Consider the following 72,089-nt stretch of genomic DNA (forward strand, 5'->3'; position numbering starts at 1 on the left):
GTGAGACACAACAAGTTGGTATAGCTGTCTGTGGATAGATTTACTGGCTCTGCACTTCTTTAACCCAGGCTGTGCTGAGAAGCTGTGTAATACGGCAGGGATAAGCTTCTAGGGGCCCGTTTTAAAATGGACATAAAGCAATAAGTGACACAGTGTGCTCATTTGCATGTAAGTTCCCAGAATCCCTGGCTGCAGTGGAAGCATTGTATGCTAAGAGATAATAGGAAAAGGCAGGTTTACAGACCTGTCTAAGGTCTCGGCCATGTTATTTGCTTGCTGGCGGAAGCGCGCTGAGGCGCGCTCCCGCGCAGCACTGAGCCCCTACAGCCGCAATTAGAGCAGCTTTAGTAGGGGCTCAACTGCGCTTCCGCGTGCTTGCGGAAGCGCAGGTCTTAGCGGAATTTAAAATTCCCCCGCTTGCCGGTCATGTGAGCGGTTCGCCCAATGAGGGCGAACCAGCTCCGTGACGTCACTGGCCCGCCCCCGGCCAGTGACGCACCCGCCCCCGGCCCGCCCCCTGACGGCCCGCTGAGAGCGCGTGCGGTAAGCAACCGCAAGGCCAGGGAAAGCACCCGCTTTCCCTGAGCCTCAGCGCGCCTCAGCGAGCAAGCAGGGAGCATGGACTCTGCCTAAGATGTGGTAATGTGCTCACAAGTGATATTTTTATTTATTGAACTTTAAACAATATATATTTTAAAATGTTAACACTAACAATTTGTCCTGTTTCACGAAAACTATTGTTTGGAAAAGTTCAATCAACATGTTAACTTTTTTTTTTTTTTAATGCATTGGAAAGTTTGATCGAAACAGCAAAATCTCAGCAGGTTTGCCCATCACTATTCTTTACGCTCACCGTCGCTATTTAAAAACCTCTGGAAGTAAATGTTCATGGGATCTCTATCCTAATGATCAGATTTATAGTGACAATTTGCTGTTTTAGAGAACTGAATAATTAAAAATATAATTCAGTGAGTGAAGACACAGACTTTGTAATCAACGACACGGGATTTGAATCAGCATAGATTGTAAGCTCAGCAGGGACTGTATCTGCAAATATCTTAAGTATGATTCTGCATCCTCATTGGGCGAAAAGCATTAAATAAAGTTATTAGTGTGAATTGAGACTTTCAGAGCTAGACCTTCACGTTGTTCTTATAATCAATGCTTTTAAATATCTGCATAATTGAAGAATTAAGAAAGACAGTGTGGTTAGAAAGTGTTACATTCCCCGATCTGAGAACATAATGGTTTCTTAGACAGCTTACTCTAAATCTTGTCACCAGTGAGTGGTGTGGCTGTGCTTTTCTAACCCACTACGACACTTCTAAATGTTGTCAGCTCAAAAAGTCAAACATTTCCCATGCAACCCAAATTTGCGATTCAGAATAATGTTAGTCTTTTCCTCCGTGGGATTTATTCACTTATTCATTTGAAATAAATTATTCTAATTATCCATGAACTGCACAGACACGAAGACAAGAAGTCCTTTCAATTCGAATTTTTGGTGTTAGAAGAGAAGTGGTTAATTAATGTGAACCCTCTTGTTTAATAACATTAGATCTGTGCCAGGAGTTTGATGTGTGGGAAATGTCTTGAAATCAAATATTGTTAGCGCATGCCAGAGATGCTGTATTTCAGCCTCTATATGCAAAGAATTCCCGGAACTTTGTATAAGACAATGAAAATAATTGGCCTTGTTGTTCACTAGAAAAAAATGCTATCTGAAAAATTCCTAAGCATCGGAGTAGGAGTTCAGTAAATTAACAAAGTTCTTCTTTATCATTAAAAATCAGATAATTCCCTCATGTTCCACTGATTACTTGCATGGAATGAGAATTTACCAGTGGGCTTTTAGTGCAGAATTGTTATACTTCTACTGCGCTGTAGGGTTTTTATACCATTTATATGACAGGATAAGAGCTGTAGTATGTCAATAAAGAAATGAAATATGTTATATTTGCACATAAGGTGTGATATAAAGATGACGGATTTGTGGTTTGCAGAGCGCATTGTGTAGAGTGGTAGTGGTGGATTCGTTACGGAGTAAATTCAGACATGGCACTAGGGCAGGGGTGGCCAACTCCCGTCCACATAGGCCACCAACGGGTCAGGGTTTAAGGATATCCCTGCTTCAGCACAGGTGGCTAAATCAGTGGCTCAGAATGACTGAGCCACCTATGCTGAAGCAGGCATATCCCCAGTACCTGGCCTGAGGACTGGAGTTGGCCACCCTTGCACCAGGTAATAAACAATTTAGACTGCCATAGACAGAATACTATTCCAGCCAGAGAGAGCCATGAGTTATTTCCACTGTCACTCTACAGCCATAACCCTACTGTATGTATCTATGTATGTATGTATGTATGTATGTATGTATGTATGTATGTATGTATGTATGTATGTATGTATATATATATAATCAAAAACAAATACTCAATACAGTTCTGTGGCTAACTAGATGCTTTTATTTGTGCAAGCTTTAGAAATACACTGATCTCTTCTTCGGGCGATGTTACAATGAATAAAGCAAGAAAGGTTTATCTTTAAAACAGTCTGGAATGTTATCTGTTGATGAAACCTATCCCTCCCCCCTGTACAGTATGAGATTTATGACTTTAGGTGTTAAATGGTCCCTGAATGTTTGTGATGTAAGAGTGTGTGTGTTTGTATGTTTGGGTATCTGTGTAAATATAAAGTTATAAAGCACCCACAGTGTATACAGCGCTTTACAAAAGATGTGTGTGGAAGGGGAGTATATACCAATACTGTTGGTGAGTGTTGAAATGTAAGAGGCTGTTGCATTACTATTAATGTGTGTAGATACTATGTGGTCCCTATTGGTATATAGGGATAGAATTACATTGTACATTTGTATGTGTAAGAGACAGTTGTGTGTGCATTCATATAGCGCAGTATTTATAGACATGGGATATAGCACCCATGAGTGAGTACTCTTGTGTAGTGGCTCATGAAACTGCGGTCTCGGTTTAGGCCACCGGTCAGTGTCCCGAACAGTTTCATAAATTTGTATTAATGCAACCGTCTCTCTTTCGGTGTTCTAAGATTACCTTTGAGTACGGCCACCTTCAGATCGTTCATCTTATGGCCAGAGTTAGAGAAATGTTCTCCGACAGGACTGTCTCTTGTTCCGTGTGTGATGCTGTTGTGATGCAGGTTCATTCTCTTGTTTAGCCCCTGCCCCGTCTCACCTATGTAGTCGCAGCCCCCTCGGCATTTCATGCATATGATAAGGTACATGACATTGCTGGAGGAACAGGTGAACCTTTCTTTGATTTTGTACTCCAGATTCGTGTGTGGTATTTGTATTGTGCCCGCTGTGTGGAGCATTGCGCAGGTACAGATACACACACACATATGTAGCCGGTCCTCCCTGTCCCAACCTCACATTGGGCCTCCTCAGGGGATTCTCACTCTGGTTACAGGGACTTTGGTGGTGCATACCTGCTGGTTACAGGAGGGCCTGGTTCTCCCGCGATGTCATGGGAGATAACAGGACAGGCTTCATCTGGGGCTGAGCCCGAATTCTTCTTAATGGTGCAGTGCCTCCATCTTGTGCAGCCCCCAGGTGTATGGGGTGGAGTATTTGCAAAAGAGTTATCTCACTCTCCTCCCAATATACTCCACTCTCAGGCAGGAGGTAAAACAAAAGGGTTCTTTATTGTCCAGACTAGTGGCAGCAATTGCACAGCACACAGCACTTCAGCAGAAGGGTGTTCACCACCAGGATGATCTCTAGACACACTCCTTGTCCAATATAGGAGGTGTCCCTTTCTCTTCTCTTACTCCTTGGTGGAGATAGTATCTCCCCTCTCCCCTAAGGGAGAGCCGTCAGCGTACCAGAGCCCTGGCAGCTTAATTTGAATCCACCATCCTCTCTCTTAACTGCAGAGGAACCACCTCTCTCAAGGCTAGAGAGGAACAGTGAACTCTGACACTCAGAACACTACTAAACAGGAAGAGGTAATCCCTTTAGTACAGATCCAATTGTCCCAACCCTGTGCCTTTGATTGACACAAAGCATGAGCACTACCTTCTCTGACCAACTGAATCACAGTGGTTGGGGCAAAAAGCCATTTTAACTCCAGGCAAACCTGCCCTTACCAGGGATTATTGCCCAGGAGGAGGAAAGAATAATAGCACAAACCTACCAGGGCTATACATATATACACACACACACACACACATACATATATATATTATATATATATTTACAGTTGCTATATATATATATATATATACACACACACATATATATATATATATATATATATATATATATATATATATATATATATATATATATATATATATATATATATATATACACACACACATATATATATATATATATATATATATATATATATATATATATATATATATATATATATATATATACATTACTGAGTACGTGGAAGGTCATTGGGAAGGCCTTCATCCAGCAGTGGATTGACAAGAGCTGACGATGATGATGAAGATATATACAAATGAAGAGAAGGAATTTAAAGGCTGTGGATTGAATGATACTTTCTGACAACAGGTTGTAAATAAAGAACATATATTGTTTCTATTGGTCCATTAAATGTACTAGTAGCTGTGGGATTTTTGTAACAATGAAAATGTTGGCCCCATACACCAAGGACAACAATCTGGGAAGATATCAATGCCACATGGCAGGTCAGGTGAAATGTTACAAGCTTTCAAACCTCTTATCAGTGTAACCCAATGAAGGACCCTGAGAGGTTCCAAAGCTTGTAACATTTCAACTACTTGTTGGTCCAATAAAAGGTATCATACCCCCTACTCCCTCACACCCCTTTGTTACTATATGGAAGAAAGGACCAACACGGAGACCCACGCTTCTTTGCTTAATATTTATTTATAATGTATTTATTTATAAAATGTTTTTTACATTGAGTTACCTCTCGTTTTCAAGTATGTCCTCGGCACAGCGTTATGATGACAAATACATAGTTACATTAAGCGAACAGGATTATACATTATATACATGTAATATGGCATGGCAATAATTTTCTATTATGTCTCTGGCAAAGTGTATAAGTTTTGTTTCTAGTCGAACACACTGTATGCACCATTCTGTCTAAGAAGGGGGGTGCCAGGTCAGGTACGGTTGTTTAAATGATGTCGACAAAGGGGAAAAGATGAACTGAAAGGTACAACCACTGCAAAAAATAATAGTACAAAGAAAAACAAATGGATATACATGCAATAATAATATATGATACTTGCGTTTTAACACCGGTGCACCTGGTTCAGGGATAGCCTATCTGAAGCAGTCCTGCATATTGAGGAAGGAAGGTGATCCAGGGCACAGCGGATTTCAGCAAAAAATAAATGTATTTGGTCATAACACGACGTTTCGGCTCTGACAAGGCCTTTATCAAGTGACTGGCATGTACCCCTTTTTCAACATTGTATGAAAATGTGTTCTATGGTTTATATTCAAGCCCATGGTGAAAAACAACTGGGTCAGAGGGTTTAGGTTACAAACTTTTGCATTTAAAGGGCCTGTTGCTTTGTAGTAATGACACTTACGAAATAAATCATTTGTATCCAAGCAACTGATCTCATAGCAACTTGAAGCACCTTTTCGAAAGATGACACACAAACAGTGCTGGTCAGAAAAATCGTATTTTTTTTTTTGCCTCTGGTAGCATAGTAAAGACTCTGGAAGAGGTTCCGGGAATTAATCTTGCACAGAATCCAGAAGTATCAACGGCACACAGGTAAAACCCTGCTTCTCATGTCTCATTACTGCTAATTCAGCATTTGTACAGTGTAGGGGGCTCGTTTACGTTAATTTGATTAATTTAATAACAAAACGCGATGACGTGCCAGGCTAACAAACAATTTGGTGAATAATTCTGTTTCTTTTCTGTATTCCAATTTGATTCTTGGTATTGTATTGTTACATTGTTGTGTAATATAATATGGTTGGAAACCCAATAAAAAGACAATTCAATATAAATAAATAATAAAACATGGTTTGTTTTAAATTAGTATGAAAGGTGGACATTCAGTTCAGATAGATTTAAGGGAACGGGAGAGCATAATTTATTGTGCTATCTGTAATTGCATGATTTTGAAGAAATACAATGTTTTCATTTTAATATCATAAATAAACACATCCAATTCTTGCTCATTTATGGCATGCTGAGAACATTCAATTTATATACACAAATATATTTATTTATATTTATATACATATAATGAATGACCTCTCTTACATATTTAAAATGTGTGTTTATTATTCTTTAATTGCTGGCATCTTATGCAAATTAAAGATTAGCTGTGAAATATGTAACTTTCCGCAAAATACATTGATTTACATTTGATGCAGCCTTACCCAAAATTAATTGTTTGATGTTTGCATTTTACAGAAACATGTTGAAAAACATTTTTTTTAATTATAAACTAGCTCTAAGTTACAATTTCCTCTGGTCCATGCTCGGCTTCATGTGTTTTTTGACAATAAAAATACACATTCTTTTTACAATGTTTTCACACCCTGTTGCAAGGTACTACTTTTAAAGAGATAATTAGTTAAGGATCTCATCATTTGTATAAATTAAAAATATCACACACTTGTTAACATTTTTACTTTGTTTTACTTTTCCTGAACATTTTTGAAGGATTTCCAGGAGGGACCTTTACTACAAACCATCTGTATATTTTATACCACAGATTATTACAGGTGTTCTCTTCTGTACACGCTGCTCAGATATTAACATAGATGTTGAATTATGAAAGCGCTTGGTTAAAGTTCACTGTGCTTTATGAAAACCCTGCTGTGCTATCCAATAACAGTTTGTTTCTGTCAAAACCTACTGAAACACTGGTGTGAACAACATCTCCCCAAGAGGGTTACAAATCAGTCTCCCAGATGCAGAACTGGGATAAACAAAAATAGCACCAGATTTCCCAACGACAAAGAAACTCTGTTGCTTTCAATGGGATTCTATACTTTGATAAATCAATATTTTACAGCAGGGAAACGTTGTTATCTCAGACGCGCTAAATGTGCTGTTTTCTGCTCATGTTGCAGGTCTGGTAGACACTTTGCTGAAGCGCTGTAGCAGCAGAGATGCACTATTTTCATATTGGAATGTACAATGTTCCGAGGTAAATTATTACTAGGTGCTCTAAACAGTGGCAGATGGATAGAAAAACAATGTATTTCATATGAATTTAGGATTAGGCTGGTGCTGCGTTTGGTATATTAACCCCTTGTGGGACATATATAACTTGATTATATCATTTTCTCTTTGATTTAAGATTTTTTTTTTTCTGTTGTGTCATATTTTACATATCCTACAGTATATCCTGGAGTATATTTATCAAAGTCTTTCAGTGACAATATTGGAGCAGGCCGCAGCACCAGAATCCAATGTGAAAGAAATAAGATTTTTTAAATAAATATGGTGCATTATTTGTTGCATTAGTTTCGCCCTGTCTTGTAGTTCAATTACTTTGTTAAATAAACCCCCTTCCCCCAAGTCTATGAAACGTAAAGTTTCTTCACATGTACATTATTTGATATAACCCGTAATAATGTTGCACGGAACGCCTCATCCCCTAACCTTTTAAAACTTTTTTTGGTTAAGGAATTCTATAATTATATTATGAAATTTTGCGGAACCCAACCCTCTCTAATAGCGCGTCTGAGATCTGATGCATTGTAAGGAACCCCAACCCTCTCTAATAGCACGTCTGAGATCTGATGCATTGTAAGGAACCCCAACCCTCTCTAATAGCGTGTCTAAGATCAGATGCATTGTAAGGAACCCCAACCCTCTCTATTAGCGCGTCTGAGATCAGATGCATTGTAAGGAACCCCAACCCTCTCTAATAGCACGTCTGAGATCAGATACATTGTAAGGAACCCCAACCCTCTCTAATAGCACGTCTGAGATCAGATACATTGTAAGGAACCCCAACCCTCTCTATTAGCACGTCTGAGATCAGATACATTGTAAGGAACCCCAACCCTCTCTATTAGCGCGTCTGAGATCAGATGCATTGTAAGGAACCCCAACCCTCTCTAATAGCACGTCTGAGATCAGATGCATTGTACGGAACCCCAACCCTCTCTAATAGCGTGTCTGAGATCATATGCATTGTAAGGAACCCCAACCCTCTCTAATAGCGCGCCTGAGATCAGACACATTGTAAATTTCTTCTGTATTTGGTACAGTTTTCAAATGACCTGAAAATGGCAGGGAACCCTTTCGGGCTGCCCACGGAAGCCACAAGTTCCTAGGAACCCCTGTTGAAAAACACTGCAATAAATGAATCTATAAATACTCCTAAGAGGAGCAACCCGATTTTAGCTTCGTACACTGAATCAAAAGGTTGCAAAATTAAAACGGACTCTCAAACCATTAGCTTTAACATCATAATCCTTTATGTGACCCTTACAATTTATTCTATTTAGTATTTGTAGTAACTAACAAAAGTTCAGCATGACCCATCTCATAATAACACCATAATTACTTCAGCATCTTGTACGATTTATTGTGCAGAAAGCTACAGATAGCACGTTTTAGGGGTCTGAGCGTCTTAGTCAGGTGTAGATGGTGATAAATTATCAATTGTACGACGGCTCATGTTCAATATTTATTGATCTCTTGTGTGTATTTGAGGGACCTACAGACCCAGCTATCACCATCCTTAAGGCTGCTATTGATTAACTCCAGGAGAGTGCACCAGTACACACATTACTTTACTTTGTTACCAAGTGATTCAAATAAAGGGGATGACACGTCTGATTACAATACCATAACATTATGTAATCTGTTGTTTTTGCTTCCTACTTGGGTAGTTATATCATCTATAAACTTTTTAGCAAATACAATGGTAATAAATATAATGTGGGCTGAAAATAATAATAATGATGATAATAATAATAATAATAATAAAAACTAAGTCATGTAATGATTATTTGTGCCAATCAGCAACAAGGGACATAGTCCTGTTTGATAGATAATGGTTCACCCTTTCCATCTTCATCATCATCAATGTTAGCATTGCCATGGCCGAATATTAGCTGCTCCTCACTGCAAAATGTTCCTTTTTGATTTGAAGGTATCCATCAAACATTATATGCATATTGATTATAATGAATACCTACGTTTTGTGGCAGTATCCTCTTATTACCGTCACTAACAATGCTGCCAGACAATGGATGATGGACTGCTTAAATAAACCATAGCCAGTATGTAAAAAGGGCTCAAGATCGTTCTCTTTTTCTCCCAGTATATAAACGGATCGCTCTGATGTTAACAAGGTTTTCATCTTGGCAGTAGGATATTTGAGCTTGACCACATATCTTCTTTATCTGTATATGTTACATTCATTTGTTATCTTGTTGCTGACTGGCACCAGTATTGCTTTTTAAAGTACTGCTTCTAACAGCCGTTTCACAGCCGAACCCCGCCGTTTCACAGACGAACACCGCCGTTTCACAGCCGAACACCGCCGTTTCGCAGCCTAACACCGCCGTTTCGCAGCCTAACACCGCCGTTTCGCAGCCGAACACCGCCGTTTCGCAGCCGAACACCGCCGTTTCGCAGCCGAACACCGCCGTTTCGCAGCCGAACACCGCCGTTTCGCAGCCTAACACCGCCGTTTCGCAGCCGAACACCGCCGTTTCGCAGCCGAACACCGCCGTTTCGCAGCCGAACACCGCCGTTTCGCAGCCGAACACCGCCGTTTCGCAGCCTAACACCGCCGTTTCACAGCCGTTTCACAGCCGAACACCGCCGTTTCGCAGCCGAACACCGCCGTTTCGCAGCCTAACACCGCCGTTTCGCAGCCTAACACCGCCGTTTCGCAGCCTAACACCGCCGTTTCGCAGCCTAACACCGCCGTTTCGCAGCCGAACACCGTCATTTCGCAGCCTAACACCGCCGTTTCACAGCCGAACACCGACGTTTCACAGCCGAACACCGCCGTTTCACAGTCTAACACCGCCGTTTCGCAGCCGAACACCGCCGTTTCACAGTCTAACACCGCCGTTTCGCAGCCGAACACCGCCGTTTCACAGTCTAACACCGCCGTTTCGCAGCCGAACACCGCCGTTTCACAGTCTAACACCGCCGTTTCGCAGCCTAACACCGCCGTTTCGCAGCCTAACACCGCCGTTTCGCAGCCTAACACCGCCGTTTCGCAGCCGAACACCGTCATTTCGCAGCCTAACACCGCCGTTTCGCAGCCGAACACCGACGTTTCACAGCCGAACACCGCCGTTTCACAGTCTAACACCGCCGTTTCGCAGCCGAACACCGCCGTTTCACAGTCTAACACCGCCGTTTCGCAGCCGAACACCGCCGTTTCACAGTCTAACACCGCCGTTTCGCAGCCGAACACCGCCGTTTCACAGTCTAACACCGCTGTTTCACAGCCGAACACCGCCGTTTCACAGCCTAACACGGCCGTTTCACAGCCTAACACGGCCGTTTCACAGCCTAACACCGCCATTTCACAGACGAACACCTGCGTTTCACATCCAAACACCTGCTTTCACATCCAAACACCGGCGTTTGACATCCAAACACCGGCGTTTCACAGCCTAACGCCGCCATTTCACATCCAAACACCGGCGTTTCACAGCCTAACACCGCCGTTTCACATCCAAACACCAGCGTTTCACAACTGACCACTGCCGTTGAACACCACCGTTTCACAGTCGACTGCTGCCATTGAACACCGCCATTACACCAGGAGAAGCTGAAGGACAATAAGGTGCATGACATTAGAGCAGCAGACCTCTTGGAAACAAGGAAGGCAGGTTTTTACGCCTGTGCTATATGAGCCCTGGGTCCTCCTCCAGCACAGAAAATAGGTTATGAACAAGGCCAAGGAATCTAGCACTAGAACCATCTTTTAGTTATTCATTGTCCTTCTGCTTCTCTGGCTGCTTTTTAAGAGGACTAAAGAGCGGTATAACCTGACAGAGTGACACTGTCTGAACTCAATTCCTGTATTTCTATTTCAAATGGTTTAAGTAGTTCACACAAAAATGCAATTACTTTCCAGTGTGCTGGAGTAGGAGAAATCCCTCCTATCCCTATCTCGTGGAATGATGTTGAGTTCTTGATAGGTTAGCTTGTTGATGTTCTTGAAGTTGCTGAAGTATCTAGAGGGTGGAATTCCACCTTGATTCAACCTCTTGCTTCAGTTAATGGCTTGGCAGATTCTACTTGTGTTCCAGCTGTTGCAGTTTTCTGCATGCTGTTGCCGAATGCCGAAAATGATCAGATAGTCTAACTGCGACAGTCAAAAAGTCCTGTACAGACATTCTGTACGATCAAGTTAATTGTAAGTGCAAAATTAAGAATGTGTACAAAGTCTCCAAGTTGTAGTGTGTAGACGATGTTTGCAACTTTATCTGAAATCCTGGGGAGCGTACAAGAGGGGTCTGTCATGTTAAAATGACATCTTTCAGTTTACCCAAGAGAATTACCCCAGTATTCTTTTAAGTGTAGCCAGCAATAGATAAAGCAGCTTGCCTGTGAATCTTCTCTTTGAGCCCCATGCTAGTAGACAGATAGGATGATAATGGTGGAGATGCTGTTGCTGAAACTGATGACGATGGAGAAAGGCACCCAGTGGGCCGTCTCGGAGAAGTAGTCTTTAGTTTGATCAGCACCATTTGTCTACATATCCGTAGTAAAAAGTGGATAGATAACACTATAGTATTACATGGCCTTGGTGACTTTGCACTGTAGTTTCATGTACAGATATGGAAATGCATTTTTGGAAAATTATATATCTACATGGAATTTGGTATTGTGGGCACATAACCTGTGGAAGATTGCTGAATTCGTAGCAGATATAGGATGCAGATCCAATGCTAACATAGCAGCCATGACTCTAGTGATCTGCTGTGCAACAGGGTATCTCTGGATCCATGCTTCATTCATTGTTCAAAAGACAGTTCAACAGTTAATGGTTTGGGACCAGTAGAGTGATTACGTTGGAAGAGGGCTGAGAGTTTTTCGACACCATCTGGGGAGACTTTTTGGATGTTATTGATGTTTTGGATTCTGACGAAGATGAAAAGTATCTATCAATACCAATTTCTCTAGCTGATGGACTTTCCATTGATTACCAGGTTTGGTTTGAGAGAATTACTTTGCTGCAAGTAGCAAAACATGGAGGAAGGGTCTGGGAGGTCTGTTTTTCTAGCTCTGCTTATTTTAGCATAACCGAGGCAGTAGATTTCCTGGCATTTATTGGCTAGGTAAGGGTAGAACACTTCCTAAACAGAAGAGGTGGACTTGTTTATCCCTTTTGCTGGGCATAATAAATCATTGCTTGTCAATGGCATCATCAACACCTTCAACAGAAGCATCATTAACACCTTCAGGAACACTGTCTACGGATGCATTAACTTGAACAGAAGCTTCCTCAATAGCGGTTATTTCTCCTTGTTGTCAATTTGGGAATGGGACCAGGAAGAGGAGGGGTCAGAAATGTCAAAACTCATGGTTACCCTTGTTTTTAGCTCTGCATTGAGGTTTCTTCCATTAACGCCAAGGTACGGGAACAACCTCATCTTCCTCAGACTTAGCGTCCTCATTATTTGATCTCTCTATTAATATCATCAGAGAAAGAAGAAGGTGGACCTGAGCCCTTGATTGGGAAGTGGGCACTATATTAATCCATGTAGGTACTCTTTCCCAGCGTGTGATGTATTGGATGTTGGATTTTGTTTTTACAACAACACCTCTTTTTCTCCAAGCTTGAAGTATTTGTAGGGGGAGACTTTTTGGAGGGCCCTGCCTTGGTCATTTTTTTGCTTTTTACATTTTATGACCATCAATATTTTTATGGCGTAATATGAACAAATGACCAAATGCACATCTTGGGCAATCCTGACTACTTGGATAAAAGTAAGTTCTATGTTAGATATATAGATCTCTTTTTTGGGGGTGGTCCTGAATCACTACGGTCTGACTTTATTCTTCATTTGAATTAATATCCAACTACTATTTGTTTCACTGTCGTACAGTACTACTAGCATTAATTTTCTGGATGTAACAGTTACTAAACATACTGACTGTTTTCAGACGCTAATTTTTCAGAAACCTACTGATAGGAATACTACTATTCTTGCTTCTAGTTTCCAGCCGGCCCATTGAAATGAAACAATGTACCTTACTCCCAGCTAATTAGGGTAGGTAGAGTTACCAGTGATCCCGCAAACCTTCAACCAGCACGTATGGCTATGGGTAAATCTTTTGGGGGGGGAGAGGATGCAGACGTCAATGAAGCAATACAGCCTTGTTATTACAACGAAAGGAATTGCTTATACTCAACCCTAAAAATGAGTGAATCTGAACTTTTGTCACCTGTACATATTCAGTGCTTCTTGTGCATTCAAGAAAATCATTTCTCAACACTGGCACATTATCAGCAGTGATTCTAGTATTGGTTCAAGTGTTACATCCAAACCTAAGTTTTGCTATAAAAGAGGAATAAACCTCAAGGAATTGCTGGTTAAAACTGACTGAAGCCGGGGTCCCTAGCTCTGCTACTAACTGCCTTACTTTGCGCAAGCACACATTTAAATGCCTCGGTTGTGTCAACTGCACACATCTTATTACTGGATCTTGATTCAATCATGCACACACAGGACAAAAGATGGACATTAAATACAGACTTCCCTGCGATTCAACATATGTTGTCTATTTGATAAAGTGTCTGTATGATCTTATATACATCTGGAAAACCAAACGCAAACTAAAAGAATGTCTTGCCCAACATAGAGCATCCATTTAACTAAAGTGATGGAAGAACTCGGCGGTCACTGCTCCTCTGAAAGAACTCCAACCAAGCGCTTGGTTGGAGTTCTTTCAGAGGAGCAGTGACCACCGAGTTCTTCCATCACTTTTGTACTTACCACGAGCAGGAGCACGCCACCGATACCAGCATACAGGAGCGCCATGCAGTTTCTCTTCAGCAGCACCCGGCAGTTTCTTCAGTGGTCATGATGTGACATTTGCCGGCTGATTGATCCTCCGATACACCGGATGCAGGTGAGGCTAGCAGTCGCTGGATCCGTGATTTACCCTGGGGCTCTGTTTCGATAGGGCTCCTCTGTACCTCTACCAGTCATGCTATTCAGCCCCCCCATCCAGGTTTTAATCGGCTTATTATGGAGGTGGATTTATGGACATACTAGTATTTAACCTGTTGCTGCGGTGATCAACTCTGTTCTCTACAGACCCACATTATCTGTCTAGTTTGTAGCATCAGTTATTCAGGGTCCATTCCCTGTTTTCTCTCATCCATTTAACTAGCCCGGCAGGCTACTTCGCAGCAACTAGATCTTAAACAACAGCCAATTGCTAAGCACTTTATGGAGTCTGGAGATCAACTATCTGCTTTCCGGTTTATGCCATATGATCATGTCATAAAGCCTAATAGGGGAGAGGACCAGGACACTATGTTACTGCAATGAGAAGCCCGCTGGATCTTTCATCTTAAAACCAGAGTTCCTTATGGGTTAAATTATGAACTTAGCCTGGCCTGTTTTTTTGTGAGCATGATTTGAGACTGGCTGGAGTTACCTTCTCTACTCATTGATTCTCCTAAGCTTTTTGACACTGGACCAGTTCTTTGCTGGACCTACTGTATCATGAGTCTCAGCACACAACTGCTATATGATACTATATTATGCAGTACAATGTTATAATATGCATGTGTGTACATTATAAGCTGCGTTGAACCACTTTTTCATATCATGATACCCTGCATACTTTATAAACCTGTCGGTTCACCTATCACATCTATAGTGTAGATGATATCTCCTGTTTGACCCCTGTTTTTTTTATGTCCAGTGGGTTGTATATAATAGACCAAAAATGTGATTGTCCGGTGACTATTTGTAGTCTCAGCCCTGTCCCCACTGTGTATCAAAACTCTCTTCTATGTTGGCTATCCGTGGGTCTGTCACTATTGTTACCACTGACTGATCTGGGACATGTTGCCCAGTTTTTATCATCGAGATCAGCATGGTCGGTGCTGAGTTAACAGTGTATTACAAATATGCTTCCTTTTACACACCGTATGAATTTTTCTACATACTTGGTTCATATGCCACTATTATTATAAGGCCAGTGTTGTTCCAGTTGAGAGCACTGATACTGCTTCTACGTTACGGCTAGCTGGGTTTGGATTATCGTTGAACTGTCCTCGGGATTTGAATTGCTACATTTCTTCATTCTGGCATTCAGTAGATACTTCAGAACTACAGCAGATCTGTTACCTGGATATTCTTTTGCACATTATCTTTTTGCATGGTATGTTTTTTTATGCATAGTATACTTTGCATCAGTACTCTGATATGTTTTTTCTCTGACATGTATCTGATTGTACTTTGATGGTCTGATTTATTCCCCTTAACTGAGACCTGACATATTATTATAATAACAGTGTGGACCATACTCCTTGCACGACCTCAGTTACCTTTATGGTATTGTGAAATTCTTCATGTAGTGGGCTTGATACATAATAACTTGACAATAATATAATTGAGTGTAATCTTACTCTGGTCCCCATTGAATATTAGAATCTTGGTTTTATATATGTCTTCTGAAGACAGGATGATCTCAAGCCTAAATATTAATTATGCTATATTGTCTATATAAATATATATTCAGCATGTAACTAGTTAAAATAAGTAATTGAGTATTAAGTAAGAAATTATATTGGAAAATGATAAGCTGACTCTGTAAAGATAAGCTAAACACAGGCAGGTGTAGAAATGTTAGCCGAGTTGAATAGTATATGATCAAGAGTTTGGAATCAAAGGTTAGTTAAATACTTAGTAAGACAATACAGTAGAGATGCGTCTTAAAAGATAAGGAACACAGGATTAACTATAGTTACTTAGTGACAGAACAAAGAGGTTCTATTAAATCAAAGTAAATGAAGGAATATTGGTTTAAACATTGATGATTGACCAAGAGCATTTTGGACTGACACTGAGAAAAACCAGGTGATTACCTGGTACGACTGTTGGAAGAAAATCTATAAAGAGTATATTTGAATATATAGATTCAGAATAATTTACCATCAAAGCTAAGAACAACTAAGCTAACGATTCTCCACTCTATAACTACATTCTATATGCTTGAATGATGTAATGGACTGAAGTGACGCTGTAAAAGATGTTTGCTATTGTCTCTGATTAAATTGAGAAAAGAACTGGACAGTGGACTATTTGATATATATTGAAAAGTGGAACATTTATTTGCACCCATCTAATGAGCAAATCTTCTTCTTTCATCTGTGTATCTTGCAGATTGTGTGTATCATGTGCTAGGTTTGTTGTGCAGTGACTGAGTTCGCTATTATTGCTAACATGGGTGTGCCAGGTTAATAACACACTAATTATATATTATATCATATGTTATGTGTTATCTAAAATATTAAATAGACAGCTATTATTCTATAGCTATATTCCATATATCAGCAATAGGTGCCTCTTTTCATATGGCTTGTGGCGATTTATTCGATAGCACTGTTACAGCTCCCACGCTGCGGTAACAGCTGGTGTGTTAAGGTTATTATTTCTTACACTTTCTAATGTTGGTTTATCATTACGGGAACTTTCCCGTCTACTTTTTTGACAGTGGGTTTCCTCTTAGAACACTTGATTGGATGCTGTGGGATTCACCTTCTTAATATAACAGCTACAATGTTGCTACTGCTTTGTCTTCCTTATTGACGCGGGAATTTATGAATGTAACATTATAATAGCTGGATTCAGTTTTGATGTCTTTTCCTGTTGATGTCTTTTAATATCATTTCATTGTGTGTGCTGAGATTTTATCAGTTAGCAAGGTACAGCGTTTTCGAGTATGTTTCATATGGTGAACTATTTAACTATTTGAATAGTCTCTGTCAGCTTGTCCCTGTTTTTCCCCTAGATATATATTTTGATATTAATTAGTTCTTCTGCCCAGTGCATGTCCGTCCTCCATATATTCCATACCACCTTTCACTTTGCATGTATTTCACCTGTAATTGCTTTGCAACACTGACCCCTCCCCTTGTTTTTTTTAAATATAAAAAATTTTGTTCTTAGTGGTAATATTCCCGTTGAGAAAGGTCCCCCTGGGGGTGGAAACATTGGGCTTTTTATCTGCATCATGAACCAATAAATCAACACACACGCAAGCTCAAACCCCATCACCCACCACATCATATATATATATATATATATATGATGTCAAAAGGAGTGCTACTGAGTGTGGCAAATGTATTTAACAAAATACAGGGAAGCCCAATGCTACATCCAAGTTGACAAAATATATATATGGTAATAAGAATAAACTTCAATAATAATATTTTCTTGGTCATTAAGTTAAACCCTTTGGCCAAAGCGCTATAAGCCTGCATGCCAACATCAAGGCATAACCAAATGTGCAGGTCCTAACACTACACGGTGAACCTTCCCTTTTACCTCTGTATGAGGGGAAATAACCGTAGTAGGTCCATACAGCAAAATGAAAAAGAAAACTCCCAAGTTAAAAAGGTGGGGAGGGGGGGCGGGGTGGGGAGGGGGGCCATCTACCTCCAATAAATCACCTTTTTCTTCAGTTGCTGTGTTGTGCTGTGCTGTGCTGTGTTGGATCACTTTTGTTATTTGTTCCTGTTTATACCTTTCTCCCTTTACCGGACACCGCGAACACCCTCTTTTTGGCATATTACCTCTGTGTGCATCCATTTTTATATAAATATTTTGAATATAAATATTATTCAATATTTTTAATTGAAATATATATATAGATATCAGGCATACTAGTAAAGGAGAGACAGATCAGATGGTGATAGAGATACAGCTCTTTTATAAATATAATTGTGTATAACTACATACAGTCCATTTGTGTGTGTGTGTGTGTGTGTGTGTGTGTGTGTGTGTGTGTGTGTGTGTGTATATATATATATATATATATATATATATATATATATATATATATATATATATATATATATATAGATAAAGATAACAGCAGGCACTTCAAAAGCTCCAAAGAAATAGGTGCTTGTTCAACAAAAATAACAGGAAACCAGGTGTCCCACCAAGGAGACAAAAAACAGCACTCAAGGTATATTGCAAAAGTGTATTTGAAAAAAAAGAGCAGGCACATATAAATCCAACGTTTCGCCCCTGAGGAAGGTCCTATACAGGAACGAAACGTTGGATTTATATGTGCCTGCTCTTTTTTTTCAAATACACTTTTGCAATATACCTTGAGTGCTGTTTTTTGTCTCCTTGGTGGGACACCTGGTTTCCTATATATATATATATATATATTCTCTCGCTGCTTCTCTAGCCCTCTCTTGCTACTTTTGTTTCTCTCTCTGCCCCCTCACTCACTCCTTGCTGACGTCAATGCATAATGGTGACAAGGGAAGGGAGGTGTGGCTTTAAGGGGCGGAAATGCCGCGAGAAAGCTTGTTCTTGAGGTGTTCCCTCCCAAGTCCGAGCAAGAATCGAAAATGAGGTTTTGCTTTGGTTGTGTTCCAGCCTAGGCACACATTGGCCGAGACCCTTATACCAACTGTGCGAGTTAGGGGGCGGCTCAAATTTCTCTCCCCTGAACTCTCCAATCTCTCCAACTGAGTAAAATGTAATAGCGTTTCCTAACTCAGTGCAAACACACCGTTTCTCCAAGTGCATTACACTCCAATGTCGGTGACATGGAAAGTTCTGTTCCTCGTACTCCCCATGTCAAGGGCATTCATCCCCATGGAGGGGTTGCCACTTGTACAATCAAAGAATCCAAGTGTAAAATACCAAGGTTATTAATCTTTTGTGGGAGAAAGGTTTATCTCTTTGTTTTGACTAAATTTGCATCCTATCTACCAGACTCTCAAAATATAAGAAGAGAACTTGGAATGGCCCTTCGATATTGGCACAGTAACACACCTCCCATCACTGCAGGACAGAAAGGCTTCAGAACTTTAATTCTTTCTTTACCCGCAGAGAGGAACGCAACGTACTTGAATAACAATGGTTTTGGAAGCCCTTAACCCGATGCATTATAACATCACTGAGGCAATGCCCAGCGTGGTACCTGCTACTGCAGTTTCCCTTCTGTTCTTCGTTTTCTTGCTTATTATTATTTGGAATCATGAAGAGACGTCATTAATACCAGGTAAATGGATAAACACTTTTTATTTACTTGTTTTTTTATTTTTATTATTATTATTAATATGCCACTTTAGTATCCAAACACTTCCCATCGTACATACATGATCATCAAAGACAAAGATGCTGATGTCTTTAACAGTGCTGTGCAACAATACACCTTACAACCCATTCAGCTGAGTAGGTTGTAGGGTGTCTTCCAGCACTGGAAGATGTGTTAGCACGCTAGCTTAATATTACCCAAAATCCAACCTAGTGCCCTATAACGCTGTTCATTTGTGCATGTAGATTTGTGCCCTTTGATTGTCTTTGTAAATCTGTTTTTATTTAATATTGCAATATAGATGTACAAATGCTGTCATTATGAAGTATTTTATGCTGTTCTGAAGATAGTCAGTCTGCTGGGAACAGAGCGTGCATTGCTAAGCCAGTCCCACTTGTACTTAATGGGATACATTTCTATTGACTGCACGTTAATATCTTAACTGCCAGAGGACCCACCTATGGTAGTGAACAAGTTAAAAAGAATGGTTACTTTTGCGTAAACATTCTATTTCAGGATTTAATTTTAAGATCCACATCCGTGATTTTAAATGCCATTATTTAAATACTTTTTATATACATTTTGGAGAGTTTGGCCAGTCAGTATCAGTTTATGTACTTAAACCTGTTTGCAACAATATTATGCAGCTCAAAATTGCAGTAGCTGGATTGCTCATGAGAAGTAGGTTGTGTCACTTTTAGATTGACCAGCAGGAAAGTCTGTCTGTAGACGAAATGATAGTGTAGAACACTTCTGAAATGTCACCGGTCTGTTCCACAATTCGTGTGCAATGAAGTTATGCTCACTAGAAAGTCCTAGTTAAATGCACTCAGGGTACAAAGGGTAATACAGCATGACTCAATCAATCCCAGGATACAAATATTCCTAAAGAAGAGCTATATAATACACCTCATGTATACCAATAACAAATAGGTAGTCCAAGGAGCCTGAGTATATACCACAAATATCAATAAGAAAAACATTAAAACGTATCACTTGCATTGTTGTTTTTTGAATAATAAAACTTTGTTGTTTTTCTTATTGATATTTGTGGTATATATTCTGGCTCCTACCTATTTGTTATTGGTATGCAATAGGTGTATTATATACGGTACCTCTTCTTTAGGAATATTTGTATTCTGGGACTGATTGAATCATATTCTATTACCCTTAGTACCCATAGTGCATTTCACTAGGGATCTAGTGTGTATGCTTTGGTTCACACACTCTGTTGATAATATATTACTATAAAGTCACCTTCTCTACGAAGACGTGGTTTGAAATACAACCATAATTACCTAATCATATTTATTGAAAGCATACCACTATATAAATAGGCATTTGACAGTTAATAACATACAGCTAGGATCAGGGAAATCTGTGCAACATTTAGTTTTTTGCTTGTTTTTTTTTAAACTTAAGAAAAATGACAGAGCAGAGAGTAAAGACACTGACTGGCACTGAGGTTCGAGCAGGGGAACCTGGTTCAATTCCCTGTGTCAGCTCCTTGTGACCTTGGGCAAGTCACTCTCCCTGTGCCTCAGGCACCAAAAAACATAGATTGTGAGCTCTGAGGGGCAGGGACCTGTGTCTGCAAAATGTCTCCGTAAAGCGCTACGTAAAACTAGCAGCGCTATACAAGAACAAACTTATTATTATTATTATATACCCCATAAAATGGATTTCCATTGCTTCAGTTGCTCTTAGATCATGCACTGGGCCATGATAAGTAGCAGTTAAATATATCCATCAATCACCTCTTTTGGTTTAAAAGCCAACATCTCTAATCAATCAATAATATATATTGATTGATTATATATATATATATACATATATATATATATATATATATATATATATATATATAATACTAACTACAATATATATATATATATATATATATATATTACTCATCAGTTGTTGGAAAAATCCAAGATTATAGTAGTGTGATGCATTACAATATCCTATACAGCAGGGGTAGCCAACTCCAGTCCTCAAGGGCAACCAACAGATCAGGTTTTAGGATATCCCTGCTTCAGCACAGGTGGCTCAATCAGTGGCTCAGTACTGATTGAGCCACCTATGCTGAAGCAACGATACCCTAAACACCTGACCTGTTGGTGGCCCTTGGGGACTGGAGCTGGCTACCCCTGCCCTACAGCCATTTTCACATTGCCGCAACACCATATTAAATCCCCCTTATGAGACTGTAACCTTGTGTTTGTAGGTCCTTCGTACTACATGGGACTTGGACCATTACTTTCCTATAGCAGGTTTCTATGGACCGGAATAGGCAAGGCAGCAAATTACTACAATAGCGTGTATGGGGAATTCGTGAGAGTCTGGATAAATGGAGAGGAAACACTCATTATCAGCAAGTACGTACATCTTCACATTATCAACATGAACTCTCCCTTTCGTATTCCCTTTCGTATTCAGAAATATTAAGAGCGTTTAATACAGGTGTATGATACATTACATTTAACATTTTCATTATTTAAGGTTTTTGTCCATTTAAAATGCAGTGATAAGGCACTGAGACAGGGGGGTGGGGAGAACTAGTGGAGGGGGGTTCGCTGAACGATCTCAAAAGTGGGACCCAGTTAACGGTGCCCCTTCCTCTGCCAGGCTCATTCTTGCCCCCATGGAAGACAAAAGAACAATTCCTGCGCTCCTACCAAATTGGGCTAAAATATACTAGTGACATTTTTACATTTAGAGCCTAAGTCTGTGTAACACAGGAATCATTTGGTTGCATCTTTTGATCAAAACACGATTGAAGCCGCCAACATCATCAAGGTAACCTCCGTTTAGCAGGTACCTACGCTGAATGTATGTCATTTCTTATTGTCCTATGGACTAAACTTTGTGAGGTATGTGAAAGTGCCCTGGAGGGGTTAAATAAATGAAGCATATGTTTTTGTGATTTAGTGCAATTAAAAGCTGGCCAAAGACAGTACCCGAGTTCCCTTATTATAAAGGTGAACTGAGGGAGCGCAAATACCCTAGTGTGAAATATTAATACTTACACATACAGTATTTCTTTCTGTCAGCCTTAGACATTCCCTTGCTCTTCAGTGGAGGGTGATGTGTAGACTGACAGTGAGGTGTATAATACCTTTCTGCTAAATGGAGAATTGGTATTCTTGCCCCAAGCTCAACAAGAGTGCCCCCCTCTTACCCTGCTCAACTGCCCCCCTCCCACCTTGCTCAACTGCCCCATGCGTGACGGGGGGACAGATTAAACCAGGTTCATTAACATCGCTTCGTGTTTGCCAAAATGTATCGCTTAACTTTGCAGTGACGCATATTGATTGTTTCGCCCTAATTCAATAAAAATGAGACATGCATTTGCAGTCAGTGGCATTAGCCAAAGACTGATAAATATTTCCAGGGATTCAAGCCGTCTCAAGCAAAACGGGAGAAATATCACTGGGCTGCTTATGCCATTTTCCCTTGGCACCTAAGGTGGTGAGGTGGGGAGAAACATGGGAATTGGAGGCTTTTGTGAGAGCAGCGGTACTGGAATTATTTAGATTTTCCATCGATCTAGTAGGTGATTGTCTTCTTGTGGTGGAGTGTGGACCCCTTGAGAAAATGTGGGTAATGGGATCATTTAGGTTAATAAATGTTATATTTGATATAGACTGTTGGATGCTCAAAAGAACCCTAAACAGACAAAATATCACTGAATGATTTGAGAGCACGGTACTTTGTAAGTAACAGGTATATACAATAAAGCTGGTAAATGCCCTATAACAACACACCTAACTGGAATAACTCCCACCTGCAAGTGGAGACTTAAACCTAATCTTGTGTCCAGAAAATGAATGGTGTGTATAAATGAAAGGGTCAAAAACCTTATATAAGCTTGATTGAAGAAAATCAAAGGACATGTAATGAGATGAAGTCCAAATCAGTTTCCAGTTGTCCTCAAGTACTGTGTGCAAGTCCGCTGTCAAGGTATACAATGGGACCGGAGCATGTATATAAAGCGAAAATGTACTTAACGTTAAGCATTACCTTTTTTCCACTTATCGATGCATGTACTGTTCTGCAATCGTCATATATGTACATAACTGATGTAAATAACGCATTTGTAACAGGCGCTATAGTCTCCCCGCTTGCGCACAGCTTCGGTACAGGTATGGAGCTTGTATAGCTGTTCAGGACGTGCTGACAGGCCCATGCACGAGCTGCCGTTTGCCTATTGGGCGATATGTCCTTACTCGCGAGTGTACTTAAAGTGAGTGTCCTTAAACCGGGGTATGCCTGTATATATATATATATATATATATATATATATATATAGCAACTGTAACTATTACTGTATGTTCATTTGCATGTCTTAGACAGGTCTGCAACCCTGTCTTTCCCCATTATCGCCCAGCATACAGCGCTTCCACTGCAGCAAGGGATTCTGGGAAATGACATGCAAATGAGCACTCAGTGCCACCTTTTGTCTCAAGCTCGTATTACACAAGCAAATCCTCAAGCCAATGCATGCTGTTTTAAACACAGCTTTTAGACAGAGGCTGGGATGAGATGCAAATATATATATATACTGCGCACTACATGGGGTGATAAAGTATAAAACAATTTAATATGACATCTAAGAGTGGTGCGATATGCACTTACAGAATCAGTAAAATGACATTCATACTGTAGGAGAGAATCTGACTATAGTCACAGTCCAGGACCTGGATACCACCAGCAGGTAGACCGAGAAGATAGCCCAAGAATCCTCATGGGCGAAACAAAGTGTGTCGCCAATAGTCTATTGTCAGGCCAGAGCAGGAGTGCTTGCCGGGGTTGAAAAACCTCCCAGTATAAACACGAGGTGAAAATGAGCTCCGCTAAACTCCGTCCACTGCCAATGACGTCACTGCGTTAAATCTCAGCCCTTCGCGTTTCGTCACCTGACACGGTAACTTCTTCAGGGGGTGGAATGTTCTATATATTATACAAACACGCACACACAAAGTTGATGGTGTATTAAAAATATATACTGTCTAAGCCTTCCTGCTGCAATCGTATGTTATGTATACATGATATGGTGTCTAGCTTTCTGTAAACACATACAGCAGAACATTTATATACATGGTTCTGCAGTTCTTAAAAAGTACAAAGAAAACCATTGATCTAAGCAGCTTGACGTGCCAGCTTGGCTCAGTAAGGGAGATGAAGAACATGTGAACTAAATATATCTCAGTTGACCCAGTGACCATCGCTTTTCAGAGCCTATTGAACAGCAAGTACATACAGGGCCTCATTTGGCGAAAAGGGTTAATAATAATAATCTAGGCAGATTATAAGGCTGCGGTCCCAGTCACTGCTCACCTCAGCGTGCACTGTGCGTGTAAGCACCGCCCTTCAATGGGGCTGGGCCCAGTACTCACCTTCCCGCTGAAGGTGCAGCCGCGCTGTACTCGCAGTTTTTTTTAACTCAATGGAATTGAGTTCAGAACTGGCGACGGAGGCGTGGCCACGCCCCCGCCGGCGGTTCACCCAACGAGGTCGAACCAGCCACGTGAGGTCATGACCACGCCCCCGCAAAACCCCGACCACGCCCCCTCCTGTCGCAATCTCCCTCTCTCCCTAAAGACCGCAAATCGCGGGTAGCGCTGTGCACGCGCCGCCCCCCCCCCCCACCAGGCGCGCGTTTCACAGTGATCACAGGGAACGCAGCCTAACACAGCTATGGCAAGCATCTAAGCCCAGATCTGCATAGATGTGTTTGAGAAAACCTTCCCATGGATCCATATAAACCCACTCCTCAATGAGTCCCATGCTTTTAGAAAACGTTATCAGAATATATACTGTACGTCTAATATTTTCTAGTGGTAACCCTATTCCTGCAGTGGCTAAAAATGTACATTTTCATGCAGCATCTTAACGGTTAAAAATAATTGAATGGCGATTTCATTCTGAAGAATATGTTTTGAACAACCATAATTTAGGATTAAAATAGTAACATTACACTTGTGGGCTTTTCATGTCTCATAGGCAGAGATGGGACAGTTTTTTTTTTGTTGCGAATATGGATCCGCAGCATGATTGGCCAGTTCCTTTGGCTCGCAAATTTCAGCGGATCAATGTAAAAAAGGCGATTCGCGCTTTGCAGATTTTTTTATTATTCTTACCAACGCACTCCGTGGATTTCTCAACCCGTGGACGGATTTATAGAATCCAATCCGCGGATTCCGCAATCCGTTGGCGGACTCGTAAGAATCCGCCAACAGATTGCAGAATCCGCGGATTGGATTCCACAGATCCGGCCACGGGTTGTATCCAATGGCGGATTTTGATGAATCCTCGCGGATTGAAACCGTCCAAATCCGTTTGCGGATTTTACACCGCCAAATGGATTTTGGTGGGGGGGGGGGTAACATCAGTGAAAATCCGGGAAACGGATTGGCCCATCTCTACTCACGGTTACTTCCTTCCCTTGCTAAAAAAGAATTCACTGAGAAACAAAGACAAATATCACACAATGTCACCAATTCAACATCTGTAATGTCACAGCGCCCTCTAGAGGACAATAAGAGATACAGACAGGATGAAAACATGTTTCAAAAGCGGTTAGTTGAAGTGTTTACTGGTTGCTTACACGTAACTTTCACAGTATGAACACTCTGCACTAGGGGCTGTTCTTTAAAGATTGCTGCATAGTTGGAGTGCAAATTAGGACTGAAGTTTTCCCTGTGTTTTAGATTAATTTTACTGCAAGGTGCCCGCTCCGTTTCTGCTTTAAGAAGTCAGCTTTGTGGATGCTATAAGTCAGGGGTGCTCAACTGTAGCCCCCTTCCCCCCACCCCAACAGGCCAGGTTTTCAGGATATCCCTGCTTCAGCACAGGTGGCTCAATACTGAGCCTCTGATTGAGCCACCTGTGCTGAAGCAGGGACTGATGGAGCCACCTTTACTGAAGCAGGGATATCCCGAAAACATGACCTGTTGGGTGGGGGCAGGGGGGGGTGCTTGAGGATTGGACCCTGCTTTAAGTCATTGGTTAATACATCAAAATAAAATGCAATGCTTTACTAACCGCTATGGTAATAAAGGGGTTAACCCCTCCCGCCAACCCCCTCCTTCCCAGGATATCTAAGTATCCACATCACCCACCCCCCTGCCTCCAACAAGAGTACCCCCCCCCCCACACACACACACACTGTAATGGGCAATAGTCTTATTAGCCAAATGTGGGTCACTTTTGCCCATTGAAATGGATAAAAAAATACATTAAATAAATATACATTGCAATATATAATACAATAATCAGAACTAAGCCATTAAATACATTGATCATCACCGTAGCTACCTACGCCCTCAATGGGGGGCTAGATAGCCACATTGGCAATAAAAGTAAACCCTAACACAAGTACAGCTCAACCCGTTATAGCGCGAACCACTACAATGTAGATCTGCTTATAACGCGGTCTGAGCGTGGCTCCCGATTTAAAAACATCTCCATTTTTTTTTACATTCCTATCCTAAGCCCCTACCCTAACCGCTAAAACCCTTTTAATTAAACCCTACCCTAAACAGTAATACAACTTACCTTAGAAGTGGCTGGCAATGGGGATTCCAGCAGTGGATTGGCTGCGGCGGAGGGTCCGCCTGCGGCAAAGCAGCGGTCGCCATTTGGTTGCGGCTAAACGCCCACGACCAAATGTCCTATTCCGCCGGGATATAACGCTATGTTATTTCAATTCTGTTTAACTGGGTCGTTTTACCCATCCAGACACTGCAAAAGCCCTATTTCAGGGTCTGAATGTGAGTAACGCCAAGTTTAGATATGACTTAATTGGCCTTAACGGACTTTATTGGATATGCAATGTTATGATAACACCTCATTTCAATATTATCACCAACATGCTATGCTCTCTACAGGAGACAATCTGGTTTAACGCTATGTGCTTTGCAAATAGACTGTTAGCATTAACGTGATGTTAAGTTAGGTTAATGCCACTTCACATGATTTCCCTTTGTGGATAAGGGAGTGTGGTACCCATTTGAAATTGTTAACTGCCAGTCATTTTGATGTCTGTTACCAAGCGAAAATGGCTTTAGTGACTATATCCCTGCATTTCCAGCCTCTAGCTGTGAGATAGAACTGATTCACTCACAGTTCAGATTCACTTTTTTGCCCTATTTCAATATGCAGTGAAGCTCTCGCCCCCTAGCTCAGGATGATGGAACTACATTCATTTGTGCATGTACTGTATATATCCCTATTTCTCCCCAGATCCTCAGCAACGTGCCATGTGATGAAACACAGTCACTATGTGTCAAGGTTTGGCAGCAAACTGGGGCTGCAGTGCATTGGCATGAATGAAAATGGGATCATATTCAATAGCAATCCATCTCTATGGAAGGTGATCCGTCCATTCTTCAACAGAGGTAAAATATGTCTGTATTATTTGCTCAGATTGACACTTATCATTTTGAACTGAAGCATTACCCCTCCCGACTTCCCCCACCCCACACCCTCCCCGGGCACTTTTAGACAAGAGGGTAATTAGTTATTCTGCTTCAGATGCTTCAGATGCTTGCGACACTGATCTCCAGAGTTAATAGAGCTATGATGGGCAGGGTAGGCGACAGATGTCCAGGACTAGAGTTTCTGTCCTTCAGCTGTTTTCTCCACCCTTGTCCTGCCCCATATCTGTCTACCATGAGAAGGCTACAGTAGGGCTCTTTGCTCGGGGAAGAGTAGTTTAGATTCTGATGAACCCACCGTGACATCCCACAACAGGAAGTGGTTCAAGAAAAGGAATTGTCCTCCCTCGTTTCAGCTTACTATGATTACAAACTGACCTTGAAAAATTATTTCCATGTACTTCTATTCAGTGGCGTAGCTAGAAATGAGCGGGCCCCCGGGCAAACATTTCTTTGGGGCCCCATTAAAAATAAACGTATTCTGTAGATTCAGAATTAAATATACCACACACATATAAATATTGATTAAATATAATATATAGATTACTTATCTATAAGGGGGCAGACATTTTTGCCACCCCAAAATTCTGCCACCCTTGTCCAAGGCCTGAACGGTCTGGTGGGAAATCCGCCAATGGAAAAGCAAAAGCATCACATTGTGGATGGGTAAAGTAGAGGATGGGAACCTCTCTGCATACATCCACAATGAGATTCAATAGCCTTTTTTTCTCAAATTTGACTTTTTTGTCTCCAAAGTTGTGTAAAATTCACCATACACTTTAAATAAATCAGCATAGTAATATAAGAGAATACTGACTGCAATTTTTTTCTCCCTCTCCCCATCCTCCCTCTTCAGCTATCTCCTTCATCGTCATATCTCCCCCAGTTCCCCTCATCATCATATCTCCCCCAGTCCCCCTCATCATCATCAGATCTCCCCCAGTCCCCTTCATCATCATCAGATCTCCCTCAGTCCCCCTCATCATCATTATATCTCCCGCATTCCTCGTCATCATCATTATATCTCCCCCAGTCCCCCTCATCATCATCATTATATCTCCCCCAGTCCCCCTCATCATTATTAGATCTCCTCCAGTCCCCCTCATCATCATTAGATCTCCCCTAGCCCCCCTCATCATCATCATATCTCCCGCAGTCCCCATCATCATTAGATCTCCCCCAGCCCCCCTCATCATCATTAGATCTCTTCCAGTCCCCCTCATCATCATTAGATCTCCCCCAGCCCCCCTCATCACATCTCCCCAGTCCCCATCATCATTAGATCTCCTCCAGTCCCCATCATCATTAGATCTCCCCCAGTTCCCCTCATCATCATTAGATCTCCCCCAGCCCCCCTCATCATATCTCCCCCAGTCCCCCTCATCATATCTCCCCCAGTCCCCCTCATCATATCTACTCCAATCCCTCGTATCATCATCAGATCTCCCTCAGTCCCCCTCATCATCATCATCATATCTCCCCTAGCTCCCCTATCATCGTCATATCTCCCCCAGCCCCCTCGTCATCATATCTCCCCCAAACCCCCTCATCATCATATCCCCTCCACCCCCCAATACCTACCTGGTTTATGGACTCGGAGACTGGTGAGGGGAGATGGTATGCTCCAGTAGGCCCCAGGTATGAAAGAATTAGCCGGTAGTAGAAGAATCACTTGAGGCAGAGCAGGACGGCATGAGGTAAGAAGCGCGCTCTTGCAGAAGACACCGGAAGTTCACGGTCAGACTACTAGAGCGCGCTCCTCCCCTGCCGTCCTGCTCTACCTCAAGTGATTCTTCTACTACCGGCTAATTCTTTCATACCTGGCCTGGGGTCCACCGCCACCGCATACCATCTCCCACCGACCTCTCTCTACGGGGGTGGGGAGGGGAGGAGAGCGGGCCCCCAAAGAACCACTGATTCTGTTGGTGTCTGTTCTTAAAAAGGCATCAAAAGTTTATATCTAAAGTCTGCTTTCTGCTTCAATTCTGTGTTTATAGGAGTTTCACCCTTACCTGTTCCCTGCCAGAGAGGCTGTCACAGGCAAAAATATCAGTACTACTGTATGAGAAAATGCTATTAGCAGTTTATTTTTTTTTAAACAACTCTGAGTGACATTTGAATGCAAATTTGAAAGCATCCTTTGATTTCTATAGCCGGTTTTAGCACACCTCCCCAACAGTGCAAGATATTTGTAACAAAATAATTAACACAAACTAGTGTTGAAAGATCAAGCACAGACGGCAAGTGCTGTGTTGAAGAGAAAACATTATGCAATCAACAGATTGGCTCTGGTTTTAATTTTAACATCAAAAGGACACAGGCTGTGTTAATCTTGCAGCCCATCATTTGCATGCAAAAGGCTAAATATATTCACTATAGAGTCGTTTGTAACAATTGCTTGGTGAACACCGCACAGTAGATGCACTCATTTTAAAAGTTGTTTTATGCAGTTCAGAGTCTAAAATGCTCACTCTCTTTTGAAGCCTTAATATTTTTGCACAGCAGTTTAATTTCCCAACTTCACATCCTCATCCAAATTCATTAAGCATTGAGCAACGCATTATTAGCGTGTGCGATAGCGCTGGAACAACAATGCGTTGTTCTCAATGTATCTTCTACATGCAGTACAGTGGCTGAAGGAGTGACTGAGTGAGTAACTGATTCTCTGGAGTTCATCCTTGTATATACAGGCATACCCCGCATTAACATACGCAATGGGACCGGAGCATGTATGTAAAGCGAAAATGTACTTAAAGTGAAGCACTACCTTTTCCCCACTTATTGATGCATGTACTGTACTGCAATCGTCATATACGTGCATAACTGATGTAAATAACGCATGTGTAACAGGCTCTATAGTCTCCCCGCTTGCGTACCGCTTCGGTACAGGGTATTGCTGTTCAGGACGTGCTGACAGGCGCATGCGTGAGCTGCCATTTGCCTATTGAGAGATGTGTACTTACTCGCGAGTGTACTTAAAGTGAGTGTCCTTAAAGCGGGGTATGGGAACCTAGTTCAATTCCTGGTGTCAATTCCTGGTGTCAACTCCTTGTGACCTTGGGCAAGTCACTTTATCTCCCTGTGCCTCAGGCACCCAAATCATAGACTGTAAGCTCACCTGGGGCTGTGTCTGACATTCTATGCACAGTGCTGAATACCGCATACTATACTGTAATTGTGAAGCGCTTTCAGTCCCCTTGGGAAAGTGGTATATAAAATAAAGTTCTTATTACCGGTACATCAGTGATTCTATTGTCCCGCTCTGGTTGATCATCACACCTAAAAATGGGTGCATTTGTTTTGTTGATTTGGATCCGCCTCCGATCGCCAGGTTCCTTTGGTCCACAGATTTCTGTGGATCAGTCTTAAAAATGGCAATATGCCTTTTAAAGGATTTTTTTTTACACCGACAATCCAATCCATGGATTCCTCAATCCATTGACAGATTTTAAGAATCAAATCTGCGAAATGGATTGACAAAATCCACCAGTGGATTGTATCAAATAGTGGTTTTGGATTAATCCACTCAGCTTGAAAGTGTAACAATCCGTCCATGGATTTTACACAGCGGAACGGACTTTGAACGGAAAGCTCAGGGGGGAAAAATCAGGGAAATGGATTTGGACTGGTTCGCCCGTCTCTAATCAAACCCTGCGCCAGGTGTGTCCCCAACAATCCTATAGCAAGACAACATTTAGAAGGACGCACACAAATGCAACATTTTTAAGTAAAGTTGAAAAACTAAACATTTCATTCAATTTTACAGCAAGAAAAAGACAACAAAATTAATTTGGCTCAAACTTTGATCCCTAACTAGTTTCTCCCATGGACACATGTTCCTCTTATTCCCTTTCCTGTGGGATCATGCTTGGTTTGATTTAAGCCTCTTTGAAATCTTCCCAATAGATGTCAAGCCAGCGTCACCGCATGTTGTATAGGGGGCCTGGATAGAGAGGTCTTAATAATGTCCTTTATATAATTTTTAGCTTTGTCTGGACCCGGCCTTATTCAAACCACAGAACATTGCATAGAATCAACCAAGCACTACCTGGAGAAGCTGGGAGATGTGACAAATGAGCTGGGGAATGTAAATGTGCTGAAGCTGATGAGACTCATCATGTTGGACACCTCTAACAACCTCTTTCTAAGAATTCCGTTGGATGGTAAGATACAACGTTCCATTCAATGGCTCTCTGGCCCTCTGGCTCTCTGGCTCTCTGGCCCTCTGGCCCTCTGGCTCTCTGGCTCTCTGGCTCTCTGGCTCTCTGGCTCTCTGGCTCTCTGGCTCTCTGGCTCTCTGGCTCTCTGATTAAAGACACCAACACAGAGTGTGAACCTGGTTCAACCTGGTTCAACCTGGTTCAAATCCTGGTGTCCACTCCTTGTGACATTGGGTATGTCACTTTATATCCCTCGGGCACCAAAAACACTCATCTGGGCAGGGACTGTGCCTGTAACAATCCTATGTGCTGCGTACCATGCGCTATACTGTCATTGTGACGCGCTTTGAGTACCATTGGGAGAAAAGTGCTATATGAAATAAAGTTATTATTAAAAACCAGCAATAATGGATTGTTTTTTTTTATATTGTTTGAAGCTCCAGTTCCAGAGATTGTCATCTTTATCCTGCTGGCATTATAAGGGAATTTAAAATGACCGGTAACAGGAAGCCGTCCACAAGTGAACCAGTAATGCGGTCACCATTACCGACTGGCTCACAGATCTCAAACTGCTAAGTGGCCATCATATAAAAACATCTAAGCCCTGTTTTTTTAATGGAATACAATTTATCTGGGACTCTTTTGCGCTGAACACCACAGTCCTAAAACTAGGGCATTTCAAATGTTGTATTTAAAAATGTTTTGTTTTTTTTTATTTTCAGAAAATGAAATTGTTCTAAAAATCCAGAAATACTTTGACGCCTGGCAGGCGCTTTTACTGAAACCCGACATATTCTTTAAGATTTCCTGGCTCTACAAGAAGTATGAAAAGTCAGCGTGAGTACTCCAAGTTCTAGAAAGCGCTCATCAGGAGGAAACAACATCATGTGTTAGATCTTCTGAAATAATTATTATTATTCATACTGGCAATATTATCTCTTTATAGCAACGATTTGAAAGAAGCTGTGGAAATTCTCATAGAACAGAAACGACTGAAGCTTTCAACTTCAGAGAAGCTGGATGAGAATTTGGATTTTGCTTCTGAGTTAATTTTTGCACAGGTGCGTATTATTTGTGTTTATTTATAGACATGATTTACCTGGGGGGGGGGGGGGGGTGGGCTGAAGATTAGCCAATGCTTTAAATGTTGCAATAAACATTGGAGCAAGATCAGAATGCTGGTGACCCTCAGGGTATGGTCAGAACTTTGACATAATAATTATTATTATAATAATAATAATAAGCCCAGCTAGTATTGAACACATAATAATTAGCCCAGCTAGAACTGATCACATAATATTGGGCCCAGCTAGTACTGATCACATAATATTGGGCCCAGCTAGTACTGATCACATAATATTGGGCCCAGCTACTACTGATCTGATGCTGCAGTTGAGTCTTGAGGTCCTTTCTTGGCAAAAAATGATCTGCCTTGCTAGACACGATTATATATGCTACACCACATAGTTACTGTACATAGTAGATGAGGTTGAAAAAAAACATATGTGCTTCAAGTTCAACTTATGCTAAATTTAGATGACAGATACTTTATCCTATGTCTGTACTTACAGTATTTTGATCCAGAGGAAGGTAAATAAAAAAAAAAAACAGTGACACATTATCCCATGATGTCTCAGAAGGGGACAAATAAATTCCTTCCTGACTCCAATATTGACAATCAGATTTCTCCCTGGATCAACAACCTTGCATGTTTACTTTTTTGGTATATCCCTGTATACCCTTTCCTTTCTACAAAGATGTCCAACTTTTTTTTTATCTTAATCTTAATATATAAATTTGAAATTTGTATGGTTGTTGTTAGATGTGGTGAACCTGATTGGTCCTCAGCCTCTGACCAATCAGATTGGTGGCTCTATGATGTCACCCAACTGCCACCTCACCCAGCACACACACACACCACCACACACACCACCACCACACACACACCACCACACACACTACCACCACACACACACCACCAGGTAAGTAACACCACCACACACACCACCAGGTAAGTAAGTAAACCGCCTGCGCCTCCAGCCTCCCCTCCCAGCTCACAACCCTGCGGGCGGCCCGCCGCCTCAAACCCCTGCGCCTCCCCTCCCAGCTCACACCCCTGCCGCCGGGGCCTCAAAACCCTGCGCCTCCAGCCTGTGTTCCCGCCTTGCCTCCCAGCTCACCTCACACCCCGGCGCCTCCCGCCTCAACCGGGCGGGACCAGGCAGAACGGACGGCAGGGAGGGGGAGGGGGCAGTCTGAGGGAGCGCGAGGTGAGGGCCGCGTGCATGGGAGCGGTGGAACGGACGGCCGGGAGGGGGAGGGGCCAGCCTGAAGGAGCGCGAGCTGAGGGCCGAGTGCACTGAAGCCTGCATCTGAGGGAGCACGTTCCACTCTCCCTACCCCCCTCCTCCTGTCCACTGTGTGTGTGTATGGGAGTGTGTGTGTGTGTGTGTGTGACACTGTGTGTGTGTCTCACTGTTTGTGTGTGTATGTGTGTGGGACACTGTAGGGTGGGGACCGGAGCTGCACATGGGGGGGGGATGAGCGGAGAGGGGGGAGCGGAGAAACAGACAGGGGGAGTGGAGAGGAGGGAGCGGGAAATTTTAAATTTTAAGCCCGGCCAACGCCGGGTGCCTGTCCTATCCACTGCCCCCCCCTCCTGTCCACTGTTCCCCCCCTCCTGTCCACTGTTCCCCCCCCCTCCTGTCCACTGTCTGTCCCCCCCTCCTGTCCACTGTCTGCCCCCCCCTCTCCCTCCTATCCACTGCCCCCCCCCCTCCTGTCCACTGTCCCTCCCTCCCTCTGGGGGGTGGGAGAGGGGGAGCACAGAAATAGGGGAAGAGGAGGGAGCAGGAAATTTAACTCACGGGCAACTCCGGGTCTCTCAGCTAGTATATATATATATATATATATATATATATATATATATACATACAATATATATTGTATCTGCCATCACAGTCTCCATGGGTAATGATTTCCATCTAGCAGTCCCTGTTCATATTGATGACCCTCATTTCGTGTAGACCTTGAGCCATGTTCTATACACATGAATCAGTAGAAGCTTCATTGACTATCGTCAAAAACGAAGGCAAGTGTAATCTTAACCACGCTTATTTTTCTCCATGTAAATTACATACAGTACCTGATTTAAATCCGGTTAGTTTTTAAGCACCTGTGTGCACTTTAAAGCAGCAATCCTCCCCAGAAGCCTATTGGACAGGGGACTCACACTCCAGCCTCAAGGGCCGCCAACAGGCCTGGTTTTATGGATATCCCTGCTTAATCACAGGTGGCTCAGTCTTTGACTGAGCCACTGATTGAGCCACCTGTGCTGAAGCAGGGATATCCATAAAAGCTGGCCTGTTGGTGGCCCTTGAGGACTGAGTTTGAGACCCCTGCTAATGGAGTTTTACTCATACAATGTTAGAATATTGTCTCCTGAGCACGCCCTGCGCTTTAAAAAAAAAAAGAAAAATCAGGATTTTTTTTCTTCTAATCACTAGATTCCGAGGTTGTCATAGTAACCGTTAGACTGCACTGGGCTCTGGGGAGAGCTGCAGGTTAAACCTCCAGACAAAATAATACTTCAATCACCTGAACAGAGCATCAGATTAAAAAAATTAAAACCGGTTGGTTGAAAAAGCACAGGTCCGAAGTGTTTTTAAAGCAAGTAAAAACATTTTTTTTTTAAAATCTAAAAAGAAAATGATGATCAGCACAGACTGCTGCTTTAACCCTTTGAGTACCGGCACTCACAATCATGTGACCGCTTCTCAGAATGGGTCACATGATCGCTCCGTCATGGACGACGGAATGTAAGGAGTCCATAATAGCGCAGGACACCATCTCCCCTAGAAAAAAACTAGCGGGCCAATTCTGATGAAGCAATGGCGCCCCCTGGAGTGCCAGACCCCCATGATGTAGTGCCTATGCCTAAAAGGCCCCAAAGGGTTAAACGACATTTCATGATGACTACCTGAAAAGGCATTGTCCACCCTTACATGCCACCATGGTCACATGGTACCCATGGAGACTGTGACGGCAGATACAATAGATTTGTTTAAAAAAAAAAGTTGGACATCTTTTTAGAAAGAAAAGGTAAACAGGGATATACCAAATAAGTAAATATGGGAAGGCAGTTGATCCAGGGAGTAATCTGAATCCCAATTCTTGGAGTCAGGAAGGAATTTATTTTTCCTCTTATATATAAGTGGATGATATTGCACTGGGGTTCTGTGTTCGCCTTCCTCTGGATCAATATACTGCAAGTACGGATGTAGAATAAAGTATCTGTCGTCTAAATTTAGCATAGGTTGAACTTGATGGAGATATGTCTTTTTTCAACCTCATCTACTACATTATGTAACTCCGTAACTATGTAATTATGTAATTATATATTATACTATGACAAGATTGCAAATCCCCAGGCACTTTCCGATGCTGAATTGCTAAAGGTCAAAAGCGCTCACTTTTTTTTCCCCCATTGAATGTCCCAATTTTATAGAACCACGGAGATCTGACTGCCGAGAATGTCAATCAGTGCATCTTGGAGATGCTCATCGCTGCCCCTGACACCATGTCAGTGTCTCTGTTCTTTATGTTAGTGCTGATTGCTCAACATCCCAAGATTGAAAAAGGAATAATGGAGGAAATTCACACTGTCATTGGTGAGCAGCAACTTTAAAGCCTTATTTGTGTTAAGGGGTAGTAGCTCGTTCGCCTGGATCCTTTTTCTAATACACCTGCATAACTGCCTATATGTTGCAGATCCTACTGTTGGTCTTTCATTCTTTAATTGGTCCTGCTTTATAGAAATAGGAAAAAACATCTTTCCTGCAGGTATCTGATGTTTCCAAAAGGGACATACAGACACTCCGTGATTTATTGATGAGGTACACAAATATTTAGAGAACAAACTGGAACCACTTCCAGAAATAGATATTGTCACATGAAATATGGCTGTACAGGTATAGTGTGGATGATCAAGACAGAGGACTCTATATATGACTACAGGGCAAACATGTAAAGAAATAATACATTTATTGAATAAATACACAATGCAGCTAACGAGAAAGTATGGAGATGGCCATCTCTAGCTATGTTAAAAAAACAACATGCCTAAAATTGAGAGAATATAATCAGCGTGAATATTCAGCCAAGTCAAAGAGACTAGCACAGAAAATAATTGATATTATTCTCAACTCCAGTACTCAAGAGCCCCCCCCCCCCCAAAGAGGTCAGGTTTTCAGGATTTCCCTGCTTCAGCATAGGTGGCTCAATAAGTGGCTCGGTCTTCGCCCTGCCCCCTTACCTTTTCTCCGGCGTTTTCTGACGTCGCTTTGCCATGAAGGCGCCGGAGACAAGGTAAGGGACTTACAGCGGCCTTGCATGCTCCCCCTGCATTTTATTTAAATGTTGTGGGGAAGAGCGCGGGGCCTCTGTAAGTGCTGAACCGCCCCCCCCACCCCCGGAAAATTTGGCACCCCTCAGTTTGCGCACCCCTGTTATAGACAATACTAAGTAGAGTGACCTGTGAGTTTTTAAATACTCTCTTGGATCAATTTAGTTTGAAATGCTAAATATATCATTTTGCATCAAATGTCTCCTAAATCACAGCACTAGCTGGCAGATGTCCAATAAAGTATATTGAAAACCGTTTAATCCTAGTTTATGGCTGATACAGAAAAAAGCTTCAAATAAAGGTTTCTACCCTCCGTTAATTATGCAATAAATGTAGTTTTGTTTAACATATTTGCACTGTTTCATATACTGTATACAGTCCTCCCGTGTTGATCCTTCACAGCCTTCCTAGTGCAGACTATTTCATGTGACACGATTTTCGTTCTGGAAGTGGTTCCAGTTTTTTCTTTCTATATCATTTTAGTTGGGCACAGGACGAGCACCTCACACTTTTTTTTTTTAATATATTGTTATAATATATCAAACTATTTAGTTGTATATTGTCGTTGTTTCTGTTTAAGTGGGTGGGGATTATTGGTAGAGTTCTTATTGAGGGATTTGATTTCTTTTTTGTTTGCTGTACATAAATATTTACCCGGAGGCCGTGCTAGCGCGTAAGCAAACACATAGAGACCAAGCACCCCGTGGGGTACCTACTTAATCGGAGGTATTGACGTTATTATTAAGGCTGGGGTCTATCGCTGCTATTTTAGTTTTAGTTCTACATTTTTTTTTTGGTGTGTTTTGTTTCTAAAAAAAATGGTGTGTTTTGGTTATGAATTTTTACAAGTTTATGGATTTTTTTTTTTTTAATCAAATGATGGTAAAATGTTGAGGTATTTGCCTAAATTTGCATTTTTGTAAGGTTCAATGATAAAAATGAAAGAAAAAAAAAATAAGTTAAAATAAACCCAGAATAAAAATAAATAAACATATTCAAGGACGAGCCTTTCTTTGGTATTTTGCTCAGATTCCCAAATGTGTTCGAAGTTCGAGCATCCAATTCTCGAACTGCTCGACATAGAATTCGATTAGAACGTCGAATCCCGCAACTGTACCCATCCTGAATTACTATGCAATTAAAGTGGTGGCGTTTGCCACGGAACCATTGTTTGGGTCCTTGAACATTTGGGGGACAATCTATTATAGTTAGGTTATGTAATGGCCCTTTAATTTTGATAAATTGCTCTCTCAATGACACAACATGAATTATGGAAAGTCAGATGGATACAGAAAATAAATTGGCCCATTTACCTACCAGCAGTGATCATTTCTCATGACCTTTCTTCACAACTACATTGGGGTGATGTATCGTAGCAAATTTGGAGCACAATTGACGCAAATTACGGTATTTTCATTGTGTCTTTTTGCGCCCGTGTATCAAAGTGTTTGCTCCACGTTTTGAGTCACTTTACGAGTTCGGGAGTGATGAAGAGTTAGGGAGGAGTTAGATGATGCCCAGATTATAATGAGATGTAACAAACTCTGCGTCACTTTTGTATCTTGTATTTGCGTTAAAAAAAATCCGCCAGGTCTGAGGTGGCTGAAACTTTTCTTGGCAACAATTTGCATCAGATGTAACGAGCACTGTCACACATTTAACGCAAATGTGAGCAGAAAATGGGGCAACGCGTCAAAACAAACTTTTATTTGCACTTTCTTTATGTTGACCCATCTCCCCCCGTGTGTCTTCCACTTTCCTTCCCCAGCCTCAGAACTTCAAATGTCACTTTGTCCATTTAACATCTACAAACTGCCTCAAACAAGCCAACGAGTGTCAGATCAGATCAGGCTTACATGGAGCCCTACCAGTAATGCATTGCTTATGGGGATAGTTTATTTAAATAACCAGGATTGCTTTGTTAGGGACAAAATGTAAATGACATTTTAAAACTCAACTCGCTTATCTAGATATTTATGCCACAAGAAATGTAGACGTTTGGGTACACTGGGAAAGTGACCCAACAGTGTGTCTAATAAGTAGCAAAGGATGGACAGACATTCCAATATCACAGCATTGATATATTAATTGGTCCGACGTAGAATAGAATTTTTTTCGAGAACGTAAATACACACACATATTGACTTCATATAAATATATATTGTATCGATCTACAGTATATTATAAATACTATATATTGTATCGAGAGAGAGAATATTGTATAATACATATTATATATGATACAATATAGAGTGATGGGATACCCTTCCATATTATTTAATTTAGATAATTTTATGGATTATAGGTAAATAAGATATTTCCGCAGCATCAACGTATGAAACCAATTAATGTACACGCATCTTTTTCATTTAAAATGTGTGTTGCATAGTCGGGAAAAAACTCCAGTAAAGTATGAATTCATATGAAAACATGTTTTTGATGAATATTTTATATATATATATATATATATATTTTTTTTTTTCTGCTGTGGACCAGGTGATCGGGAAGTACAAAGCAACGACATGCAAAATCTTAAAGTCCTGGAGAACTTCATCTTTGAGAGTATGAGGTACCAGCCCGTCGTAGACCTGATTATGCGCAAGGCCTTGGAAGATGACATCATTGATGGCTACTATGTGAAGAAAGGCACAAACATTATTCTGAACTTAGGTCGCATGCACAGAGTGGAATTCTTTCCAAAACCCAATGAGTTCACCCTGGAAAATTTTGAGAAGACGGTATGTTCTGTGTCACAATGATGGAAGTTTTCTCCCCCCAAAAAGTTGATTTGTGATGAATAAAAAATATTTGCAGGTTGGTTAGGAGTAGAATCTGGAGATCAGGATATCCTAAAAATTTGACCATGCCCCCTGATGAAACCCAATCAAACCTCAATCTGTCAGAGACATTAGTAGTAGATTCAGGTCATCAGTAATGCATCGTATAGTGATGCAACGGAATGTTTCACTGTGACATGCGAAAGTGGGAACTGCAGTTTGACACCCACACACCCACTGACTCACTGACTCACTGCCGCACGCAAACACTGACTGACGCACACGCACACACTGACTGACGCACACACTGACTGAGGCACACACACTGACTGACGCGCGTACACACACCGTGACTAACGCACACACCTGAGACACACATACTGACTGACGCACACACACACCGACTGCCTGCCACGCGCACGCACACACCCCATGACTGACGCACACACACACCCCATGACTGACGCACACACACACCCCATGACTGACGCACGCACACCCCCCCTGACTGACGCACGCACACACCCCTGACTGACGCACGCACACACCCCTGACTAACACACGCACGCACACACACCCTGACTGACGCACGCGCACACACCCTGACTGACGCACGCACACACACTTTGACTGACGCAGACTCACTGACGCGCACACACACACACACACTGACTGGCGCACACACACACTGACACACACACACTGACACACACACACACTGACTGACGCGCACACGCACACGCACACACACACTGATTGAGGCACACACGCACGCACACACTGACTGTGTGTGTGTGTGTGTGTCACTCAGTCTGTGTGTGTGTGTTTGTGTTTCTGCGTCAGACTCACTGACGCGCGCGCACACACACACACACACTGACTGACTGACGCACACACAATGACTGACGCACTCACACTGCATGAAGCTGTAAAGGGGGACAAACAGAGCTGTAAAGGAGGGAGGGGGGGGACTTGATTGATGTGAATGGGGGACAAACAGAGAGAGGGGGGAGGAGAGAGGAGACAGAGAGGAGCGGGAACATTACATCCCGGGCAACGCCGGGTCTCTCAGCTAGTATATATATATATATATATCATATTTAATGTGTATATGTGTGAAAATACAATAAAAGTAAATAAATATATTAGAACATAGTAGAAATCATGAGAGATAAATATCCCCAAGAATATACAGTCACAACATAACCCTGGGGTGAGGCTAAGGCATAACGTTTTGTTAGATGTCACCCACTGTCTCCATAGGTTGTATAAAAGGAGTGTTTTGCTTGGTTATACACAGTTAGGCCTCGGCTATAGTGGTTTGCGCCAGCTTCCGCGTTCCTCGGCGCAGCGTACGCTCGCCTGCAGCAGAAGAGATTTCCTGTCCTGCAGGCAGAAGCGACTGTATAGGGAGGCGTGTCGGGGGACGCGGCCGTGACATCACGAGGCTGGTTCGCCCTCATTGGGCCAACTGCTCACGTGACTCCGCCATCGCGCGGGGAAATACAAACTTGTTTGTAGAGCAAAGCACCAGTCTCCCCGTAGCACGTGCACAAACTAGCGCGCGCGCACTTTACGCAAATGCATTGGCGTCCTAGCGTTTGTTTTCACCGCTAGCTACGTAGCTCGCGCCGTCTCCTGCACTATGGACGCAGCTTTAGTCAACAGGTACTGTACTAAATATCCTCGGTCACCTCTAACCCATATTTCAGGCTGTGGAGATTATTACTTTGGCAAATTCCTTGCAAAACTAGATTTTTCTACAAAAGTTCGACAAAAAAGGGACAATTCCATCAGGTCCAACAAACTCAGATGTAACGTTCACACATCTCTGCATATCACCCGTTTGCCTTATAATACGTATGTCCCTGTTTATAGAAAACAACTACGCATTTGGGACATCTCTTCTGTTTCTCACAGTAAATGTTTCTCCCTTCCTGACTGTCCCAGGTTCCTTACCGGTACTTTCAGCCGTTCGGCTCTGGTCCACGGGCATGCGCAGGGAAGTACATCGCCATGGTAATGATGAAAGCGATTCTGGTGACTCTCCTGAAGAGATACAGTGTGCAGACTTTGAGAGGAAGATGCCTGGAGAACATTCAGAACAACAATGATTTGTCCCTGCACCCTGATGAAACCCAGCCCTCGTTAGAGATGCTTTTCATTCCTCAAAACACTGCTAAGCTCCAACACTAAGAGAACATACCAATTTGTGCCAGAACTGGAAATCTGAAATCTAATTAGTATAGAGTTTGTGACAGTGTTGGTCTGTGTTAAGTCTTCATTTAAATGGTGCTGTTTAGTGTTGTATGATGGTCGTCAAGAAATGATAATAGAATGATCAATTATATGTCCAATAGAGTGATATATTTTGTCTATATTTAACAGTATTATTAATAAAAAAAATATTCGGTCTATATTTTTCAAACGGCACAAAAGAGTATTTTTTTTTCTTTTTCTAAATAATTTTCTTTCGAACATCTTCCCCCCTTATTGATGTAGTGAGAAGCTGGGAATGCTCAGGCAACAATGTATCAAATTATATTCAAGTGAATCAATACCGGCCCCTGATGGATACAAGTAATTAATGTGACCCGTACCACTCAAAGCTGTGGTTACCCAGCCCAGTGTTTCCAGAGGAGATGTAATTTTGTGAGCCCATTCCCGTCTTAGACAGGTCTGCAGCGCTGCTTTTCACCATTATCCCCTAGCATGCAGTGCTTCCACTGCAGCAAGGGATTCTGGGAAATGACATGCCGATGAGCACAGTGTTACAAACAATGTGTATATACAGGCGCGCGCACATGTATGTGTCTAATATAATACAAATACGTCACGAACACACCACTGCCGCAATGTAAACTATTGCATAACCGAACTGGGCTAGGTAGCTTGCCAAATACACGCGTAGGGAAATCATTTTAACAAATAGTTAAGTTAAAGACGTGAAAATAAAGATACCGCTAGACAGTTGGTAATGTGTATTCATTTTATGAGATGACGCCGTTAAACCCATTTTTTCCCGAACAATGTTTGGCATACATTATTGAAAATAAATTATTATTCAGGGAGAATAAAACGTACATTTAAATAATGAGCTGCTTTTTAATTATTAACAGGGTACACGTGTAATTTTGTCATGGATCACAAATGAGGCCCTTGCTTTTGTAGCATATACTTAACAAAAACAAAGGCGTTAAATTAATGTATTGTATTGTATTGTATGTCTTTATTTATATAGCGCCATTAATATACATAGCGCTTCACAGTAGTAATACATGTGTAGTAATATAATGTAGATTATAAACTGTATCTCGAATTTTAAAATGATGTTTATAACAGAATGGGAAACAGGTTCATTATACAGTAGATCTGAAAAATGTGGGAACAAATTAAATCCAGTATATATATTAATCGGTGTTATTCTATAAGACCCTTTCCTGCATCAGACGACACCGCTTAGCAACACCAAGCCAAGTACCTGTCTGTGCACTGGAGTTAAACATTGGGTGTTTATCAACATACAGTAGCTTTGAAAATAACTTTACATTTTTCCATTATATTTTATCAAATTGTTTTTATGATTTTAAACATTTGACATGCTTAACTGTGCTATTTTGGCATTTTACTGCTTATTTTAAGGGGGTTATCTCCACAATTTGGTAAAAATCTGAAACCATATACAGTACACAGCAAAGAAATAGAGTTTGGGCCCAAACCATGAGAAAGGACCTACCTATAAAATAGGTGATGCAGAACTGCTATGTTAACAAAAACATTTTTAGTATTAAGTATTATTTTTATTATCACATCAGTTTGGTTATTTCCAAATAAATGTACAATGTCACACCCAGAGCTCGGAATATGCAATTCTACCAACCGTAAGCTCCAGCTTGTATAATGAAGGTTTGTGTTCATTGAAGAGTTTTGCTATTAAAAAGTGTCGACATTTTTTAAATGCCTCTCGCCCAATATGGTTTACAAAACTATGTTGACCCTGAACAAGTTACAAGGAACAAGTTGCAATCTACCAGTGAAAATTATAAATTAGTAAAACCTATTACCAATGACTAAAACTGATATGTTCATGTATTTCTTCATGCCACGGTTCTAGTAATCATTCTATAATATACACTGTTCACAAAACACAGCACCCCTTTCATTTTGCATCATACTGTATTTTGCAAAAAAAGCACTCTTTTTAAAAAAAAATTAAATGTGAGCAATTATAGGTGTATCACAGAAGATTATTACATTTAAGAATTATTGGATAATCGAATAAAAATCCTTTGGAATTGGTGACGGCGTAATGACCTCATCCAGTGCATATTTACAAAACGGTGTTTGGCGAAGAAGAGAAGCACGTTATAAAAAGTGCTTGAGAGCAAGAATTAGGGTCCAAAACATTGACATAAAACGATTACTGGTAGAGGATGGTCGCCAGGAGGACTGAAAAAATCATTTGTATTGCTCAGGAGTGGCAGCAGCTGGATCAATGCATTATCGGTGATGCAATCAGGCAGGCAGCAGCGTTCACATCTGCGGGCGTGCGGTTCGGCAGAAGCAGGACATTTTGAACACACACTTTGAACTCCAATTTGATAGTAATCTTAGTGTTTCAGATTAGATTACAACAGTTTAACACATTTACTAGCTACGAAGGAAAAACTAATTTCTCGTTCAATGAACATGAACCTTCTGCAGCGTTTGTGGTACCTGTTGACTATACAGTGGCATCAATGTAGTTAACATCAGTTGATTGTCTGCATTGGGCTTCTTATATAGAGTTAATCTGCATCACAGATTTACAATTGGTGCACATTTTCATGGGGATTGAGCGAGAAATATATGATATGATGAAAAACGAAAGTCCCTTTTTTTTCCTAAAGACGGTGTATACTGAATTATGTAGAAAGCTATAGCTAAAAAGAACACGGTGTGTCAAAAGCAAACACCCAATTGTAATATTACAATTGGATGTTTGCAGTACTGGTAATGATAAAAAGCAACATGGCTAACTGTATGAAATATGAGCTATGAGATGGCACATCCCAATTAAACATTCATCTTTTACTGATATTTATATACATTCCTTGTTGCCATTGTTGTTTTCCGTGGTTGAATTTTGAAGGCAGTAATTTATTAGGCTGGCACGGTGTGAACTTTTCCCAATGATAAACACATGGCTATGTAGCAATATAAATGATATTCATTAAAACTTATAAATGTACTGATTTGCATAGTTTTCAACCCATGTGAGGAGTTCAGTACTAAACATTACTCTTGCGTCTGCAATATTTCTACTATTTCTAGCCCGAGAAAGGGAAGACTTGGCAATGAAATCGCCTATTACTCAGTGGCCCAGCTGGCTGTGGGGATGACATTCATTATAATCCATGTTTCAGTAAATGCCATGCAAAGACGTATTCCTACTGTCAATCAGTTTGTATCGAAGCCAAGACAATGCTATCATCCTGACTAAATTGACCTGTGACGTAGGACGGAGTTTATGCACCATTACAATACATTTAGATCTTATTTGTAAATGCTAATTATGTAAAATATATTCCTTCACTTCTTCTTCACCGGTAAATCAAAATGTATTGTTATTAACCGGAGCCTTTAACCTTTAGCGTCCTGCCGGGCCGCCAGCACTTTCGGGTCATGTCGTCGCTTTTGGGCGATCCCTTCTCCATTCCCAGCATGGCTACAATGTGTCCATTCTTCCTCCGTAATATTGCCAAGATTCACCCTTTGATCTGTCAATATACTGCAAAAAACCGTCTGGATTATCGAAACATACTGCTAACAGGCCGTCCTGATTTACAATTTTTCGCCTTTGCAATCTATCCAACATTCTGCTGTTAGAATAATTTTACTTTCTCCCACAACAGTCTCTGCTCATCTCCTCTTCTGGCTTCCCATCAAAGTTCGGATCACCCACAAAGTTCTCCTTCTTACCTTCAATGCTCCTTCCTACTTATCGGCTCTGATCTCTCGTTATGCCACTGTTCGTCTCCTGCTCTCTACCCATAACTTTCACATCTCCACCCCTTTCACCTCTTCTGCTCTCTCTCTCTCGCCTTAAACCTATTTCCCTCACTGTCCCTTACCTGTGGAACTCCCTCCCACTTGGTATACATTATCCTAAGCATCTTCTCTCCCCACCTTTAACTCACCTCCTAAATTAAGCGTTTCAATAGCCCAGACTCATGGCTACCGTACCACACCCACAGTCACTCCTACCAACTATCGTGCCCAAGCACGGCCATCAACTGCACTTATTCCCTCACCTGGCGGCGGGAGAAGAGGACCATATCAGCGGAGGAAAGGAGTTAGACAGCAGGCGGCGGAAGCAGGAGAAGACCATGTGAGCGGAGCAGAGCGGCACAGAAGAACGGCCGGGGAGGAGCACGCTGTAACAGCGGCAGACACCGGAAGTCAGCGCGCAATTGCATTGCAATGTGCTGCTTCTGTACACTGTACAAGTATGTGCAATCCTCTATTATGAGTAGGGCCGCCAAACAGAAAACATGGGGCTAAGGACAACTGAAAGAAGCAGGGCCCCCCCCCCCACGCCCCAACCCATAGCGCACCTACCACGGAAATTTATTTTTTAGTGCGCAATTTTTACTTAGCCCCGCAATACATCTAAAAATATACCCCCACCCCACAATACATATAAAAATATACCCCCACCCCACAATACATATAAAAATATACCCTCCCCAATACATATAAAAATATACCCCCACCCCACAATACATATAAAAATATACCCCCACCCCACAATACATATAAAAATATACCCCCACCCCACAATACATATAAAAATATACCCTCCCCAATACATATAAAAATATACACCCACCACACAATACATATAAAAATATACCCCCACCCCACAATACATATAAAAATATACCCCCACCCCACAATACATATAAAAATACACCCCCACCCCACAATACATATAAAAATATACCCCCACCCCACAATACATATAAAAATATACCCTCCCCAATACATATAAAAAATACACCCCCAATACAAATAATAATAAAAAAAAACAGACTTACCTTGTGGATGGTCTCAGGTCAGGCCCGGTGGCTGCGGGGGGTGGTGGGCCGGTGGCTAAGGCCCCGCTCCCTCAGTCAGCGCGCCCGCACTGCAGACAGGCGGCGCGCTGACAGGCAATTGACCGCGATATGCGGTCTGTAGGGAGCGGGAGCTGGAGTGGGAGGGGGCGTGGTTTGAGTGGAGGGTCCGTCTGTTCATCCGTCCCCCCCACACACACAGCTTCCCTCCCGCAGCTCCTTCCCTGCTCCCCTCCACTCACACACTCACAGGCACTCACACACAGGCAAATACACACGGAGGGGGGGTGAATCGGAGCAGGGGGGAATCAGAGGGGGGAAATCGGAACGGGAGGGTGAATGGAACGGGGGGGGGATCGGAGAAGGGGGGGGGGAAATCGGATTGGCTGCTGGGATCCAATCCGTGATTGGTTCCCTTGCATGCCACGTGATGCGGCACTCGCCAAAATCACAAGCTCCTTGTAGCTCCGGCTGGCTGACGCGTCACAGCACGCAGTCAGCCACGCCGGAAGGAGCCAGCGGGGACCTCAAGAACAGAGGCAAGCAGCTGGTGGTCCACAGCTGCGCTACCGGCCGCAGCGGGACCAAAGCCTTAGGGAGGTCCGGTGGCTGCAAAGGGGGGGCCGTTGCTGCTACAATATCCCCTCTGTTCAGTTTGTATATCATCAACATCTGAGATATATTAATTTCTACCTGTATGTGTCTTATATATAAATTCTCTAACATATATAGGATATTTAGTTGTGTAAGAGTAACACTGTCTGTTTTTATTACAATGGCTGATACATCTCTAGCAATCATTTTTTGGCTTTCCTTCATTGACAGCGATATACTGACTGCTATTGTGTCTCTGTTCATTTATCTGTGTATTATCTTCTAATAGTACCGTGCTGGCTACCGCACTCACTATACTATATTTGTGAAGCGCTCTGAGTTCCATTGCGAGAAAAGCACTATATGAAATAAAGTTATTATTATGACAATTCACTTTGTCAGAGCGGTCATACAAAAGGACCATATAGAGATAACTATGGTCATGGCAAAGATATAGTAGCCTGTTCAGCAGGGGGGTAGGGGGGGGGGTTCAACATGGAACATTCTCCTGGAAACCATCACGTCAGGCCAAATGATATAATAAGAAACTAAGCAGATTTTGCTACTCTCAGCTTTACTTTAGCGTATACAGATGGAACAGCGTGATAGTTTATTCAATAAACATCAGCATTTTCCAAATAACAGACTACCCAGATAAAAAGAGCTGATTCTGTGCTGCTTGTTATTGTTCAGTGTAATGATGATTTATGAATCTGGATGTATACAGCTTGATTACCATAGAACCACTGTGACCACGTGTAACAGAAAAGCAGATCAAATACTTTGATTAGAACACTGGAGAACTGTAATTTTGTTAGTTCTTTGATAACAGTTGTTTTGTATCCATCATGCACTCGTTTCTGGAATAGCTACTTGAGGAAATATAAAAAATAAATAAACACATTTCCCCTAGATAGAATGCACCTAAATAATGGTACCCTTATCAGCTCTCACAGGTTCCCTATGATTAAGCTTTTAAAATACTTCAGTTCATAACAGGTAACGAGAGACCAAGTATGGATGCTGGTTGTCTACTGAGCATATTAGAAGCTACAGTAAAGTTGCAAAAGAAACCACTGCAAAAAGGCAGAAAAGGTGGAAATGACAGACCAGAAAAAGCTGTAGGTGACCCCAGAAATCTCACATACAGATGACATGTAGTTCAAAACTAACTAGCTGTGAGCTATTGATTCATGGTCATGTCGTTGAACTGAACCTCAGCCATGCTTTTTAAGCATATTCCTATTTCAATTGCCAACCTTTCTCTCAATCCAGGAGTTCACTATATATATATATATATATATATATTAGAGGTATCAGTACCGTGTTAGCCGAGCTTCAATAATCAAAAAATAAATAGATGATACCGTTCTGTGGCTAACGAAATGCTTTTAATTGTGCGAGCTTTCGAAATACACTGATCTCTTCTTCCGGCGATGTTACAATGAATGAAGCAAGCAAAAGCTATACTATAAACAGTGTCTATTGGAATGTTATCTGTGCTGGTCCTTCCCCCGGTGTGGATGTGTTTTATGGCTGGAGGTGTCAAAAGGTTCCTGAAAGCAAGTGATGAAAGAGTGTGTATGTGTATCAGTGTGAATAAAAATTAATGGAGAGCCCACAGTGTATACAGTGCTATACAAAAGGTGTGTGTGGAGTGGGAGTGGATATAAATGGTGTGGGTGGGTGTGGAAATGTGAGAGTTAGTAGCACAACTAAAAGTGTGTGTGGATACTATGTGGTCCCTATTGGTGTATAGGGATGGAAAAACAAGGAGTAAAAGTGTGTGTGAGAGACAGCTTAGCGGTGGCCTAAACAGAGATCGAAATTTTATGAGTCATTACTGACACAAGTGAACTCTCTTCCCATGAGCGCTACAGGCCATGTCTGTACATACTGTGCTATATGTATGCACACACAGCTGTCTCTCACACACACTTATACTCCTTGTTTTTCCATCCCTATACACCAATAGGGACCACATAGTATCCACACACACTTTTAGTTGTGCTACTAACTCTCATATTTCCACACCCACACACACCATTTATTAGATTGTTTTTACATGTTTTTTTTGAAGCAGCATTATATTGCTTCTTTTTAATGTCCAGTCAAGAATTGCACTTAAAATGGGAATTAAAGGTTAAAACAATGGAGCACTTCATGCATTTGCCGAATCTAACAGCAATACCGCTTTATTCAACACTTTTAGCTACTTCTGTGCCAGGGGGACCATCAACTGATTCCAGTACTTAATAATAGTCCAGAATGTCATGTGGTTAGATGCCTGTGGGTAATATTAGTAGCTAAAACACACAGTGCAGCTGTGGCACAAAAACGTCATTAACTATGCATAGACTTATTTTAATACAGAGAAAACCCTGTACATGAAGTGTCTCCTATGGGGGAAAAGATAGGCAGGAAGGTCCCAGATTCCGTGCACTCTGTTCCCCAAACTGGAACAGTAGGTTAATCAATAATAGATCGGCTGAGTTAAAGTATCAGGAATGAGGCTGTATCGGGTACTGGGTTACCCGAGGGCTGGAAAGCGGGCTAGAGTGGACTAGAGCAGTCTAGACTGGGTAGTAGATAGTTAAATGAATGAATATAAAGGACGATATTTAATAATAATTAAGATTAAAAATACATTGGGGACAATCCACAATAACAGTTCCGTGGATCAATTAATATCAGTTTGTATGCACTCCGTCAGGGATCAAATCGCAGAAGAAAAAGTCAATATGGGACAACCATTGGACGTCTGTGATACTGTAACATCATGAATGGAAAGTCAATATATGACTGATGTGAAAGAGGATGTGGCCATGGGACAGGGTAGTAATAACAGCTACATTTACGTGGTATCTAGCCCACGGAGCCAAAAAAAGGGGGTGAATGCGAACGGTCACTAAAGCCACCTAAGGGCCCAACATCCAGTAACTGCCACAGAATAGTGGTCTGCTTAAACTGGAGCAGTATGCAGTGTCCCGCAATGCACTGCTGCTCGTGAAGCAGGGTTAAAATAAATAATGCCTTTCGGTGGTACACGTGCTGCGGGCAACGCGTCTGCTTACTACTCAGAAGGCCGAGTGAAGGAGGGGTGCGTGGTGTCCCGGAGCTGTGATGCTCAGTAGGAGCCCCTCTGAGTGTGCTGTACTTTACGGCGTTCCGTGGGCTAGCAGGAGTTCCTCCTCATAGAAGGACGCACCGCAGTGAAAAAACGCAGGTAGGTGTCAGAGACCGATCAATGTAATCAATATACTTGCCCTACATACATAACCTTACAGTAAAGGGAGGGTAATGGTAGGGGCGGGGTAGGAAAAGGTGAAACTAACAACTTTAGATACTGTAGATTGGTTGGTGCGTCATCCAGACAAAACAAAGGGCACCAAACAACTCACCGGGTATTAGAAAAATAAAAAAAGTTTATTGGGTTACATAATTAAAAATCAAAAAACATACAAGGGACAGAACAGGGACAAAAATCTCCTCCCATGCGTTTCACACTTCACTGAACCGACGTCGTGACCAATGCTCGCCCACCGCACCAAAAGACAAAAATCTTGTCTTTTGGCCAAGGCGGTCACGCACGTACGCACGCCGACAGGGGCCTGCCCCATAGAGGGCTGTGCTCTGGTGTGTGGCGCGCATGCCATTGCATGTGCAACAGCGGCCACTGGGGACCTAGCCTAAGGCCGCGTCCATGGAGGGGCGTGTGCGAGGGGCTTCACGCTTCTCTCTAGCTGGAGCGATGTGTGCCCTGTGGTTTGACGGGATGAGGGGGGCGTATCATTGGGCGAACCGCTCACATCACCCGACTGTCGCGCAAGAAAACAGATTTTTTGTTTGTTTCCTCGCGCATCGCGAGCGCCGGCACCTCTGGTCACGCGCTCTAAAGACAGCTTCATAGAAGCACATCAATTTGATCGCGCCATGCACGCACTCCTGCGCGCGGTCGCGATCCCCATGGACGTGACCTTAGACTTATTTTAATACACAGCATTGATGTGCTTATCCGAATTCCAGTTCAAAAGTCAGAGAGCGTTAGAAGTAATAACATATATGAAATGCAAACATACAAAGCCCAAATCTTAGCGAGTCGGCTTTGATTAGGACCGTCGAGCTGTAAATGGTTAAACAAGACCTCTGCCGTTGGGTTTCCCAACACGAGTGTCAGCTTTATTTAGCGTGTCATGAAACTGTCCCATCATTGCAGTAATAAGAGAAATCATTTGGCTGAAGGATATATGTGACGTTCTTGGCATGCTTTGAGAAGGTCACGCAATAGAACAGCAAGGAGAGCCTGTTTGGACTTACCAATGCCTGTGTCATTTGGTAAAGCTTGGTAAAAAAGAATTACCAAGGATTGAAAAAACAGCTAATTTATTGGAATTTATTCTCTGAATCCCCTGGCCAAAGAAGTAACTGGTATCATTTCAAACGGGCTGCTTCCCCAAGCCCCGCATCTGCAAAACTGGAGCACCATTTGTGCAAAAGGGACCAGATTTATTCAAAACGTTCCTAACAGTTTTCAAGCCAGGGTATATATAAATATTCCCCAAATAACCCCCTCAGACCTCGTAGTTGGACTATACAGGATAGCATGTCAATATGTACGTATAGTCTTTATTTATATAATGCCATCCATGTACATAGCGCTTTACAGCAGTAACACGCGTGTTTAATAATAGGAATACAAGCTTCATACATAAAAGTAAACAATAGCAAAAGGCGCCTCTGCTCCGAAGAGCTTACAATCTAAGTGGTAAGTGGGTAGAACTAACAGAGAGACATGAGGGGTGTTCAGTTAAGTGCGTCTGCAAGGGGCCACGGTCAGTGCATATGAGAAGTACAGTATCAGCCATGGCGCTACCCCTGTGCTTCGTTAAAGAGGTGTGTTTCAAAATGAGCCTTAACTCACCTACATACTTTATTTTGGAAACTTCGCAGATAAAAGGATAATTGAAAATGACCTATAGTGAACTATATGTATCCCAGTGATCCTCTATAGGCCTAGGATGGAAGAAATATTTTGAAGATAGAGATTATCATGCAAGTTAAATGCCAAGATAAAAAAAAAGTGAGCAGAGCGTGTTAATTAGAACAGACAGTTTCTAGCCTGTGGTTAAAACGGTGGAGTCCACTTCGAATGTAACACATCAATGAGTTCACAAGCGCAGTAATAGAAGGGTATATGGGGAGGGGAGGCGGGAGGGAACACCTAAAATAAACATCTCTTCATATCGGAGGTGTACACGAAGTTTCACGTTTTCCAACCAATGTACTAATTTTATTAAATGATAACTTAAATACCTTGACCCATATGAAGTATGGACAAGTGTTTTCAATAAAATGCGGTGACTTACATATTAGATTTTCGGTGAAGGTTGTGACACTTTTTAGTGAACCAACATTTGACTTCTTCATAGATCAAATTATAGTGTGCAGAGCTAAAATGTATTGAGATCTGCGCTTTATAATTGAGAACTCGACTGTTGATTCACTAAAAGGTATCACAACTATAAATGTGAAAATGTCTGAAGATGGGGTCGCAAAATGTTTAGCGGTTTTCTCTTACTTTCTTCTTTTGGTGAAAGTTTAGCTAAACTTAACATTGCTCGGAATTTCACCAGAATTCACCGAAAATGACGGTGAACGGCAGTATATAAAAGCGCAACGCGACATTGTTCATTGATTTTTCGTGCACGGCCAAAAAAAATGACCAAAGTTTGACAATTTTGTAATACTGTTTGCGGAGGAAAAAAAAACTGCAAATTTCCCCCCGATTTGGAATCTTCAGCAAAAAAGCTGCATATTTCTTATCCCGACCTACAACCAATATGGTTTTATCAAAGATCAATACGGCTACTGGAACTTTAAACTACATCATATGTTTAATATTGAAACTTACCGTTGATTCCCCTTTAAAATATTGCATTTATAGCAGTCTTTAAGATGTAACTGGTTTAGAGAAAACGAAATATTACGATGGAATCTTAACACTGAATAATGTCCATCATGTAGAATTTAGAAAGAGGTGCCTGTTATGAATATGGCTTTTTGCCACCGATAACATTTATACCTGGAAATGTTCATGACCTCACACGTCTCTACTCAACACCTGCAGCCTATATTATACACAGAAAGCGTTTTTACGCTTCAGTTCTGATTAGCACTGCAGGTATCTTCAAGTAAATGTATAACAACAGTGTGCATGATTAATGAGTTTTCTTAAAGCTGCAGACCAAGCAATATCCTACATGTGTGGTTTTGTTTTTCCCTAATAAATCAGTTCCGTACTATAAGAAAAATAATTGCAGCATTATTGTAACAACTCTGAATGACATTTGTAATGTATTATAATGTAACAAGCCTTTTTGTTTCTATAGCAACCATTTACAAAGATATATATATATATTTTTTTTTTTTTAACAGCAGGTTGGACTGCTGCTTTAACACACCAGCAGTTTCCACAGCATGGAAACAGTAACACTGTTACAAACCTAGCACATAATACACACAATATCTAAGAGACCCAGATGCACATATAAAATAAATCAATCAAAACATAAAAAAACGGCAGCTTCGACGGCTCGGATATGGTACAGGCGCGACCGAGCGCATGACGTCATGCGCGCCTGTACTAGTGACGATCCGTGGCCTGTAGGATTGCGTGACGGGGGGGGGGTGTGTGACGGAAGCGTCCTCATGAAGTCACGTGAGCGGTGCGCCCGTATTGGCTGAACCGCACGCGTAACCCGGCTGTCACGCAGCAACATCAAAAAATGTTGTCTCGCAAAGTATCGGTTTCCCCGTCGCTCGCGCACGCGCGATGTATGGCCGTGCGCATTGCCTTACGGCCTTTTGTTTTTGTCGCTCGCTCCGTCGCTCATACTCTGGACGCCGGTTAACTTAAGAGTGCTTTTTGCTATGCAGAATGCTACAGAACTTGATCTTCTCACATTGTTTCCAGGTGTGTTCCCTGTTAGAAGATCCAGAGTTCTAGAAAAATATACTGCGCAAAAGTAGTTTTAATTCATAATGACACGCTCCTCACAATGTTACCGAAAAATGAAAGAGAATAAATCATGATGGTTTTTAGATATTTATAAAACAAAATGCTGGACAGTATTAGCGATTATGCTAATGACTATGCAAAGTATATTTAAATGAGTCCCGTCCCACACTTTCTAAAAGGATTTCCATACCAACTATATAGATTTCATCATAAGCCTGGCACCAACCTAATAACTGCGATCATGTCAGACCCAACAGGACTAGAACCCTCTGAACGTTAAAAAAATCCTCATTTGCGGATTTCCCTTTTCGGAGAGTGATCCGCGGATATAAGGAAACGCCCAATCCCAGGCAGATACAAATTCGCAAAACAAAAATTCGCCCAGCTCTCACGAACAGCGATTTCGGGACCTTTTGGATCCGTTTTCGCTTATTTGTCTTTATTAGGGAAGTCCTTCTGTTTATGTAATTTACAGCTCTCTGTAACCCGCCATTGTACCACGCTGCGGAATATATTGACGCTTTACAAATAAACAATATTTATACACATTTTTAACCGCAGGGTTATTTTATACATTTACTGTCAAATAAGTCTGTCATCTTGCTGACTTTTATAACATTGTATCTCATCTCATTTACTCCTTGGTTCAGATCTTTTGTAATAAATCGTATAATAATAATAATAATAATAATAATAATAATAATAATAAACAACTTTATTTCATATAGTGCTTTTCTCCCAATAGGACTCAAAGTGCTTCACAATTACAATATAATGCACCATATGCAGCACTAGAGGATTCTTACAGACACAGGTCCCTGTCAAGATGAGCTTACAATCTATGATTTTGGTGCCTGAGGCACAGGGAGATAAAGCGACTTTACCCAAGGTCACAAGGGGCAGACACCGGGAATTGAGCCAGGTTCCCCTGTTTCATTGTGCTAGAGTCAGTGTCTTTACTCACTGAGCCGCTCCTTCTAATAATTCAGTTCTCCACATCAATGAAGAATTACCAATGTGGCTGTTTCCTCCCACTGTCTGCTTCTCAGCACATTTGGAGATTCAAATAAGTGCAGCACGGAAACATTTGTGACCAAAAGCTTCATCACTGATGACTTCTCAGTTGGGAAACTACTGTGCAAGTAACCAACAGTATTTGATCAAACTCGTGCACAGAGCGATTGAAAACTCAGCGCAGCGGGAACCTGCTTAACATGCAGACTCCAAGATTCCACCATGCAGCACCTTAATTAAAGAAAATTGCGCTTAGAAATAAAGTCAGTATCTTGTAAACGAGCTCAGTTTGACTATTCATGTTTCATTAAGTTTGGGGGGGAAAAGAGCTACAAATTGCATCTAATTTAAAGGTTGCAATTTCTTTGAGTTGGTATGCCAACGATTTTGGAATTTTTACAAAATTAGTAGGTACAATTTTCATATCATTTAAATATGGTACCCAGAAAAGTGTGAATCTTCATTAACCCCTCAATGCTATATTATTACACACAGACACACAGACACACAGACACACAGACACACAGACACACAGACACACAGACACACAGACACACAGACACACAGACACACAGACATGTTTTGCTGGGATTTCTGTTTCCCAAGTCACCTTGCTTCTCCAGGTGCATATAATATGGTGGCTTGATTAAATTAATTCATAAGTGCTGGATCCAGCAATCAATTTTCCAATTCATGTTTGATCAATCACATAACATAACCCTTTGAGCAGAGATGGACACATTTGTTTGATGGATTTTGATCCGCAGCGGATCGTCCAGTTCCTTTGGTTCGCGTGTGGATAAAATTGTATGATACAGTCTACTACTGCATTGCTAGATTGATAATCTGTTTTGGCATTGAATTTCCCCCCCCCAAAATGATGGGGGGGGCGAGAATAATTACATTTTGGTCCAAAACTTTGTAACTGAGTTTTTTTGTCTTCTAAACTTTGCGAGTTCTCTTTGTTAAATTGGAAGATTAATCCAGGGGCGCTCAACTCCCGTCCTCCCCCAACAGGTCAGTTTTTAAAGATATCCCTGCTTCAGCTCTGGTGGCTCAATCAGACTGAGCCTTTGATTGAGCCACCTGTGCTGAAGCAGGGATATCCTGAAAATGTGACCTGTTGAGGCGAGTTTGAGGAGTGGAATTGAGCGCCCCTGGATTAAGAGATGTCTTCATTTATTTTCTCATCCAATCAGCACACCATCGTCCAATCAGCGCACAAGACTCATGTTGCAATGCAATAAAGGGCCTGTGTATGAACCCAAAGAGAAGTCGGTTTTAACGCAGCTCACGCTGGCATCAAGTGTAAGGAACAGGGGGGATATGTTAAAATCTTTGATCTGTAACACCGTGATGAAGCCAGTGCCCATTAATTGCACCAGGTGAGGTTTGTGAAATCTGGTGAAGTTTTTTGCATCACTTTTTGTTCCAGTTTTAAAGCCGGGAAGACTTTATTTAACAGGCCCTGCTGCAGCTTGTTAGCTAGAAACATTTAGACCACTTCAGACCTGGCAAATTTATCGGTGCCGAAAAATGTGTTGCACAGAGATGGAAAATTTGATACATATTATTATATATATTATGTGAGTCGCCTTCCTTCTCCACAACTAAAAACCACATTTGCCATTCTTTGCATTAGATTTGCTGTAAAATAACCTATATATGTAGACACCAAGGCAGCCCTTTGTTAATGTCTAAACCAGGGGTGGGAAACTCCAGTCCTCAAGGGCCAACAACAGGTCAGGTTTTCAGGATATCCCTGCTTCAGTACAGGTGGCTCTGACTGAGCCACTGATTGAGCCACCTGTGCTGAAGCTATGACTGATTGAGCCTCCTTTGCTGAAACTAGAACTGATTGATCCACCTGTGCTGACGCAGGGATATCCTGAAAACCTGACCCGTTGGTGGCCCTTGAGGACTGGAGTTGCCCACCTGTGGTCTAAACCCTTATTAAAAATTCAATTTTGTGAGTAGTAAAAAGCCTATGCTTGAACTGTCCAGAAAAGATATTGACTTCTCTCTCACCAACAGGTTACCGCTCATCATGTAGAAATATCCATTGTATTTAGAGATACACAACACATTTGCATAGTTGATTTAGCGGTTGCATAATATCCACACAAATGGCACACAATCTTCGATGCGTCATCATGCCGACATTCAGATCTGTAATTGAATTATGCAGACTCAAGAGGGACATTTAAGGATCATGTCTCCTCTTTTAGACATTCTGTGCCATCAGAATTGGTATCGTTTCCCAAACATACATTTTCCTTGATTACTTCACCAGCATCAATCATCTTATCAGGCCGCCTAATCTAGGAATACTGTCAGGTGGCATCAACTCTTTCGTGTCAGGTGTGTTCTAATCATATTGCAGCATACATTATACATACAGAGCTATGACTGCCATGTAAACAGGCAGTGTGTCCCACGCCCTTTCCTGTTGGTAGATCTGAACGTTTTATTCTAGATTAAATGTTTTCCTTACATCAGTAAGTCAAAGAAGCATCTGTGTTGCAGCGACCACATGTCCCTGGATTACCCCTTCCTTGTGCTGCATGAAAGAAGAACTACTCCTCTTGTACTTAGATTGCTTGGGAAGGCTTCAGAGAGCTATGGCAGCTGCTAGCTTGGCATACTGTTCCATGAGAATGGGTCATGTATGCCAGCTCGTGTGCATGCCCACTCAGGCACTGAACAACATGTACAGTGTATGTGGTCCGGTGGGGGAAGAGAAAAAAGCGGGGCACTGCTATATGAAAATAAGGGGTGGATCGCGGTAAAAAAATAAAATCATTTTATTGGGCTTATCGCAACATTATAAAAAGAGGCGGAAAAGGGACGGCCGGAAAAAACCCCTCTGATGCGTTTCACACTCACGGGTGTTTATCAAAGGGATGTAGTTTAGGTTGGGCAAAGTACAGTATCCTTGCTGTTCATCTTTTATAAACGTGGGGTGGTCCCCAACTATATTATTACATTGCTCAGGAGTCTTTTCAGTGCAAGGCTTATTATTATTATGTTTTGTTGTTAATTTAAAGATTTTACAATAAAACAAGGCTGATTTGTTTTTTGGTAGTGTTGACATAACGCGTGCTAATTTGCAAGAGAAAAGCCTGAGTAACATGAGTGTGGAATGCGATGGGTACAGGATGACAGCCTATGTAATTCAGCCCAGCATCCCACTTGCAGGCAGTCATCTTATTATATGCCATTTATAAGTACTTCCACCCTTGGCCATAAGCCAAAACATCCAGTAGTGGGATGGCTGGATTCGGGCAGCTGGGCGATGAGGTAGCAAGGTTGTAGAATAACGGGTGCCAGGAACGTTTGTAGTACAACAGTCATTTATTCGTGTTCCCATGGACAGGGACAGCTTATACACGTTAACAACGTTGTAAGGTACTTTACAATAGACAAACATGAGTACAGTTCTTCCATCAGTGGCCACTTACAACACTCAACTAAAGGTAGTTTGACTTAGTTGCCCCCCTGGCTGCTTGGGAACCATCCTCTGTATTTATCTGATTACTCTAGACCACCTTGGGAATCCTTGTGGGTCTTGTCTTACTTGACCCAATACCTTTTACCTGTTTGGTAACTGCCACTTCCATGCAGACTGATGAGGAACATTAGAGCAGATCCGCCGGCACCCGGGAGCCCTCTCTCCTGAGGCCCTTATTGGCGTGCCGTATTCCTTTTCATTACTTATCCAGGATTGCATTCCTTCTTTCAGGGATCCTAACTTAACCCGTACTGTCCTTATTGCCAACATAATAAACAGGGGAGACTTGGCCTACACTATTACTTTAGAAACATTATAGTTCTACTCACCCCGAGGCTCCTCTCCTCATGTCCTCCTGGAACCTAACCTTCTAGAATAGCTCCTCCTTCAATACCCTGCAATACCATAGCAACCCAGGGTGGGGCCCAGCATACAACAGTCATTTGCATATCTGCAACTCATTGGCAGTAAATGTGTTGGTGGACTATTTTCCCCATGTCAGGGAACCCAGGATCATAGGGAAGGGACTAAAAATTTATATTTTTAATATCTCCAGAACCTGGTGCTTTCCTGCTCTATTATTCATGCCCTTGGATCATCATTAAAAGAAACAAATAGTAATTGTAGTAATAGGACGGCAGTGTGGGGAGAGCAGAACTGAATAGGCACACAGAAGAACTGGCTGCTCAAATCATTCGTTCATATAGGGCAATATTAACTTAGCGGTGGTAAGCCATAAGATACCATACGACGTTGTAAAACACCACTGGACCATAAACGGTCATAGCACAGATTAATGAATATAGCGCCCAATATAATAATATGTTATTTTACATTGCGCTGGCATTGTATATATAGTGTTGTATTTATATATTTACAATGAATCACTTACCTAAAGAGACACTGGCAATCTACCGGTTTGATATAAGAGGAGAAGGGAGTCAAGGTGATGTGCAGCAAGGGTGCTCAACTCCAGTCCTCAAGCCCCTCAATAGGTCAGGTTTGCAGGACAGCCCTGCTTCAGCACAATGGCTCAATTCGTCCCTGCTTCAGCACAAAAGGCTCAAACAGTCCCAGCATCAGCACAAAAGGCTCAATCAGTCCCTGCTTCAGCACAAGTGGCTCAATCAGTCCTATCTTCAGCACAGGGGGCTCAATCAGTTCCAGCTTCAGCACAGGTGTCTCAATCAGTCTCTGACTGAGCCTCAGATTGAGCCACCTGTGCTGAAGCTGGGACATCTTGAAACCTGACCTGTTGGGGGGGGGAGTGGCGGCGCTTGAGGACTGGCGTTGAGCACCCCTGACACACAGTACACAAAATCAGTCTAGCTCTTTCTTAAACATGGATCTCTTTATTGTTATGCTCCATAATCAGTACAGGGCCCACTCTCGCTCCACAGTGGTGGGTTGTTTCGGTTCTAAAGATTTCTTGTGGTTTGGGATTTTGTTAAATGATGGAGAAATACCCCATACACCATCCTGTCTGAGACATGTGAATGTGCTCACAAGTAGTATTTTTATTTTGCTGGGAAAATACCCCAAATAAGCTTCTTTTTTTTTTTTTTTTAAAGTGTGTGGGTTTATTTACCAAGTTTCTTTAAAAACAAAAACTCTAATAACAAATGATTTGGTTCTTTTAAAAGTCGATTAAAACTTTCTAATGAACATAAAAGTTGCAACCTGTGAACCTCCCCATCATTCCACCAAACTGCTGTGTATTACACTCTATATAAAGCTCAGCTAGCAACAGCAATTCATGTGGTGAGAGGGACAGACTGAATGGATCATTTTGTCTTTTGTCACTGAAATAATATGTGGGCGTGTTACTTTTTTGACAATACAAATTAGCATTTCCAGCACTTAGTCATTATGATTAGTTTTGCAGCTTTTGCTATTTGTACTGAACAACTCTAAATCCCAAAACACTGAAAATGTTTTATTCAGTTAGGTGCTACCGACACTTTAACCCAATAACATGATAACTAAAATGCATTGCTATAGATACATAATACGATGTGGCATCGGGTTGAAATATCAACAGTTTTTCCTCTAAATCAGGGACGGCCAAGTCCAGTCATCACGGGCCACCATCAGGCTTTAAGGATATCACTGTGTGACCCCCTCTTTATTTCCCTTAGACTGACTTCTATATGCGAAGGTGGGGTCCTAAGTCCTACTCCCCGTGATGACCGGTGCTATCTCACTAGCCGAGCACGTGGATGAAGGTCAAATGGGACACAACACATGGCTTTCAATAACAAAAGCGTATTTGTAGAAAAAAAAACCCAGACAGACACAAAAGGGAAAAAAGCCCCAAAACGAGCACTCACAACACCAAGAACAAGACAGATTTATTAAACAACACAGAAAATATAAAAAGACAGTTTAAAAACAAGGGAACCTCAAAGACCCCACAACTAACAATCCTGTGTGAGCAATAATCAGAGAGGAAAACCCCCTGATTGGGTGCAAAGGTACAGAAACGGGGACTGAATCATAAGCAAACATATGCTGAAGCAGTGAGAAACACAGATCAAAACCAGGGGAACAATGATATCCTCTGAAGTGTCATGACCGGCCGGCCGGTCAGTGTAAAATGACCTGACTGAGTAGTTAGTGAAACAAAACAGCTTTGTCGTGTGTGTATATATATATATATATATATATATATATATATATATATATATATATATATATATATTAATATTATTATTTTTTTACACTGCCTAAAACAGCTGCGAAGAACACTGAGCTGGAAAGAAGCAAATGAGTCCAATGGTGACAAAGTCCAGTAAATGTAACTGCTTATAGCAATGGGTACCTAGTGTCCCTGAGTAACAGAGACACACTGCTGAGTGTAGCATATGCAGAGATACAAAACATGTCCTGATCTGATCAGCAAAGAAAGGATGTGAGTGATTCTCATCAGAGGATCCGCTGTGGAAGCCACAGCAGCCAAACTGCACGAAATAAAGATGGCAGGAAGTCCCAGTCAGTCACGATCGTGTAATAGGTCCAGTCAGCACATAGGTAGTATCCTCCTGCATCTGCAGCAAAGGTCCACAGCAACTTCATATCCGATGAACTGAAGCGAGGGGGCAAGGTCCTGGGGTTCCTGCCATCTTTATTTCGTGCAGTTTTGCTGCCGTGGCTTCCACAGCGGATTCTCTGATGAGAATCACTAACATCCTTTCTTTGCTGATCAGATCAGGACATGTTTTGTATCTCTGCATATGCTACACTCAGCAGTGTGTCTCTGTTACTCAGGGACACTAGGTACCCATTGCTATAAGCAGTTACATTTACTGGACTTTGTCACCATTGGACTCATTTGCTACGTTCCAGCTCAGTGTTCTTCGCAGATTTTTTAGGCAGTGTTCAGTACTTCTGCGAATATAGGGTTGCAGACCGGTCTAAGACATGCAAATGAGCACACAGTAATATTTCCATTTGCTATATATATATATATATATATTAAAAATCTACTCGCCACCTAGTACCAAATGTGTGCTGCTTGGGCCAATATTTACTCGCCCGGGGGTTAAATCCACTCGCCCGGGGCGAGCAAATGTATAGGTTTGTCGAACACTATATATATATATATATATATATATATAGCTTTTAAACTGTTTTTTTTTATATTTTCTGTATTGTTCAATAAATCTGTCTTATTTGTGGTATTGTGAGTGCTTGTTTTGGGGCTTTTTTTCCCTTTTGTGTCTCCATACATTTTTTGGCCTACAGCACCGCCAGCAACATTACTTTGCAATTCTTTACCAATTGATAATTTTTGGGTGATTTGATTGCGGTATACTTTGTGCGTTTTGAGAATATATATATATATATTGTAATCCTCAAACAGGAGGATCATTCACTAACAGGCACAGTACATTTCACATAAGTCACTGTGCAGGTGTGTATCAATGTCTCTCCCCAATTCCACCTGACCCTGTGATACAGGGAGCCCGTGTGTGGGTGCTGGAACACAGTTGGAGCCACCCACCCCGTGCTCTGCCAGGGATTGTTAAACACTATCCCCTTAGTCACTGTTATTGGCCAGAGGGTATGTCCATCATTGAGTTACTCGTTAGCACACCACAGAGAGAAACCATCTAAGGGCTGCATGCATACATAGCTGCATCCCTTGCAAGGGTGTTACACTTTCCTCCCACTGGAAACGTTGATACACCCCCATCAAATCTCATCGTGGTCTTCTTTACATATAAAAATAGAGTATGTATATGACATTGCTAATGTAATGCAAACAATGAGGGGAAAAAGTAGGCGCTCCCACACACCAATGTGATACGTGTAGTGAATCGAGTGACAAATCGTGACTATTATATAACACAAAGTGAATAAATGAACAGTAGTAGTGTTGTGTAGAAAAAATGAAGATAACAATGTAAGGTTGTAACCCCCTGTCTTTGCTCGTCCCAGAAAGATGCAAGTATTCTTCAAAATCCAGGGGGAGCATAGGAGAAATCCAACCAGGAAAAGAACAAAAAGAAATATCTAAGTGTAGATGTATTGAAAATGTGAATTACAAGAAAACTTGGCTCTTATGTGGTACGTATCACAGTGTGGTAGGTTTATATGGGCAAATCCCAAAATATGGCAGTATGTTCTTATATGTTGGAGTCAGGAAGTTGGTACCTCAATATAGAAAGAGAGAGGGACCATTGCGCGGATCAAAAAATAAACTTTTATGTGTAAAAAAGGTGTAAGAATTGCACTCACAATGTGTACGATAATAAAAAGCGTTAGACACAACAGTGTATGGTGTACAACGTCGTCAGCTCTCTCACCGTCACGTCCTCTCAAGTGTCGCTGGTGCTCCGGAGCGGCTTCTCAGCCCTGTCGGCGTCTCTCATGGGCTCCGTGACGTCACTTCTGGTACCTCCCGCATCAATTCCGTTTTTGGGTTTTCAGCTGGATAACGCATCTAAGGGTGCTGTATCCACTGGGTGGCTAACACTCTATGCGTTTAGGGATTGATTGAGCCACCTGTGCTGAAGCTAAGACTGATTGAGCCACCTGTGTTGAAGCAGGGATATTGCTCACCTGTGTTGAAGCAGGGATATTGCTAACACCCAACCTGTTGGTGACCCTTGAGGACTGGAGTTGGCCACCCCTGACCTAATGTCCTCAGTTGCCACCTATGAGTTCTCCATCATATACATTTTCTTTTCTTCTCCTCATCGTCCTCTCTAGGCATCATTATCTCATGGATAAAAGAAGAAAATCCACACCTGCCGAAATCTGCACCAAACTTTCCATAAACGAGCAAAAATGTTGACGCCAAAAGGTTTTAGGAAAACGGCCCAAAATGTTCCAAATTTGCTATTTCGCTGCCTTCTTATTATTAGTATTATTATTGTTGCTAAAGTTCAATTGAATTTTGAAAGCAAGTGTTAATTAATTTAAAATCAAGCATGCAATGGCCATTTTTTAGCGCACAAACAAACTTTTGGGACAAAGGGAACTTTTTTGCCGCACCAAAAAACAAGAAATTGGCAAAGTTTGCTAATGCTGGTGAAAAATGTGCACCTCTAGTTATGTTGAGTTCTTCCAGTCTACTGTATTTATTGATACATGAAGCCTTTACTTACTGTTCAGTGGTTAATTAAAGCTTTATGTATACAGCCTGACTGCTTTCATTAACTGCATATGAATCTGCGCACAACTTCCAGTTCACCGATGTTTCTTAATTTAAACAAGAGTCTCTACAAAATTGAAAAAGTGTGGTCAGTGGAAACAAGTCAGAGCAATGGGGAGGAAAAGACTTCAAGGGGTAAGATAGGAAGTATTTCAGGCTCTAGATCTTTTGCCCAGACTAAAAATACGTGTTGCACTGGATACCAATAGACAATGAAGGTCCTCTCTTCCATGTAGCAACAAAGGAGGGAGAGGGAGTAGGTAGTAGGATACTCTATTGGACCAACAAGTACGTAGTTGAGATGTTACACGCTTTTGAACCACTCAGGGTCCTTCATCAGGTGTATTTCAGAGCTCTTCATCAGATGTATTTCAGGGTTCTTCAACAGATATAGTAGTATTCATAATGAACGTATCCCTATACTCAAGTCCACCAAAGCTTCCTCCAACTAGAGAAGTGAAAGGGTACGTGGCCTTGTATGTTTCATGGTAATTATTGGTTTTCCCCAGAGTCCATGGTATCCTCCCACGATTCAAGACATCTAGGGACATATTTTATATGACCTTAGGTGCCATGGGACACCTTGCTTATTCCAGTCGATAGGCTGGAAGATATCTTCCATTGGCAGAAGGGGTTTTACGGAAAAGCACAGTTTAGTAAATGTGCTCTAGTCTGTTTTAAATCAGACAATTATACAATTGTGTATTTTGTTCAATATTTTTATTACAATGTAATGTTTGTGTTGTTCTAATGAAATCTCAGAATAAACTAGAAACTAAATGCATATTTCAATAAGGGTTTCCTATTAAAAAATATATTTTTTTAACAAGTGAAAGAATATCTTTGTCCTACAACCTCTAAGAAATAAAATGAGGATTGATGTTGCATCATAAAGGAATGAATACGGGGTATAATTAGAATGTGTTTGTTTTTTAATCATTTTACATGGAACATTTCAGCCTCCAGGATTTACAGCTGCCAAACTCAGTCATCTTTTTAAGATATATCGATAATTTGTATCCCTCGCTGCACCTGTTCCAACTCCCACACCTTTCAGGACTGGGGGTGGGGGGGAAATGACGATGATGTCATCACTTCTAGTGCTACCAGTCTGCTCTATGAAACATTACATGTAGCAGATGTATTTATTTAAGGTGTTGATACACAAAAAGGCTGAACCAATCTCTGAAGAGAAGTGCAAAATATTCCGACACAATCGGAAATTTTAGTTGAATTACGATCAGTGAAATTATAAAAAAAAATTGCCAGGTGCCACTATCCTATTTAGCCATTCACATTCACCCAATAGGTAGCATACATGTTTGGGGGGTATACTTTCATTCTATTGGGCAGATAGTGAAAAAAAAGGAAAAAAAAGACGTTCTTGACCCTTCTGCTGTAATAACCACATGCCACAGGTCTCAGAAATGCTGAAGCAGATCAGCAACATGTATTACCTTTTTCTGATCACTTTAACCTGTGTTCAATGAAGAACATTATTGATGGAGATGCTATCACTTGCCAAGACGATAACATCATGTGATGGAGTGTTAGCTAGTGTAGTCAAAGGACTACAGCAGGGGTCTGCAAACTGGGGGTCGCGCACCCCCTCTGATTTTCTGGGGGGGGCGCGGCTGTTACAGAGGTCCTGTGTCCTCCCGTGAGTCGTTTAAATTAAATGCCGGAGGACCGTGCAAGGCCTCTGTAACTAACTTACGTTGGCTTCCAGTGACGCGTCGTCATGGTAACCCAGCGTCATTTGACCCTGCTGCGTCATTTGATGCCGGAGACGCGCAGCGGGGTGGGGGGCACGAGCAAGTGAGGAGAGCAGGCAGGGGGCGCAGTGGGAAAAGATTGGCACCCCTGGACTACAGGATACAAACTCCTCTCTACTGGCCTATAGAGTGGTCCACTCTACTAGTTCTCATTCACTTGTCATCACAACCTAAAATCAGTTGATATTTTATCAGGAAAACACATTCTTATCACAGCTAATCTCTTTGTGCATTATTTGGTGACATCAGTCAACATTGATCTGTTAAGAAGCCTTTTATTCTTTACATGACACTGTATCTTTAGCCACAAATGTCAGAGGATGGGTGAATACACTAAATGTTCACGCGTTTTGCTGTCATTGTCTTTAAATGCAAGACACCGTGAAATAACCTTCTTAATCAGTCATACCTGAAACAATTAATTATTAACAAGTACTGTATATTCCAACATTAAAATGAGTCTAATATGGTAAAATGCTGAGCACATAATCAAATCTATGAAAGAATAAATTACAGAACGGAAAGAACCCCAATCCCATCAACAGTTTAACATGAGATACGACTTCCTAAATACCTCTCCTTTACGCATAGTAATTAATACAAGTGTCCTCATAAAAACACATTAGGCTGATTGACTGAACTCATTATAAAAAAAATTCACAGTGCATTGATTTAAAGGGGGATAGTGTCTGTCCCGTTATAAAGAAAATGTAAATTAAAAAGCTATTTGTTTTGTAGGGTATGGTAGTATTTCATAAATGGATTTCGGAGTGCTTGATACTAGCAGTAATCAGCATTAGTGCCTTCTAGCACTAAGAGGTGCCAAGGGCAGTGACGTATGTATGTCTTTATTTATATAGCTCCCACAGCTGTACTCTGCGCTTTACAGAAGAGACAATATAGAACAAGGAATTATTATACAATAAGTGCAAAAAGCAAAATCAGACAATAGGAAAGAAAATCCCTGACCCGGAGAGCTTACACTCTAAGTGACATATCCGAGGGCTAATTCTCAGTGATGCATTTAGGAAAAATAATCACACCATTATAACCATAGTGTTTCAATCCCCTTATCTAATCCTTGTGTGTGAAGTGATGGCCTTTCCCATGCAAGGTGCCATTCCCAGTTTGGTCCTTTCAGCAGATGGGCATGAGGGGCACACCCTCATGGGAGACCAAAACTGTTGAAGTATGGTGGGAAAAAGTTGATTGACAATTCCATCCTACATTTTCCTTAAAGGCTGGGACCCGCTGCGCCCGGCGGCGCGGGCGGCCGCGTGAGCGTTCCCCACCAGCAGGGGAATCCTCCCGAGCAGGTCCCAGTCCCCCCTGGCTGCACAGCTCACTACGCGCTGTGACACGTCAGCCGCCAGGGGATGCAAAAAAATTGTGATCCCGAGCGGTGACGCGTCACATGGTGTGCTGATGAGCCAATCAGCGGCGGGAGCGGGAGCTGTCATCAGGCAACTTCCTACACAAGGTAGGGGTAGTGTGTGTGTCGTTTGTGGCAGAAGGGGGAGGGAGCTGCTTACCTTACAGCAGCCCGCAGCAGCTCCCTCCGCAGCCCGAGCCCGTGGAGGGAGGGGGGGAAGTAGCGGGTCCCTCCGCTCAAACCACGCCCCCCCCCTCCCACTCCCGCCCCGGCTCCCGCTCCCTACAGACCGCATATCGGTCTGTGTCTGTCAGCGCCCCGGCTGTCTGCAGTGCGGGCGCGCTGATTGAGGGAGCGGGGCCTTAGCCTAATATTCCCCCTCCACCCTCTTTATCATTTTAATAACCAGAATCACCATCTAAGTTGCCCAAGTGTGACTTTTGACTGTTCCCTTTCCTTCTCCATTCACATTTACGCTCTGGCCTAGGGTTGCTAGATGAGCTGGACTGTCCTGTATTTGGACTGTATTGAGCTGGACTGTCCTGTATTTGGACTGTATTGAGCTGGACTGTCCTGTATTTGGACACTGTCCAGTAAAAAATGAGAGGTAATACTGGACATGAATATGTCTGGTATTTCTTCTCTGGACATAGTGACCTGACCGGCTCGAGGTGCCGTGGGATTTCCCCGAGCACGGAGAGAGCAGGGCTGTTGCTAGTGGACTGGGCAGCTTCCACCATCCTGATTGGCTGCTGCTGGGTAATGCAGCTAATCAGGAGCAGGTGTCAGGGGCCTGGGGAGGGACCAAAGAGAGGAGGAAACATCATGGAGTGGAGAGAAGTGAGAGAGGTGTGTGTGTGTGTGTGTGTGTGTGTGTGTGTGTGTGTGTGTGTGTGTGTGTGTGTGTGTGTGTGTGTGTGTGTGTGTGTGTGTGTGTGTGTGTGTGTGTGTCTCGAGACAGTTGCACCTTTCACCATTGTGTCCAGTATTTTTGGAGAAGCCATCTGGCAACCCTAGCTAAAACTGGTAATTTCTTCCTCTGTAACATTACCAAGATCCGGATTTTCACAGAAGCAGGACATACTATAAGCCCTATTAACCAAATACAATGCATTTATAGCTCTTTCTAATAAATCTGCACAGTGGCTCAATCACATCGGTATAACAATTGTCAGATTCAAAATCTACTTTTCAGCACACCCATGCTTTTTTACATCCATTTAAGAGAAAACAGGTGCTGACAGGGCAGCTGCTAACCTCCTGGCTCCACATTACTTAATTGCAAAGGGAAAAATTCCAACCGCATGTTGGGGTATGATTTGATTTTCTGTGCTGTAACAGTTTGTAAATCGAATTGTCCCTCTTGCATGTCTGCACGATTGGAACTATACCAGACTACTCCTTCTGCTTAATGCATGTATCAATATGCCAATTGTTGTGTCCTGATAGAGTTTAAAAAAATGTTCTTCCATTCATGTGGCTCGGTGGTGGAAACTGGGTTTCTTACATTTCACAATAACCGGTTACGACCCGAGGTTGAATCCACATGTGATGGTGGGTTGAATTGGTGCAAAGATCGAGAACAGCATTGGCAAGACGCACAAGTGCTGATACACATTACAATGTCATGTACTGTACAATCACTTCTCCCCTAAGTGATAGGTCACTATTGCAACACTAGGTTGACAACGCTCCTTCTTACCCGGACACTGAGATACTATACTAGTATCTGAGATACTATCATGGCAAAGCGGCCATCTGAATTATTTGATTCATAGGGGTTATTCATTAAACTGCAATAGTGCCGGTCTGGGCACGATCGCATGGAAACGGCCATTTAAGTCAATAGGAAATTGCGTGCAATTTTATTTATTATTTATAAAATGTTTTAGCAGGAAGTGATACATTGAGAGTTACCTCTCGTTTTCAAGTATGTCCTGGGCACAGAGTTATGATGACAGATACATGGTTACAAATACATTGTTACATTAAGTGAGCATGGTATACATTATATATAAGACATTGCATGCACAGTTAGAGATAATATATATTATAGATGTATGTAACAGTTACAGACCAGATTAAAATGTCAGACAGCTTTAGTTTTGAAAGAACTTAGACTGATGGCGGATGTGAGAGTCTCCGGTAGACTTCCAGTTTTGGGGAGCACGGTGAGAGATGGAGGAGCGGCCGGATACTTTGTTGAATCTTGGGACCATGAACAGTCTTTTGGAGTCAGATCTCAAAAGATAAGTGCCCCAAAGTACAATAGAGCCCCAATCGGCACTAATCGCAGTTTAAGGAGTGTAACCCCCTTTAGAGGGATTGCAGACTTACTGATTGTCTGTGAGTTTGGAGTCAGTCTCGCAGATTTTATCATCACGAATCTTATAGACATCCATAAAGTTTCACTAAAAGTATATGTATTTGTTTTGGGGGGGACTAAATGCAATTTTTTGACACAGAACACCCATAGGTCGCCAATTTTAGTCTTTGGAGGTTGACATCACTAGGATTGACCACCGAAAACTTTGCATCCTAATATTGAAAATGTTACATTTCACGTATTGACCTTAGTGATAGAACTGGACATTAGGAACAAGCGGACTTCTTTTATGACTTGACGTTCCTATAGTGCCTGACACACTACAACAATGCTTACCATAAAATACTTTGCCAGCTGTGATTAAGAGCTACTGTATAACTGCAAAATACATGCAACCATATAAGCAACATTTTCCCTGCGCCCCCCTGCCAGCGGTCACCCCACCCTCACACCCCCCCTCGCCCCGGCTCCGGCGTCAAGATGTCACGTTGCCATAGCAACGTGACGTCACATGATCTCGCGGCGTCATTTGATGCCGCGTTGCCATGGCGATGCGTGTGGAGCCAAGGTAAGTAAAGGTTTACAGAGGCACTGCAGCTCCCCCGACACTTAATTAAAGTGCCTTCGGGAAGCACGCGGGGCCTCTGTAAACCGCGTGCCCCCCGCAGGAAGTCTCGCGCCCCCCCCCCCCTGGGGGTCACGCCTCCCCAGTTTGCGCACCGCTGCTGTAAGGTATTCCATTTATAATAATATAAGTTATACTTTGATACTAAATTTAACCTACAGTATGTCACGGGTGGAAAACTGCAGTCCTCAAGGGCCACTAACAGGTCAGGTCTTCAGGATATCCCTGCTTCAGCACAGACTGCAGTTGGCCACCCGGCCCTATGTCATGTACACAAGTAAAATAAAGCACTGTATGAGGATAACCCAATGTGTTTAATCACGTTTGCAGATTGTGCATATACAGAGGTGATTTGCTAAGCAATACCACATAAACTTCCATCTCTTTCAGCAAATGACCATTTCCGTTTAACGGCTCTGGACAAATGACATTGGTCTTGTCCTTGACCCCTTATTAAATGACAATGGACACCATTGCCTCCTCGATAGAATGACTTGGCTGCATCGCCTTCATTTCAGTTTTCTTGTTACATAGTAGATGAGGTTGAAAAAAGACATACGTCCATCAAGTTCAACCTATGCTAAATTTAGACAGATACTTTATCCTTTATCTATACTTCCTTATTGATCCAGAGGAAGGCAAAAGACCCCAGTGTCATATAATCCAATAATATCTCATAAGGAGAAAAGTAAATTCCTTCCTGACTCCAAGAATTGGCAATCTGATTAATCCCTGGATCAACATCCTTCCCATGTTCACTTATTTGGTATATCCCTGTATACCTTTCCTTTCTAAAAAGATGTCCAACTTTTTTTTTTTAACAAATCTAATGTATCTGCCAATTGTAAATTATTACGGAAATGTGTCAGGATATTTGAAGTGTGAAAATAAGAATTCAGATTTAACAAACAAAGAACATTTCTAAACAACTTAACAATGCCATCGTTACATCCATGTCATCGTCCTTCAAGCAAATAGGCACTGTGAACGCAAGAATAAATTAATAATATTGGTTCAAGAAAAGCAGATTTATTGATCTCATACAAGTGGCCACAGGGGGAGT

At 41.9% G+C, this 72,089-nt stretch overlaps 1 protein-coding gene across 1 annotated transcript; it reads left to right on the top strand.

Annotated features, from left to right (window-relative positions):
- The first annotated feature begins 19,072 nt into the window (after positions 1-19,072).
- Positions 19,073-42,376, top strand: CYP19A1 (cytochrome P450 family 19 subfamily A member 1). The gene is made up of 9 exons (XM_075576205.1): positions 19,073-19,217; positions 21,481-21,631; positions 27,501-27,655; positions 31,681-31,857; positions 32,577-32,691; positions 32,801-32,915; positions 36,362-36,524; positions 39,755-39,996; positions 41,986-42,376. Exons 1-9 carry the CDS (start codon positions 19,073-19,075, stop codon positions 42,229-42,231), a joined length of 1,509 nt encoding a protein of 502 aa, XP_075432320.1. The 3' UTR covers positions 42,232-42,376.
- Positions 42,377-72,089: the final 29,713 nt, after the last annotated feature.

The sequence above is a fragment of the Ascaphus truei genome, chromosome 18 (genome assembly GCF_040206685.1).
Source record: "Ascaphus truei isolate aAscTru1 chromosome 18, aAscTru1.hap1, whole genome shotgun sequence".
NCBI lineage: Eukaryota > Metazoa > Chordata > Amphibia > Anura > Ascaphidae > Ascaphus > Ascaphus truei.

Excerpts from the sequence above, each read along its gene's own strand:
- CYP19A1 (XM_075576205.1), top strand. The coding sequence starts at position 19,073 with ATGGTTTTGGAAGCCCTTAACCCGATGCATTATAACATCACTGAGGCA. Across the intron at positions 21,632-27,500 it reads GAAACACTCATTATCAGCAA|ATCCTCAGCAACGTGCCATG; the intron begins GTACGTACATCT and ends ATTTCTCCCCAG. Across the intron at positions 39,997-41,985 it reads TGGAAAATTTTGAGAAGACG|GTTCCTTACCGGTACTTTCA; the intron begins GTATGTTCTGTG and ends TGACTGTCCCAG.